The 72,089-nt window shown below is 44.1% G+C and overlaps 1 protein-coding gene and 1 pseudogene across 1 annotated transcript; both read right to left on the bottom strand.

Moving 5' to 3' along the window:
* Window positions 1–75: 75 nt before the first annotated feature.
* On the bottom strand, window positions 76–3,885 carry LOC115776287 (uncharacterized). The gene has a single exon (XM_030723903.1). The coding sequence runs from the start codon at window positions 3,847–3,849 to the stop codon at window positions 76–78; it is 3,774 nt and encodes a 1,257-aa protein (XP_030579763.1). The 5' UTR covers window positions 3,850–3,885.
* A 24,683-nt stretch (window positions 3,886–28,568) lies between these two features.
* LOC115776286 (scavenger receptor cysteine-rich type 1 protein M130-like) lies at window positions 28,569–66,378 on the bottom strand (annotated as a pseudogene).
* Window positions 66,379–72,089: the final 5,711 nt, after the last annotated feature.

Genomic DNA, 72,089 nt, shown 5'->3' with positions numbered 1-72,089 from the left:
ATTGCCTTACTGTCCTTCAAAGGCCAACCAAACAAAGTTGCAACATCCTCCCCCCCCCCGATGAACAATAGTTCATCACTCAGTCTCTAAAGGATATAGCAGTTGAACAGGTCTTCTCAGGAAGGTTCCCGATGATGTGCGGACCACACAGGACCTCACCTTCCCGTCACGCCCTGGAAACAGTTCATGAACCCTTCCTAGCTTCCAGGTCTGTCGTGGCATATTCTCATCTCCCATGAGGACAACGTCACCCACCTTAAGCAAAGTAGGCTGTAAGGTTTTACTGTGATGGGCTGACTTCAGGTCCAATAAATAGTCCTTACGCCAGCCACTCCAGAAACTTGTCATCAGTCGTTGCTGATAGCGCCATCTCCTGGTCATCTCCTGTCTATTCAGTGCTGTCCCGCTGACAGCAGAAAGCTGTTTTGATGGCAGAGAAGTGAGCCTTTTCCCTACAAGGAAGTGAGCGGGTGTCAATGGCTGCGGCTCATCCAGATTATTGCTGACAAAGGTAAGTGGTCTGGAATTTAAAGTGGCTTCCACCTCTGTCAGAATGGTGGTCATTTCTTCAAAGCTTAGGGATGCTCGCCCCAACACCTTTCTCAGGCAGGTTTTAACAGACCGGACAAGCCTTTCCCAGAAACCACCCCACCAAGCGGCTCGTTCTGCAATAAATTTCCAGCTTATGCCCCTCCCTGAGAAGTATTCTAGAAGCTGAGGGTTTTTTAGGTTTTTCCACAGATCCTTTAAGTCTTGGTCGACTCGCTTAAAGGTCCTTGCGTTATCTGAGTAAATAACTTTGCACAGTCCTCTTCTAGCTACGAATCTTTTCAGAGCCAACAGGAAATGCTCTGTAGATTGACTGGATACAAGCTCCAGATGGACAGCTCTGGTCACAGCGCAGGTGAACAATGCAATATACGCTTTACTGAGTGCACCACTGACCTTGACATATAGTGGCCCAGCGAAATCCACACCTGTGACTTCAAATGGGGGAGATTCTGTGATTCTATCACGAGGCAATGGAGCAGTAACCTGCTGCACAGGTTTCGCCTTGAATCTTCTGCACACGGTGCATCTAGATAGAACACTCTTCACAAGCTGTCTCCCCTTTATTATCCAGTATCTTTCTCTCAGTTGCACTAGTGTGTCTCGCACACCTGCATGCATCAGGGTCTCATGGTTCTGTTGAACTAACAACTCACAATATTTGTTCTTTGCAGGCAAAATCCATGGGTGTTGTTGCCGGAAGCTTAAGTCTGACTGTTGTAGCCTGCCTTCAACACACATCAATCCATCTTCATCAAAAAAGGGCCTTAATTCTCTGATCTTTGAATCCTTGTTTGTTGACTTCCCATCCTTCATGAGATTCAGCTCTTGACTGAAGTCTTGGTGTTGTGTCAACTTGATCCAGTATTTTTCTGCTTGAAATAACTCCTCAGCGGTCAGCTCTCCCTTTCTCTTGGTTGCTAAACGTGTGTTGTCTGTAAATCTCTTTAACCAGGCTGTTACTCTAAGTACAGTCTTCAGTTTACTGTATCTTTGAAGATCTAACACCGCCTCTACTGCCTTGTTGTTTTCAGTGCTGAGATGTACTGTGACTTGTTCGCTTACTTCCAATTCTTCCTCAGCGGAGTTATCGTTTACTGATTGATCGGCGCAGTCTGCCTCAGATTCAGAGGAGGTCAGAAAGGCAGGGCCCCTCCACCATAGCTGACTCTGACTCAGGCTCGTCACTGACAGGCCACGTGTGGGTAAATCGGCTGGATTTTCTTTACCTTTACAATGAGACCACGCAGCTGGATCAGTGAGGGACTGGATTTCTACCACCCTGTTGGCAACAAACTGTTTCCACTTGTGTGCTGAGCTGCGAATCCAGTGTAGCACAATCATGGAGTCTGTCCACAGGTGAAGCTGACAGAGTTCCATCTTCAGCAGATTTATCAAGTTTCTTCCGAGCCTTGCTCCTATCAGTGCTCCCATTAGCTCGAGACGTGGCAAGGACAGTTTCTTTAGTGGTGCTACTCTGGATTTTGATGCAACCAGACTAGCCATCTTTCTGTCCTCTCCCTCCCACTGTAGGTAGGCCACAGCACTGTATGCTCTTTCACTGGCATCACAAAACACATGAAGTGTTAATGTTTTGTCACTCTGCTCATTCCTTTCTCCATACCAGCGTGGTATAGCGATCTGGTGTATCAGGGGGAGTTCAGAGCGCCAGTTGCGCCATTGTCCATTCAGATCAGGTGGCAGCTTCTCGTCCCAGCTCAGCCCTCTCTCCCACATTTCTTGCAGCAGGCATTTAACCCTAATGGTAAATGGTGTTAGGAAACCCAGAGGGTCAAAGATACTAGCAGCGTGTTGCAAAACATTTCTCTTTGTGCCGCTTATTGTCAGCTTCTCCAACAGAGGTCTTAGGTCAAAGACAAAGTCATCTGTCTGTGTTCTCCACACTAAGCCCAATACCTTCAGCACTGTTCCGTGGGCATCTGGCTCTTCAATGGGCCCTATGACTGTCTTCCTCCACCTCTCCTTAAGTGCTGGAGAGTTTGTCATCCACTTGCACAGGTCCATTCCAGCAGCAGCCATGATTTTCTTGGCTTCAGTTGTCACAGACAAAGCCTCTTCTATGTCACGGACGCTGGCCACAAAGTCATCCACATACAGTGACTCTGTGATTAGCTGTACAGGGTGAGGGTGTTCTTTGTATTGCTGAAGGTGCCTTCTCACCACAGCTGCCAACAGGAATGGGCTTGAGGACACCCCAAACACCACTCTGGTCATTCTCAACACGCGCAGCCTTTCGTCAGCCTCTTCTCTTGGTGAAGCAGTGAGCCACAGAAATCTCACTGCGTCTCTGTCTTTCTGAGCAAGAGAAATTTGCAAGAATGCCTTCTTGATGTCCGCCATGAATGCAATTTTATGCAGTCTGAATCTGACCAATATGCCAAGCAGGTCTGGGTTCAGGTTTGGACCTGTTAGCAGGCAATTGTTCAGGGACGGACAGCCGTCTTCATGTGATGAGGCATCAAACACCACTCTCAGCTTAGTTGTCATCTTGTCTTCGCGGAGCACTGCATGATGAGGCAAGTAATATTTAACTGTGGGTGATAAACACTCATCATCAGTAACTTCTTCAACTATGCCCTGTTGCAGGTAATCCTCTATCACCTCGCTGTATCTCTTGTAGAAGATTACATCTGCCCGCAACTTGCGTTTCAGTCCTTCAAATCTTTTCTTGGCAATTTGGTAGTTGTCTGGAAGTTCTGGGTTCTCGTGCCGCCATGGCAGTTCCACTTCATATCGCCCATCCTTGAATTGAGTTGTTTTTCCAAACATCTGGAGTGCATTGTCTTCATCTGGATCACTTGGTTCATGTTTTATTATTCCAAGAGAATCTACCTCCCAAAGGGCCTTAAGCTGGCTCGAAATCAGTGCCTCTTCCTCAATGCGTACATGCATACATGCTGCTTCAGTGACACTTGACATTGTCACTGGACCCTGCACAGACCATCCAAACACGCTCTCAAGGGCAACAAGTTTGTCTGTGAGCCTCTCTACACGGCCTGATACCGTGCTCCAGTAAAAGTCTGCTCCGATTAGCACTGACAATTCGGAGTCATTAGCACCATCTGCTGGCGCATCTGCAAACTGCAGACCTCTTCTTTCCAGTTCTCGCTGAATCGGCTCACCTGGAACCTTCATAACTGCAGTACAGATTTGTGGAGTTTCTATCGCTTCAATTTCTATTTTCTGTCCACTGTCCTGCATATTTTCCAGAACCAGCTTCACAGTGTTGCGTTTAGCTGCTACAGGAGTAGGAGAGCCAAATGTATGAAGAGAGAACATTTCTTGCCTTATTACTGCTAGCTTCAGTGTCCTTGACACCGTTTCACCCACAAAGCTCCTCTGACTTCCACCATCTAGTAGGCATCGCACTACTGTCCGTCCTCCCGGTCCCTCTGCATATGCTTTGACAGTCTGTAACAACACTGTACTCTGACCCCTTGGTCTCACCTTTGGGGAATGAGTAGCGAAGGAGGAGACAACATTCTCCACTTGATCGCGGGTGACAGGTGCAGGCTCTCCATTTTTTTCACATACAGCACTGTGATGTCTTTTTCCACATTGTTCACAGAACATGTCCTTCATCCTGCAGTTTTTTGCTATGTGCTTCGGTCTCAGGCATACATAGCATCTCCCTGTCCTTTTGAGGATATCACGCCGCTCTGTTATATTGTGCGCGGGGCAATGTTCAGGTTTGTGCTCTGCACTGTCACAAAATACACAGCTCGGTGTTCTTTGGCTTGCAGTGTGCAAAGCAGCTGCTGATGACAGTCTCTGTTTTTTCTCCTTCAGCTCATAATTTGTGTCAGGCCTTTTGAATGGCCTTAGGAGGCTCTAGTTATCCCTTTCTTTATTCCCTCTGGTCAGTTGCATGGTTCTTTCTCTGCTGATGATCTCGTTCTGAAGGAATTCCATTACCTCTGAGACCTTCCATTCATCGCTCATACCTCGTTGCCTGCTGTACTGAAGTGTGATCTCCTCTGGTATCAACTGCAGCAGGATGGGGCAAAGCAAACTGCCATAAGTCTCTGACACAACTCCCAGTGACTCCAGACTTCGTATTTGGATCTCACATTCATCATAGAGCTGTCTTAATGCAACCACATCTGACGCCTTCTTCACTGGGGCAAGATTCAGGAGTTTGGTCATGTGTGCATTCACTACAATGTCCTTTCTTCCATATCTGTCACGCAGGATTTGCAGTGCATGATCATAGTTGCTGTCTGTTAACATCAGCCCTGCTACTGTCTTAGCTGCGACATCTGTGAGGTATGATTTCAAGTAGCTAAACTTTTCAGTTTTGCTTAAAGCGTCATTATTATGAATAGCTGTCTCAAACTGGTTCCAAAAGTCTCTCCATAAACTCACATCCCCATTAAACCTCGGTATTGTCAGTTTGGGTAATTTAACTGAGTTCTGTGTGAGTGGGGGTCGCTGCAGCGCGCCCCTCCTTGGGCTACTTACGCCCTCACCAGCTTGCGCCGCTCGCTGTGCACGTGTCCTCAGCGTGATGACTCTTTCCTTATAATCCTCGGTGCTCGCGATTTCTGCTTCCAAATCGTCCGTCGCTATCGCGTCCTCAATTCCTTGGTCTAACTCCCGTAATGTTTCCTCTTTAGTGGACAGGTTCGCCAGTAACTCACGTAAGCGTCCAACATCAGCGGGGTCCCGATTTAGCTCCGTGTCCATAGTTTGCAGTAGCCTCGTTGTGGCTCCACGGATCGCTCGGCGTTTCCTTATCAATCGATCCAGTTCCATTTTCCTTATCCTTGCTGACTAGATATCCCGGGTTTCGGCACCAAAAAATGTTGTATCCAATCTGTCTAGCCAGCAAAAAAAATGGAGTAGATCCGTGTACAAAATGATCACCTTTACTCAGCAGAAAACCAACGGTCACATCGGTACATCTCCATCACTCAACAACAACAAAACACAGTGCATTCTGGGACATGAAATGCATCTTGGGAAATGTAGTTATAACTTCCGCTCAAACTAAGTTCAAACTGCAGCGTTAAATTAGGAACATACATTAACAAATCCTTTAACTAGTAACTGTTCACTCATGTAAATAAATCAAATATAACATGAAATCCTCAGTTGACTATAGTCGGTATTATATGGGAATATTGCCTTACTGTCCTTCAAAGGCCAACCAAACAAAGTTGCAACACTGCTTTGTGGAATCTATTACTGCCAACTAAATAATTGAAAATACAAATAAGATTAAAAGGGATATTTCAAGGTCGCAACACAGTGGTGTGGATTCTTCGGCCATCGGCGGTCAGACGGCAGCGCTCAACTATTTGAAAAGCGTACGCTGGGTGTTAACCCCCTCCCCCCGTCGTATGCTTTGTACGCTCTGGAAAATTTTGATATTTATTAAACGTCCCTCACCAAAATCGCACTAAAACCTTTCGACAGATTTTGCGTGCAGTGTACCACATAAAATTGTTTCAAGGTCAGTAAGCACAACAAGAATTCATACATAAGGTGCACTGCCGATTTTTGAGAAAATATAAGGATTTTAAGTGCGCCTTATAGTCCAAAAAATATGGTAAATGGGGAGTCTTCTTCACACACTAAGGTTAATTATGGAGTTCCACAGGGTTCTGTGCTAGGACCAATTTTATTTACATTATACATGCTTCCCTTAGGCAGTATTATTAGAAAGCATTGCATGGGAGGCAGAGCCTTCAGCTTTTAGGCCCCTCTTCCCCCAGTTTCACCTCCCAGTTTGAATTCAGGAGACAGACACCCTCTCTATTTTTAAGATTAGGCTTAAAACTTTCCTTTTTGATCAAGCTTATAGTTAGGGCTGGATCAGGTGACCCTGAACACTCCCTTAGTTGTGCTGCTCCAGGCCTAGGCTGCTTCTGTCATGGCCCTGCGTCCTTTGACGTTTTGAGTTGTCTCCTTGTGTTAGTGTCATTCTGTTCACCTGTGTTTCCCTGATGTGTCTTGTTCCCTCATCAGCCCTCGTGTATTTAAATCCTGTGTTTTCCCCTGCTTGTTGACACGTCCTTGTAATCGTCATCGTGTGTTCCTTGTGGTTTTTGTGGTTTCCAGCAATAAAGCTGAGATTTTTGAGTTTACTCCAGAGTAAGTGTCCTGCATTGGGGTCTTCATCCTGCCTGCTGCACACCACTACATGACAGCTTCTTCATTTACATCTTTTCACTCTGTTTATACCCCGCTCTGTATTTAATCATTAGTTATTATTAATCTCTGTCTCTCTTCCACAGTGTGTCTTTTGTCCTGTCTGTCCCCCCTCAGCCCACCTCACAGCAGATGACCCCCCCTCCCTGAGCCTGGTTCTGCTGGAAGTTTCTTCCTGTTAAAGGGAGTTTTTCCTTCCCACTGTTGCCAAGTGCTGCTCATAGGGGGTCGTTTTAACTGTTGGGTTTTCTCTGTATTATTGTAGGACAATACAAAGCACCTTGAGGCGAGTGTTTGTTGTGATTTTTGCTATATAAATAAAATTGAATTGAACTTCATGCATGTGCCAGATCAATGAGTGCAAGCTACATGTGTGGAATAAACAGTGCATTTTAAATGGTCATGTGTGGAATTAATAATAGGATAAATCAGCAGCAGTAATGCAGTTCGACAGAATCATGAATCCGAGAATCTGTCATTTTAAATTTTAGAACATCAGAGCAAAACTGCAGCACAATAACCTTTTTTTACTCTAAACAAGTACACATGCTTTCTGAGCACATTCGCTTCCAACCAGGGGGAGGGAATTGGCCCCCTGCCACACATGTGAGACCTCCAAACATCCAGTAGAGGGTGCTCTCAGCATGTTTTTAGTCAGAGTTCAATGTTGGGTTCAAATTGATTGATTTCAAAAAGCTTCCTTCTGTTATTTTCCTTTGATGATCAATATGAGTATGTGTGTTCACGCGCATGTGTGTATGTTTGTGTGCTATTCTATGCAGCAGTTTTTCAAAGTGCTTTATTTCCAAATTATAAGAGAAATAAGTTGCGAATGATGAATATAAAACAAATACAGAGCAGTTTAAATCAGTATTTGAAGACGCATAAAAATGGGTGACATGAACCTCTGGGAAACAGTCTTAAGAAGAGTATTTAAATGAATTTATCACCTGTGCATGAAACCTACTATAGATCAAACTCTTTATGTGGATTTCTTATTTTATTTTATTTGTTTATTTATTTTTTTTAAGCCTGTCACATCTGGCAGTTTTCGCAATTGGAATATGATCCGAATGCTCTGGTGTAGGCAGCACGGTGGCGCAGTGGTTAGCACTGCTGCCTCACAGTTAGAATACCATCTGGAAGGCCTGGGTTTGATTCCACCTTGGCCCAGGCCTCTCCCTCTCTCTGTGTGGAGTTTGCATGTTCTCCCCGTGCTTGCGTGGGTTTCCTCCGGGTACTCCGGTTTCCTCCCACATTCCAAAGACATGCACTTACTGGGGTTAGGTTAATTGGCTAATCTAAATTGCCCATAGGTGTGAATGAGAGCATGAATGTGAGTGTGAAAGGTCGTCTGTCCCTCTGTGTTGGCCCTGCAACAGGCTGGCGACCTGTTCAGGGTGTACCCTGCCTCTTGCCCTATGACAGCTGGGATAGGCTCCAGCCCCCCCGCGACCTTTAACAGGATGTGCGGAAGTGAATGGATAGATGGATGCTCTGGTGTACCAAACATATTTTCTTTTCCAAGAATAGCTCTGTAAGTTTTCCAATAGGCTACTCTTGTTAATGTTTATATTTTTATTTTATTTTATTTATTTACACCAGGCCTGACAGGCAGAAAGGAAAGGGTTTCTGCCTGTCAGGAAAAAAGAGTGAGAAAGAAAAAAGAAAAAAAAGAAAATGTGTAATGTGTGTATGTGCCTCTGTCATGGAACGTACTCACCAATGGGGGCAAGAAACTGCAACCACGCCCCCCGTGATCCAGAGGCGAACAGGGAAGGACCCAGGGGACGCGGCCAACTAGAACCTCAGAAGAAGAGAGGCCACACATCCCGATGGCAACTGCGCACACACCCCAGAGGCGGAAGGAGGGAGACCCCAGACGGACCCCCCCATGGTCAAACGGCAAGAGTCCAGAGAGCCAGAGCCAATGAGGAGCCAACCCCCACCGCAGGCCGGCATCCCCCGCACGAGCCGCGAATTCGGCCCCAAGGCCATAGGCGCCTGAGAACCGCCTGACACCCAGCACAGCCCCCCCCCCACGCCAAAGAGGCCCGAGCCACCCCCAGGCCACAACCACCAAGGGAGCGGGCCAAGAGCCACGCCAAGACCATCACACATTCATGCGCACACACACACAAAACTCACATGGACACCAAGTGTGGGCAAGCGGGTACAAGCACAGAGCCAGCGGCACCCCAGGGAAGCAGCCAACCTGGCCCCAAACCACTAGCCAGTCCCTACCCCAGGCAGGGTGCATGAAACTGGGGTGTGGAAGACCCGCCCTCCCCCTCCTTCCACTCAACGTGTTTGGAGTGATATGTTGGGTGTATGTGAGTGTATGTAGTGGAAAGAATATGTAGGGCTATGTGAAAGCTACAGTGCTATTAAAATTGGAGGGACAAATGTAATGAGCACTGAGCAACAGCGCCCACCCCCCCCCCCCCCCCCCCCCCACCCCCCCCCCCCAAGGCCCTCAATGTCTAAGATGTAAATAAAACTGAGGAGCAGGCAGCAGTGAACAGAAGTGGGGCCACCTCAGCAGCTCCACCCACTAACCACTGTGTGACACACCTGCCCCCAAGGCCCTATGTGTACTATGACATGTTGTGAGCTGTATAATGTAATTAAAAAGGCAGAGTGGGACATCAGGCAACATAGCGAGCAGAGCCAAAGAAGTGGCCCTACTCACCGCATCAGGAGCCCCCCCTCACCCAAGACCCTATGTGTGTGTGATGTAATGTTTGACTGAGTGGGAGGAGGGGAAGGGCCAGGATATGTATGACCGAGAGGTAGAGAACTACCCCCAGATGAAGAGAGACAGCAAACTACTGGCTCACTAAACACCCCAGTTCCCTACACCCAACCACAGTGCAGGGAAGGCACGTCCAGGGCCTGAAGTGGCCACACCCCCAGGGCACCACCGTGCCCAAGGCTGGCACCCACAGTCCACACCACAGACAGGCACAACACAACCCCCCCCCCCCCCCCTTCCCACACACACACACACACACACACACACACACATGCCCACCACACAAATACAAATATCTCTTTCTCACACACACACACACACACAGTGGTCCTGAGTCCGGGACTAACTGGCCCCCTGTGGGAAACTACTGCTCCCTCACCTGAGGGCCCCACCATCCCAAAGGATGCGCAGGCACCCCAGAATCCTGGAATGATGGCCAGACATCTCGACGTGGGCCAACCCACCCCGCTCAGTGGTGCACCCAAGGGGGCACAGACCCCCTAACGCAGAGAGGGGCCCAACCGGGAAATGGGCGACCCCGGGCACCGCGACCCCAGACCCCGCACCCCGACCCCCGCGGAGAAAGCCGGCCACCCAGCCCGGGGCCAGCACCCACCACCGCGGGCACCCCAGCCCCACACCCCAAGAACATTAAGACAAGGCAGTCACTGTCTCCAGTCCAAGAACCATCAGACACCCGAATGTGGATTTATTATTAATGTTTTTACTCCTTTAGTAAAGTGTGAACTTTACTGTTCTTTTTCTGACATATAAGAGAATTTTCTAGAATTTAAATTGCCTTCAAAAATGGGAAAATAAAGAAATTATGAAGGTTTAGATTGTTGGTGAAACTGAAAAAAGTTTTTTAATCATTAGTTACTTATTAACATGAATTTTTAATATCACGTATCCTTTTCAGCATCTCGGGGGGGCTGGAGCCGATCTCAGCTGTCATAGGGTCAGACCCTTGTTCTTGCTCTCGGCGGAGGTGGACATCTTTTCTTTCTCTCCCAACCCCTCCTTATCTACCCTGCTTTGCTGCTTGAGAGCCTCTCTATACACGTCTTCCAAACTTGAAATTAAAATCATGGATTTCGTCAGCTGGTTTCTCAATGCTATTGATCAAATTTTCTCCATAAGGAGAATGGGGAAAGGAGAACCGTCTTGTCTGAGTGGGACAGACCCTGCTGGCTACATTATGGATTCCTGGGGGAGAGTGGAAGATCGCGTGGCTGCACTGTCGATTGAGGACGTGGAAGACGTAAACATATTTGGCTTATTGATAACAGGATTTCTTCTGATTGGTTTCGGGTGATACCAGATTAATCGTGAAATTCAGAAAGTCTGGGCAGCCGTTCGGGCCTTGGTAAGTCTGCCTGGCCAGTGTGAAGGTATGTGCAGAGCAGTGCACACTCAGACTCAGCATCTGCTGGAGCTGAACCAGTCTTGTCAAACTGAGGAGAATTTTGTACTTCAAACACAGTCACTCTCTAAGGCACATGTCAGACTCAAGGCCCGCGGGCCACATCCGGCCTGCGATATAATTTTATACCGCCCGTGGGATGATTTCATATAGCTATTATTAATGCGGAAGAAGATGCAGATGGAGACCTGCACAGGTGCGCTGACAGTGCATCACTGCGTCACACAGCAGGAAACTGCGCAGCAAAGTGCTGAAGACAGAACGCATCATAACACAGATACTGAACGTGATAAGAGGCAAAGGTTTACATCACCGGCAGTTTCGGAGGAAGTAGCTTCTGAGTTTGATGACGTGCCTTATGACAAAGGTGCGCTGACCTGCCTGAGAAAATCTGTCAAGTTCATAAAAATTAAAGTAAAAGACTCAGCAGGGCTCCGGGATGAAAGGTGTCTGTGTGAGTCGGCTTTTCTCTGCAACTTAATGAAGCATCTTAATGCGTCCGTGCAGCTTCTGGACCGCATGATTACGTGTGTGATTGTCCAAAAAAAAAATAAAAAATCAGACCAGCTCTCCACCGCTGTTGGCAGCTGTGCTTTTCGCTAAGAAAAGTGCATTTTGCGCAGCGTTTTTCTGGCCATTCAAATTTATATTGCTGTTGAAAATTATTATTTTTAACCCTTTTTTAATTTAATTTTTAATCCACGCCTCAGGCTATGGCTTCAATTTTGGCGCGTCCTATGACTGAGTTTGACAGCCCTGCTCTAAGGCAAAAGATCCATCCCAAGGACAAAACTCTACATTGGAGAAATCAAACAGCCCAATATAACAACATAGAGAGCCACCTCGACAGGACAAGACTCAGTGGTATATCTGCACCTAAAGGTCAAAGGTCACTCTTCTGAGGATGCCAACATTCACATTGTGGACCAGGAAGACAGATGGTTTGAAAGAGGAGTTAAAGAAGCATCTATGCCCACTGCGAACAACCATCACTGAACAGAGGAGGTGGATTACGTCACCAACTGTCCCGTATTTACAATGCAGTCCTGAGCTCCCTCACCAGGCACCTCAAGCCCCACTCACGCCTTTCTTCAGGTGACCTCAACAAGTCACTTGATGTAATGAGAAGAACGTGTATGGCTATGTGAAAGCTACAGTGCTATTAAAATTGGAGGGACAGATGTAATATGAGCACTGAATAACAGCGCCCATCCACACTGCCCCCCCCCAAGACCCTCAATGTCTAAAATGTAAATAAACTTGAGGAGCAGGCAGCAGTGAACAGAGAAGTGGGGCCACCTCAGCAGCTCCACCCACTAACCACTGTGTGACACATCTGCCCCCCAAGGCCCTATATGTACTATGATGTGTTGTGAACTGTATGATGCAATTAAAAAAGGAGGAGTGGGACATCACGCAGCACGGCGAGCAGAGCCAAGGAGGTGGCCCTACTCACTGCAGCACAAGCCCCCCTCCCCCAAGAACCTACGTGTGTGTAATGTGATGTTTAACTGAGTGGGAGGAGTCAGGATAAATATAGGATAAATATGACCGAGAGGAGGAGAAGGAGGGGAGGGGCGGGTCTTCTCACACCCCAGTTTCATGCACCCTGCCTGGGGTGGGGACTGGCTCGTTGTTCGGGGCTGGTTGGCTGCTTCCCTGGGTTGCTGCTGGCTCTGTGCTGGTACCCGCTCTCCCACACTAGGTGTCCATGTATGTTACGTGTGTGACGTGTGTGTGTGTGTGTGTGTGTGTGTGTGTGTGTGTGTGTGTGTACAGTATGTGTGCGTGCGTATGTGTGTGTGTGTGTGTGTGTGTGTGTGTGTGTGTGGACAGCTGGGCCTGGGTCTGTGGCTTGCCAAGCCTTGGCACCTGTGGGACTCGGCTGCGGAGGGCGGGAGTTACCCCTCCCTACCGCTCCACGCTGCTCCCCACTGATCGTCACTGCCGCCCCTGGGGTGTGGGTGCCCGTGGGTCCCAGGGTGCATGGCCAGATGTCTTGCCGTGGTTTTTGACCTGCTCCCTTGGCGGCTGTGGCCTGGGGGTGGCTTGGGCCTCTTTGGCATGTGGGGGGGGCTCTGCTGGGTGTCGGGCTGTTCTCGGGTGCTTGGGGCCTCGGGGGCTGCGTGCTCGGCTCGTGCTGAGGGTGCCGGCCTGTGGGAGGGACTGCTCATCGCCTCTGGCTCTCTGGACTTTTGCCCTTTGGCCGTGGGGGCTCCGTCTATGGTGTCCTTACACGTGGTTGCCATCAGGAGGTGTGGCCTCAGGTCTTCTGAGCTCCTGGGCTGTGGATGGCCTGGGTCCTTCCCTGTTCACCTCTGGATCGGGGGGGGGGGGGGGGGGGGGGGGGGGGGGGGGGGGGGGCTTGGTTGCAGTGTCTTGCCCTCATTATTGAGTACATTGCATGACAGAGGCACATACACACACATTACTGCAAACAATAAAATTGTGTGTATGCGTGTATATGTGTGTGCGTGTATGGATGTGTGAGTGTGTGTGTGTGTATGTATCTATTTTTCTTCGATTATTTTTTTATTTATTTATTTTTTCCTTTCTTCCTTTTGTCCCCCCCACCCCCCACCCCCACCCCCTCTTGTTCTTGCCCCTTCCTTGTTGCCTGTCAGACTTGGCAGAAATAACTAAATAAAAAGATAAATAAAAATACAAACATTAACAAGAATGAAAACTTATAGAGCTGTTCTTGTAAAGGCAGATATGTTTGGTACATCAGTGCCTTCGGATCATCATTCCGATTGCAAAAAATGCCAGACATGACAGGCTTTAAAAAAAACAAAAAAAAAAACAAGTTACTTGATAGAGTGGGGCAGAGTCTCACATTGGTTTTGTTAGGATTTATTTTTATCAACCATACTGACATTTAAAGTTATTATTCCTACTTCTGTTTATTTGCAGCTAAAATGCTTTCCACAATGTAATAAATGCATATTGTGTAGTAGGAAGGTTTGAGGCCTGTTTGAGTTGCTCTTATTTGTGTTCAGGGCCCTAGAAGCTCTGCTACCCCTCCCTAATAGTCTGCTGTCACCAGCAGGCCCTCTCAGACCATCCTCAGAGCATACTCATCTTCTGCCCTAGCCCCGTGATGAACCTGTTGCTCATTAAATTCATGCTAAGGGGTCTCAACTCATAAAACTGCCCGATTTTGGGTTCGTGTACAGGACACCAGTCATCCTGTTTGCCCATTTTTTGATTTGTACTATTTATAGGGATAATTCTGTCCAGTGGACCTAGCCGAAGGCTAACCTGCTTGTGTAGCACGGCCAAAAACTTTGGAAATGCAAATCAAGAAAGTATAAATCTGTCCATGCAACAGGTCCAGGGGCAAAATGGGCCTCATTTTCGTCCTCATATCTGGTCAAGCATATGTGTGAGGGGTTGTAAATCCTTCTCCAAGAGTGCCTTCGGATGGCCTCAAGGAGGTTGTTACTGACAATTACTGTGATGAATTTTTCTTACTGTCTTGTTGATGTATTGAAAATGCTCCAGGATGTTTGTGCCCTTTCAGATAATGACAGTAGAATTAATGGCAGTTTCTAATGAAAGTGCAGACTCAGCACAAATCGTAGACAAAGAAAGGGAAAGAGTATAAATACCACAGTTAGAAGAGGAGAGGGGAGAGAAGAGAAGATGTAGCGACTGTCTTTGTCCGTGTTGTCCATTTTTCCAGCAACTACTAAGGCACAACCTCCCGGGAGGGCTTCTTGCTTTTACTTTTTGCTTTTTGTCCTTTGTTTTTTGTGTTTGTATATTTCTAAGTACTAGTAACTCTTTGCAACAGAGCTTGCTCATCGCCATTGATCATTTGGACAGTTTGATTTTATTTAGACACACACTTAATCTCAGCACGGGCTCTCCTCGGTCGGAGGGAGTGATGAGGAAGCCGGGGCATGATCAATAGGTTCTTTCTTCCTTTCTGTTTCTCTGTGTGTGTAACTCAGTCTTCACTTTGCTACTGTCTGTCTTTTTAACTATTTGTGTGCTACTGAGATGTCTAATAAACAGCCTGCATCAGAACCTGCTCAACCCTGTGATTTGTGGGTAACTATGGTTTTAATTGGGTTTTAATTTGCAGTCAAAAAGGAACATGGAGACCCCTAAAATGTATCCTACAGTTTCAATTGAAACCATTCATTGTAATGAGCCACGCCTTTTTTCACACCTTGGTGCACTTTTTGCTCTGTTCAAAACAAACATTCAGGATATGAAATATTACTGATGTAAGTAAAGCTTTTCATTATTATTGTGTATCTGCTGAGTTTAAGTGTACAGTATATGAAAGGAAGCCAAAGCCAGTAAAGCTGCTTTGCTCTAGTCCACTGTAAAAGAAATAAAACCCTGAAAGAGGTTTTTAATCCAGTTTGAACACAAAACTTCATGGCGCAGCATTTTACAGGAGTATTATGATTTTAGTCTCTGTAACTGAAACTTAGATTACACACAGTCACCATGTTTACATTACTGTTATTCTTAACCCTGTAATAATATGAGTTTTAGTGAGTATTTGAGACCTCGGCATCATTAGTGCCAAAAAAAAAATTGCTTAAAAATGCCAGATCTAGCAATTTTTAAAAAAAATTCAAATTGTTTTTGTAACCTTCAAATTTCTGATTTTTTGTTTTTGTTTTTTCAGTAAACACTAAAATATTTGAAATTTCTGGTATTTATTTTGTGTTTTAGAGGGTTTAGAGGGTTAAAAATCTCATCTTTCTTTTCTCCCTCAGTGCGCAGACAGCAGCTCTGTGTCAGTCATTTGGTGAAATCCTCCAATCAAATCAGTGAATGCAAACAGCTGATCTTTAAACCAGAGTCCTACCTGAGCTCCACAGCAGCAGCAGCACAAACAGGTGATCCATGTCCAGGTAGACTTCTCTCTGTCTGCTCACTGCTCTGATCATCACATGTTCTGTCCTCAGTAAATATCTGCCTGCAGGAAGAGGCGGAGCTTCACTCCATTACATCAGATTAAATTTTTTTCTAACCTAGACAGCAATGCACAATCATTTTACTGTCAACTGTTTATGTCTGCACTGCTGGAGTCTATCACAAGAGTAAAATAGCAGACACAGGTATTATTATTATTATTAATGAAGTTATTATTGTTCCACATTCAAAGATCCAGGTGTGAAAAGTGAACAAATTTCAATAAACATAAAATAAAGACTCCTGGTCCAACACAAACTAATTTAATGAGGTGATCGCCTGCTTGAAGACAGAACCCCACAAACCTCTATGAGCAGACTAGGCCTATAGCAGCATAACTAATGGGGGGTTCAGGGTCACCTGATCCAGCCCTAACTATAAGCTTGATCATAAAGGAAAGTTTTAAGCCTAATCTTAAAAATAGAGAGGGTGTCTGTCGCCTGAATCCAAGCTGGGAGCTGGTTCCACAGAAGAGGGGCCTGAAAGCTGAAGGCTCTGCCTCCCATTCTACTCTTAAGTATCCGAGGAACCACAAGTAAGCCAGCAGTCTGAGAGCGAAGTGCTCTGTTGGGGTGATATGGTACTATGAGGTCTTTGAGATAAGATGGGGCCTGATTATTCAAGGGAAAACAGAATTCCACACACCAGAACGCTCCTTGAAAAATATTTAATCTAAACAGACCTTACAAAGAAGTGATGTTTCGGGCCAACATGCCCTTCTTCAGACTTAATGAGTCAATGCAAAGCACATATTTATAAATCTGCCCACTCTTAAGGTGGTAATACAATTGTGATTGCGCAATGCCCTAATATGGAAAAAGAAAGGGGTGGGAATCACACAAACAATCATAGTTAGTTAGTCTTTAAAAAGATTATCCATATACAATCCTAACATGTGCTATACAAGCTGGAAAGGCCTAGAAAGGTTAATAAATATTAAGGGATAATCACAAGGCCATAAGAATACATATATAACAATAGATAATATTGTAGAAGTGACGTTTCGGGCATGTTGGCCCGAAACGTCACTTCTTTGTAAGGTCTGTTTAGATTAAAAATTTACAAGGAGCGTTCTGGTGTGCGGAATTCTGTTTTCCCTTGATTCTTCATTTTTTCCTGCACCCTTTACTTTAGATGTGCGTGTTCTATTGAGCCTGATTATTCAAGACCTTGTAGGTGAGGAGAAGGATTTTAAATTCTATTCTAGATTTAACAGTGAGCCAATGAAGAGAAGCCAATATGGGAGAAATATGCTCTCTCTTTCTAGTCCCTGTCAGTATTCTATCTGCAGCATTTTGGATCAGCTGAAGGCTTTTCAGGGAGCTTTTAGGACAGCCTGATAATAATGAATTACAATAATCCAGCCTAGAAGTAATAAATGCATGAATTAACTTTTCAGCATCACTCTGAGAAAGGATGTTTCTAATTTTAGAAATATTGCACAAATGCAAAAAAGCGGTCCTGCATTGAAGGACAAATCCTGGTCAAAAATGACTCCAAGATTTCTCACAGTGTTACTGGAGGCCAAAGTAATGCCATCCAGAGTAAGTATCTGGTTAGACACCATGTTTCTAAGATTTGTGGGGCCCAGCACAAGAATTTCAGTTTTATCTGAATTTAGAAGCAGGAAATTAGAGGTCATCCAGGCCTTAATATCTTTAAGACATTCCTGCAGTTTAACTAATTGATGTGTGTCATCTGGCTTCATTGATGGGTAAAGCTGAGTATCATCTGCATAACAATGAAAATTTATGCAATGCTTTCTAATAATACTGCCTAAGGGAAGCATGTATAATGTAAATAAAATTGGTCCTAGCACAGAACCCTGTGGAACTCCATAATTAACCTTAGTGTGTGAAGAAGACTCCCCATTTACATGAACAAATTGGAGTCTATTAGATAAATATGATTCAAACCACTGCAGTGCAGTACCTTTAATACCTATAGCAAGCTCTAATCTCTGTAATAAAATGTTATGGTCAACAGTATCAAAGCTGCACTGAGGTCCAACAGGACAAGAACAGAGATGAGTCCACTGTCAGAGGCTGTGAGAAGATCATTGGTAACCTTCACTAATGCTGTTTCTGTACTGTGATGAATTCTGAAACCTGACTGAAACTCTTCAAATAAACCGTTCCTCTGCAGATGATCACTGTGCATGTGATGAATAAACATTATCTTATCTTAAGTTTGCATCTGAAAGGTTCTGAATTTCATGTCTTTTTAAGCAATGCATCCAGTGTGTAATGACCTTCACAGTGAAAATGTATGTAATGCATTCTAATAATACTGCCTAAGGGAAGTATGTATAATTTAAAAAAAAAAAAAAAGCACTGGTTCCTGCTGGTTCTGACTTTTGTCCCTTTGAACAATGTAAAAATGTCCTTTACAGAGAAGTTTTTCACTCTGAATTCCTGTTAACATATCTGATCTTCTGTTTCTGAGAAATTCAATTTAACTTTGATAAACTGTGATCAGATTACACTTGTGTTACCATGACGATCAGGATAGACTGAGCTGCAATTATCAGATCAAAATTATCAACTTGTGCTGATCTTACTGCTAATATTTGCTTAGAGGAAAAAAACAGCTCAGCTCAGTTTTTTTCTTTTTTTAATGAAAGATGATTCTTACATAATTTATTATTATTTTAACCCTCAGGAGATTCTTTAAAAAACTTACATTAGTGATGGACAAAAAATCCAAACACTGCTTTAAAAGTATTATAAAGTAATATTTTTTCCACTTTAAATGATCTAGTCTTTTAAAACTGCTTCAGCCTGAAATATAAATATCAAATATAATATATTTTTAAAAAACCCTTTATAGTCCAGTATTCTTACATATGCCACTGTTTTTTTATCAGAAATCCAAACAACTAAAATAATTTACATAAAATACATTTTACAGAGGAGAGGAACGTGTCGGTGCAAAGGTTAGCACTGTTGGCACACACCCAGATGGTAAGAAGGTTCCGGGTAGGAAGGAGTTTACTATTGGGGGGGACACATATCGGAAACCTGACAGATCTGTAAATACTTACTTTCTTCTTTTTCAAATGTTTCTTGTAAAAATAGTGTTGTGTACACCTATATTATTGCATGTATAATTTACATATATATATATATATATATATATTTAAAAAAATAGTGTTGTGTACACCTATATTATTGCATGTATAATTTACATATATATATATATATATATATATATATATATATATATATATATATATATATATATATATGTCATGTCCTGGGCCGGTGGCCCGGTGTGTTGTTTTCTTGGTGTTTCTGTTATTTTCTCGGTTTCTATGTTGTCATCTTGTTCCACATGTTTTCCTGGTGTCTAGTCTGTGTCTGCGTCTTTGTCTCCCCCTTCTGGCTTCCTGTTTTACTTTGATGGTCGTCTGTTCCTTGTCTTCAGTTTTGCTTCCCCCCCCCCGTTAGGGTAATCATAATCACCTGTGTGCCCACCTGTTTCCTCTTCCCTCATCAGCCCCTCTGTGTATTTAAATCTTGTGTTTCCCATGCTCCTTGTCGCGCCGTTGACGTTTTTGTGCCCGTATGTTCCTGTGCTCCCTGTGGCTTCCCTTCGTCTCCTCTTATCTGTCATCCAAGGTTTTTGTATTTGTTTTTTCCCGTTGAAATAAATCCCTTTTAAGTTACGCTGACTTCTGGAGTCCTTCGTGTCAGCCATTCCTCGCCTGTTTCCTCCCCGGCCATGACAGAACGACGCGACCATACTAAAGACCCTGCAAGCTCCGGCCGCTACAAGTACGGGTGGTCCCCCCAGCTTTTTTGAATGGTTCCCGGCGACGCCGCTCACCGCCCCCGCCTAAACCGCAGGTCTGCCGCGTGGGCGGACTGTTTTTGGCGCCGGCCGCTCCCTCACCTGCCTCTCCGTTCGCTCGCCCCTCTTCCCTCTCACAGACGGAGCAGCAAGGGAGGAGGAGGGATTCCCGGCAGCTGCGGGAGGAGTTTTTTCCGGCGCCGCGTGGTATAACGCCGCGGCTATCCCAGCCGTCTGCACAGCTGAGTCTACAGCCCGCTTCCGTGGGGTGGAAGTTTAGCTCTCAGCAGCAGAAAGAGCAACTTCAGCCCGTCATGTACTCTGCTGCTTCCTCCCTCTCAGAGGAGAGCAGGAAAATTCTGATCCGAAGAGTGGACCGATTATGCTTGGACTTGTTATCTGACCCGTGTAAGGAGGAACAGGAAGTCATCACCACCAGGCTTCAAGACCTGATTGCCAGTTTCCCTTGGCTGTTGGACTCCTTGCACGGGTTAGTGAAAGACTTTGTAATCACCACCCTTCACCTACAGCCAGCACCACAGACCACTGCTGCAGCCTCTCAGCCACTCCTGTCAGTTCTTTTAGCTTCTTCCCAGTGTTCCCAGTCAGCTGTAGCTCCAGCTCCCCCTCAGTCGCAGTGTTCCCAGTCAGCTGTAGCTCCAGCTCCCCCTCAGTCGCCGTGTTCCCAGACCCCTCAGTTAGCTCCAGCTCCCTCTGCTCACCCTGCTCCAGCTCCCTTAGCTCCAGCTTCCCCTGCACCCGTACCTGTTCCGCGGGTGGGGGCAGCCACGGACGGGCTGACCTCTGCACCCGTACCTGTTCCGCGGGTGGGGGCAGCCAGGTCCAAGCCTTCGAATCGGTTTTCTGCGTTAGCTGCAGCAGCAGGGTCTCAGTCAGCCTCAGTCGCTCTCCCTTGCCTTCAGTCAGCTCTAGCTCCAGTCGCTCTCCCTCGCCTTCAGTCAGCTCTAGCTCCAGTCGCTCTCCCTCGCCTTCAGTCAGCTCTAGCTCCAGTCGCTCTCCCTCGGTCCCCAGTGTCAGCTGTTTCAGTGCCCTCTCAGTCAGTTCCCACAGCCCCTGTCTTAGTTCCTTCGGTTTTGGTCCCAGTTCCCTCAGCTCCTGCTCCCTCTGTAGCTCCGGTAGTGTCATCTCCCTCTCAGGCCCCAGTGTCAGCTAGCTCTCAGCCTGCTCCCACGCAGCCAGCTCTCCCTAGCTCTCGGTCTGTTTCCACGCAGCCAGATCTCCCTAGCTCTCGGTCTGTTTCCACGCAGCCAGATCTCCCTAGCTCGCAGTCTGCTCTCTCTGGCTCGCAGTCTGCTCTCTCTGGCTCGCAGCCTGCTCTCTCTGGCTCGCAGCCTGCTCTCTCTGGCTCGCAGCCTGCTCTCTCTGGCTCGCAGCCAGCTCTCTCTGGCTCGCAGCCTGCTCTCTCTGGCTCGCCGCCTGCTCTCTCTGGCTCGCCGCCTGCTCTCTCTGGCTCGCCGCCTGCTCTCTCTGGCTCGCCGCCAGCTCTCTCTGGCTCGCCGCCAGCTCTCTCTAGCTCGCCGCCAGCTTCCACGCAGCCAGTCGTCTCCCGGCCTGCTTCCACGCAGCCAGTCGTCTCCCGGCCTGCTTCCACGCAGCCGTCGTTTGACACACCCAAACTGTCCCCTGAGCAGCCCCTGCTGCCCAGGATGACGACCACCCGGCCGGCACTCCGGTCCTCTACAGCATCTTGGCCTTCAGCAGTGCCGCTGCCCACTCTCCCTCGTCCTCAGTCCGAGCGCTCCGCGCCAGAGGGTCCCACTCAGTCCGAGCGCTCCGCGCCAGAGGGCCCCGCTCAGTCCGAGCCGGTGGGGGTCTCCGCTCAGTCCGAGCGCTCCACGCCAGAGGGTCCCGCTCAGTCCGAGCGCTCCACGCCGCCCGAGGGTTCCCCACCAGAGCCCGGCGTCGCCCGTCTCCGCCGCCGCATGCCCCGCGGTCGGCCTCCAGTGTCTGCTCCCCGTCGCTGCCGCCGCATGCCCTGCGGTCGGCCTCCAGTGACTCCTCCTCACCGTCGTCGCCGCCGCATGCCCTGCGGTCGGCTTTCAGTGACTCCTCCTCGTCGCCGCCGCCACCGCTGGGAGCGCGGTCGGCCTCCAGTGACTCCTCCTCGTCACCGCCGCCGCTGGGAGCGCGGTCGGCCTCCAGTGTCTTCTCCTCCATGTCGTCGCCGCCGCTGGGAGCGCGGTCGGCCTCCAGCGTCTCCTCCACGTCGCCGCCGCCGGAGGCGCGGTCGGCCTCCCTCATCCAGCCTCTGCTTTGTGGCCCCTTGGCCTGTGCGGCCTCCTGAACTATGTTTTCTGTTTTGGGCCTGTGTTTTGTTTTGTTTGTCCCTTGCCATTGGCCCTGCTGGACTGCTTCCCCGTGCTCTGTTTTTGGACTTCCCTGCAGAACCTACTGTATGTTATGAACTGTCTTATGTATGTATGTATGTATGTATGTATGTATGTATGTATAATGTATGTATGTATACTGTATGTATAATGTATGTATGTATGAATGTATAATGTATAATGTATAATGTATGTATAATGTATGTATGTATAATGTATAATGTATAATGTATAATGTATGTATGTATAATGTATAATGTATAATGTATAATGTATGTATGTATAATGTATGTATGTATAATGTATAATGTATAATGTATAATGTATGTATGTATGTATGTATAATGTATAATGTATAATGTATGTATGTATGTATGTATAATGTATAATGTATACTGTATGTATGTATACTGTATACTGTATACTGTATGTATGTATAATGTATACTGTATACTGTATGTATGTATACTGTATACTGTATACTGTATGTATGTATGTATGTATAATGTATAATGTATACTGTATGTATGTATGTATGTATGTATGTATGTATGTATGTATGTATGTATGTAGTATGTATGTATGTATGTAGTATGTATGTATGTATGTATAATGTATAATGTATGTATGTATAATGTATAATGTATGTATGTATAATGTATACTGTATGTATGTATAATGTATAATATATAATGTATACTGTATGTATGTATAATGTATAATGTATAATGTATGTATGTATAATGTATAATGTATGTATGTATAATGTATAATGTATAATGTATGTATGTATAATGTATACTGTATGTATGTATAATGTATAATGTATACTGTATGTATGTATAATGTATAATGTATAATTTATAATGTATGTATGTATAATGTATAATGTATGTATGTATAATGTATACTGTAATGTATGTATGTATAATGATAATGTATGTATGTATAATGTATAATGTATAATGTGTATGTATATGTATAATGTATAGTATAGTATAATGTCTTAATGTATGTATGTATAATGTATAATGTATGTATGTTATAATGTATAATGTATAATGTATGTATGTATAATGTATAATGTATGTATGTATAATGTATAATGTATAATGTATGTATGTATAATGTATACTGTATGTATGTATAATGTATAATGTATACTGTATGTATGTATAATGTATAATGTATAATGTATGTATGTATAATGTATAATGTATAATGTATAATGTATGTATGTATAATGTATAATGTATGTATGTATAATGTATAATGTATGTATGTATAATGTATAATGTATAATGTATGTATGTATAATGTATAATGTATGTATGTATAATGTATAATGTATAATGTATAATGTATTATGTATAATGTATAATGTATGTATGTATAATGTATAATGTATGTATGTATAATGTATAATGTATAATGTATGTATGTATAATGTATAATGTATGTATGTATAATGTATAATGTATAATGTATGTATGTATAATGTATAATGTGTGTATGTATAATGTATAATGTATACTGTATGTATGTATAATGTATAATGTATAATGTATACTGTATGTATGTATAATGTATAATGTATAATTTATACTGTAAGTATGTATAATGTATAATGTATAATGTATGTATGTATAATGTATAATGTATGTATGTATAATGTATAATGTATGTATGTATAATGTATAATGTATGTATGTATAATGTATAATGTATAATGTATACTGTATGTATATATGTATGTATGTATGTATGTATGTATGTATGTATGTATGTATGTATGTATGTATGTATAATGTATAATGTATGTATGTATGTATGTATGTATGTATGTATGTATGTATGTATAATGTATAATGTATGTATGTATAATGTATGTATGTATAATGTATAATGTATGTATGTATAATGTATAATGTATGTATGTATAATGTATAATGTATAATGTATACTGTATGTATGTATAATGTATAATGTATAATGTATACTGTATGTATGTATAATGTATAATGTATACTGTATGTATGTATAATGTATAATGTATAATGTATAATGTATGTATGTATAATGTATGTATGTATAATGTATAATGTATGTATAATGTATAATGTATAATGTATGTATGTATTATGTATGTATGTATGTATAATGTATAATGTATAATGTATGTATGTATGTATGTATGTATAATGAAATTTTGACAAAAAAGTCGAAATGTGCAGATTAAAGTCGCTTCAAGTCAAACAACTGCCACAACACATCTGTTATCCCCTCCAGAATGTCTTGTATTAAGAGTTAGTGAAACTATACTTTAGAATCAGTTTTAGTAACAAGGAAATGATTTCTCTTCTAGTACATAAACACGATGTAGTGATAAGTATGAGAACGTTAAAGAGAGAGTGCAGAAAGCTGCATCTGCTCAGAAGGAAAAACCACACAAACTGGCAACGGTTAGCTGGAACGACGGCTGCACCTTCATACAGTACATAGGGGACATGTAGACCCACAAGACAAAATAACACTGCTGATCAAGTTGTTTCTACCCAAGACATTTTGTACAGAGTGTAGCAGCTGTGGCCATTATTTGACTTGAAATGACGACTTCGACAATTTTTACTTTATTCTCAAAATGCTCAAAATGATTTTTTTTCTCAATGTGGCCTAACACTCCTATATATCTATATATCTATATATATATATCTATATATATATATATATATATATATATCTATATCTCTATATATATATATCTATATATATATAGATATATATATATATCTATCTCTCTCTCTCTCTCTCTCTCTCTCTATATATATATATATATATATATATATATATATATATTATTACTCCACCTGGTGGAGTAATATGAAAATCAAAAATTCAAAGTCGGTTTTCCAAAATATAATCTTAATGGTTTTCAAAGGTTTGTTGGACTGAAGGGTGTTTTTATTGGCCGGGCCGTTCTTCCTCTGCAGCAGATTGTCTCCTCTGTGGCTCTTTTACCCCCAAAGTGGAGTTCAACACACCACATTGGTATGAAGAGGCGCATTTTCACCCAAACATTTTCCCCCTGAACTGAACCAAGTAGGTTATAGTAAGTGAAAGAAAGCTACAATAAAAGGTCCTCCATAAATGAGTGTTTGTTCGTCACTGTTGAAGTCTTAACTAAACTTACTGAAACTGCTGAAAAGCTTTGAAATGTTCTAAAATCTAAAAATAAAGAGAAAAGTGTTTGTGGGGGTTAAAGGTCCGAACTTCCTGAATATGATTAAAATTTATATTGGAAAAAAGCTGATCATTTTAGAGCTAGACAAATATTGAATGTCAGCTTTACATAGCTGTACACTTTTTATTAACAGCTTAAAAACCACATTTTCAGGCCCCCTGTGAACTGATGATAAGAGCTGAAACAGACTTTAAAATCATTTTAAACAGACAGCAGCAGCTGTTATCCAGGGTCCATCCTGCTCCGGTCCAAACTCCAGACTAAATGCTGCTCTCCACACTCTGAGTCACCAACAAAGCTGGACCACAAACTCCAGGAACAGACTGTAACAGGAGGATGATCACTGAACTTAGTTTGGGACCCATCTCACACATTCCTGCAAACAGTGAGGCCAGCACCACTGACACCGACAGCACAAGAGTGAAACTTCAGCTGCCTCCCTCAGCACCACGATGGACAATCAAAGGCATGAAGTGGTTTCATCCTCGGTGATGGAGGAGCCGTCTGTTTATCAGGCAGTGAAGCCTTTGAAATAAAAACCAGAGTTTTCAGTAACAGAGGCTCTTTGTCCGTTTTGTTGTAGGGTTTGAGCCAAACATGGATTTCATTTTAATTGATTTCATGAAGACACAAACAAGCACATAATCATTATTACTATGTGCAAATGATTTTTATTTTGAGTTTATTACTCCAAATCAAAATTCCAAGCTGTACCTGCTGACCTCTGACCTCTGAGTTAAACCAACAGAACATTTCCTGCAGCTCTGCTTTAAAACACATTTTTCTGTTCAATAATGTAATTAATTAAATAAAGTAATTAACTGTAAGCATGTCCCCTCTGGAAGCTTTTGCAGTCAGAATCATGACTGTATGGACTGTAGTGCCAAATATACAGATACCTGAAAAATTCAGTAACAAAGTATTTATACTTCATTACTTCCCACCTCTGCCAGCCAATACACACACTCACTCACTCTATATGTCAGTCAAAGCAAAGATGCACACCCATCCACATCAACCGCTCCTATAAAGTGTGGGCAGCAGTTCTACAGTAATGGCCGAAAATGTTGGCAGCCCTGATATTTCTCCCAGAAAATTATTGCAATTACACATCTTTTGTTACGCACATGTTTATTTCCTTTGTGTGTTTTGGAACAACATGAAAAACAGGCGAAAAAAGCCGCAAAAATCCAAAAATGAGCCGGACAAAATTACTGGCACCCTCAACTTAATATTTGGTTGCACACCCTTTGGAAAAAATAACTGAAATCAACCGCTTCCTATAACCATCAACACCTCTAAACTGGAACTCTTATATCTGGAGTCTGCCTTCTCACAACAGCAATTTTAAGATCTCTCCACAGGTGTTCAGTGGGATTTATTATTGTAGGGTCTTTACCCGCAGTACAAAGCGCCTTGAGGCGACTGTTGTGATTTGGCGCTATATAAATAAAATTGAATTGAATTGAATTGAAATTGAATTGAATTGAATTGAATTTAGATCTGGACTCACTGCTGGTTAATTCAGAACTCTGCAGCTCTTTACTTTCATCCATTTCTTTGTGCTTTTTGGAGTATGTTTGGGGTCATTGTCCTGCTGGAAGACCCATGACCTTGGATCCAAACTCAGCTTTCTGAGTTGTTCTTTTCTTTGTAGGCTGCGTTCTGTTTCGTGCTAACACTGATGCAGCCTGAGCCTGCAGGACAGCTTAAAGTTCTTTAGAATGTGACTGGAGCTGCTTATCCACCATCCGGACTGTCCTGCACTGCAACCTTTCCTCAGTTTTTCTCTTCCGTCCACGTCCAGGGAGGTTAGTTACTGTAAACTTCCTGATTATGTTGGACACCGTGGACAAAGGAACATCAAGATCTCTGGAGATGGATGTGTCACCTTGAGATTGTTGATATTTTTCCACAATGTTGGTCCTCAAGTCCTCAGACAGTTCTGTTCTCTTCTTTCTGTTCTCCGTGTTTAGTGTGGCACACACAGACACACAATGCACAGATTTAGTCAACTTCTCTCCTTTTTATCTGGCTTCAGGTGTCATTTTTATATTGCCCACACCTATTACTGTCACAGGGGGGTTTAAACGAGCATCAAATGCTTTAAAGTTTTTTACCCACAATTTTGAAAAGGTACCAAAAATTCTGTCTGACCCATTTTTGGAGTTTATGATATGGATTTTGGCTTTTTTTCCCTCTTTTTTTGTGGTTTTCCAAAACTCAAAAGAAATAAACACGTGCATAACAAAACATGTGATTGCAGTAATTTTCTGGGAGAAATTCTTCATTTTCTGTAAAAATTTCAGGGGTACCAACATTTTTGGCCATGACTGTGGCCCCACCAGTGGCACCCACCCCTGAGCCTGAGACCCTTTTATTAAGACAGAAGACATTTCACAGAAGAAACTCCTGAAACATTGCTTTATTTAGATATTTATGCAATATATGTATAAAATCAGTTTCTTAAGGAAAACACATCAATATAAAGGTAAGAAAAGTTAGTCAAAATTACACATTTGAGTCAAAAACTGCAAATTTTTATACATAAAAATGAGAAAAAGCAAGCCTCCTTCTTGTTCTGTAAGTAAAATCTGGAAATACAAAAAATGAAAATGACTCAAAATCCTGATTTACAAAAATTAACAAGGCCTTGAACTCTGGTTGTTCTCAGAAAATGATCCATGTAAACAACAACAGAGCCAGAAACATGTTTTGGTTAATATCTCACTAATATGATTAAGCTCACTTATTCTTAAACTAAAACTTCACTGTCACCATATTTGATCCACCAAACCTGGACTTCTTCTAGATCGACAAATCCATCTGTAGGTGGCGCTGTAACGTGACATGTGGTGTAACCTGAAGCATATTTAATAAAACACCTGTGATGAAGGTAAGCTGTAAGCTGGTCGGTCTCAGCAGGCGTCTCTATAATCCATCAATACATGAACACAGGGATTCAAAGAGGCCCAGACTTTGCTGCAGGCAGCTTGTGTTTGTGCTCAGTGACTTTCTTCAGCTCCATCACCTCTGCTCTTCATGTTCCACTGACTGTTTTAGTCACCAACCATCATCAGGAAGTGTTACTGAGCTCAGAGAGCAGCTGAGCAGCAGGCTCATTTTCTCTTCTATACAATCAGACTTCTTTTTGCAACCAGAGGAGTCTCCCCCTGCTGGACATTAGAAGGAATGCAGGTCAGATTCAGGCATATGTGCATCTTTTATATACAGTCTGTGCTCTCTTCATGCTGCCTGTCAGAGAGCTACAGGATGATTCCAGCCTTGTGGTTAAAGTCAAATCCTTGACTGAGCTGATGGTCGCTTCTGTTTCTGCTCACAAATTTATCAGGATGTCCGATGAGCTGCTGGGACGTCCTCCTCCTCTCCATGAGCTCCTTCTTCAGCCGGCCCTCCTTCAGCTGCACAAACACCGAGTTTACGCTCCACCAGCTCAATGTGCTCCCGTCTGCCTGACTTGCGCCCCCTGCTGGCCTGAAGAGGAATGACGGCACACAGATTAGACCGACTGCATCGCTCCTCACTTCAGTTCAATAAACAGACTGAGGGCTTCACTGTGAGCTGCAAAGAGTTGCTCAGTACCTTACAGTAGAAGTACAAGACAACATTCTCCAACAGCAGAATCAGCGGCAGGAGGACCACTCTGATGATGAGACCTGTGGGATCTGATCAGATACATTCACAGCCATCATCAGTCCAGCAGCTCTCATTAAACTCAGACTGCAGCAACCTGAAAATGACCTGTTTGATTCAGTTACACTTTGAACTGAACTTCACTGACTTAGTGTCACAAATTTGTACTACAGCTTCATCTCTTGTGTGTAAAAGTGAATAAAGGGATCTCTGTCTCTTGGACCTTTTCATTACAACTTGCTAGTTAAACTGAAGCTTATAATGTGCAGATCGATCAGAGTCGTTTGCTGTGTCACGTCACACAAATACACTATAAACTCTTTTTAATACAGTTAGACCAAAGGCTTTAATTCAGTGGCAGAAATTTAGAACACAACAGCACATGTGTGTCTGATCAACAGCCCCCCCCACCCCCAACAAAGCCCTCAGTGTCTGAGGTGCAGATCAAACTGAGAGGCAGGCTGCAACATTATTTAAAAAGTTCAGGTAAACTACGCCACCTGCTGTCTCAAATGTTTGCTGCAGAGATAACCTGCCTGTAAATGTCTGTGGGAAGTTATATGAATTCATTTATCTGCTTGGATATTATGTCATGGATTCATTTTGCGATTTTTAACTTGAATACTCTGGAGTTGGAGGGAGAACATTTTTCCAAATTTTAGCTTTAAATTGTGACACTGGATGTAAAATTTAACTTGCTGAAGTTTTCACAGTTTTAATGTGTTTCTCGCTGCAACACCAACTTCACCTCTGTTGGTGTTTTTGGCCCTAAGAATCTGAACTCTGGATGGTGTTACTTTGACCTCCAGCACTCCTGCGAGGAACTATGGCTTCACTGTTGACTCCCTCAGCTGCCACATCAAGGGCTGCCTTCTTTCAGTGTTCAACATTGTCACAATTAGGAGCAGCCTGTCTCAGTGATGCTGAGTATTACTGAGCAAAGCAGAAGGCCTGTCGAGGGCATCGTATGTCTCATCTTCTCTTGAAGTCTCCAAACATAAGACATCCTATCTGGACAGAATCCTTTATAATTTCATTTGGAGAAATAAGCCACACAAGGTTAAGAAAAAATTATGTCTTTGTCGTTAGCAGAGGGCGGTCTGAACGTCTTAGATTTCCCTTCATTTAACCAAATCATTAAAATTAATTGGATCAAAAGATTCCTGAAAGACCCAGATAGCATGTGGAACATGATTCCAAATTTCTTATTTAAAAGAGTCAGTGGTCTTAATTTTTTATTAATGTGCCCTTTTGCTGTTGGAAAACTGCCAAACTGTCCCAACTTTCATAAACAAGCTCTCCTGTGCTGGTCCCACCTTTACAAGCACAACTATTCTCTTACAAATACTTTATATGGAACAATGTCAACATCACACACAGAAACAAATCATTACTTTTTGAAAATTGGTTCAGAAACAACGTCCTACTTGTGAAACAGCTTTTTAATTGTGAAGGGCTTCCATTTTCTTATGATGATTTTGTACAGAAATACAGCGTTCCTGTCTCCCAAAAAGGAGCACAGAATTGTAATAAATGCTCTGTCATCTGGCATCATATCTCTGTCACATGCAGTACAGATTTGTGTGACTCTTTTTTACTTTTAATAACTTTCACGTCACAGTTGAAGGCGTCTTCATCTTGGACAAAAAGTCTCTCAGTCCCACATCAGGAACAGCAGTCAAACACAAATGGATCCAACAAACAATTGAGGACAGTATCTGGAACTCTGTTTTACTCTCCCTTATAAATATGTGTTGCCCAACAAGATTAAAGAACTGTTGTTTAACCCTCTGGAGTCCACGACATCACCGATTTGAGATGACGTAACATCGGGACGCTGCTGTGCTGAGTGTCCATTTCAACATGTATCGAAAGAGCAGACTTCAACCTACGTACCAGTTTTGAAATTTCGTTGATAGGCCAAGTAAAACCAGAGTTATGCCCAATGAATTACACCATGCTTTTTCCTGTATATTGTCCTCACCTTTGATGGGCGTTTTGTGCAGAAATAAACGGCGAAAACTTGAGTTTCGCTAACAGGAAGTGCTTGCTAATAAAAACAAAACAAAACAAAACAAAGCAAAATAACACCCGACAACCCCTTTCCTATTAATGAAAAAAATCAGGAAGTTATGCGGTACCATGATGCATTTGGGTGCATTTGGCTCCTGAGGAGCAGGTGAAAAAGTGGTAAAAGAGACAACATTGATGGCAAGTTTTGCCTGTGATGGCCCCTCTGTCTTGTGGAGGACAGAAACTGGTTTTTGAGGTGGCATAAATAATTTGTGTAGCATCTTATTGTGAGTCCTGATTGCTCTTCAAATATTGTACAGAAAAACACCTGATGCCTTTCCTGCATTTTAATGTGAATAGTTGCATATAATTTTATTATTTACTATATTTTTACACAAGTTTTGAAAATTTACAAGTTATATTTGAATTTTAAGTTTTAAAAATAATTTGCTAAGCATGTTTGTGATTTTTACAGTAAAAAAAAAAAAAAATCAAATTCTTTTCTACTCTGATTTTTTTTTTTTTTTATGTGATTTTTAAGTCCAGTGTGTTAATACAGTATGCCAAAATGAAAGAATAACTATACAGTCACACACGAGGTGGTTCTGAAAAGAATGATAAACAAGGCAAGGTAAACAGTTTCTAAGGTCAACTATAGAGGTAAAAGCATGTGACTCTGTTTTGGAAAGATTTCCAGGTAGATCTGGAAAGATACTTTGGTAAAGATGTTGTACTTAGAGAGCATGATATATTATTATTCTTTTCCAATTTACGTTTTTCCAGCAATGAGCAATCTATCGTCAATTTGTTAATTATCCTAGCCAAATTCTACATGCATGAAATGAAATAAAAAAAAAAAACCCTTATATTCGGTTTTTAAGCGAGCAGATCTGACCTTATATTTCAAAACATTACCACATCTGAAAATTTATAATAAAAAATTGATTAAAACTATTGACCTATGCAAAAAATACAAAATTATGTCTCATTAAGCAACCCTCTTGTAAGAGCTCAGATATTGTTTTGTTCTTTCATGTTTTTGTTTATTGCAAAGTACTGTATAGTACATACACTACCTACCTCTACCTACCTCTACATGCTTCTATATAGAGTCTCTGGTGCTTGAAAAAAGGCAACTGGACTTCTTTTTGTTTCTTGAAGACGTTTCACCTCTCATCCCAAAGGCTTCTTCAGTTCTCAACCAAATGGTGGAGAGACCCGGGTATTTAAACCCCTGTGGGCGTCGTCCCTTGGAGGTGGTTATGACCCTCTATTGTTCATGTGCATAAACAGCCTCTTCACAAACGAATGGCACAACATAGAAGAGCCACAACGACAGGACAAGACTCAGCTGTACATCTGCATCTGAAGGAGAAAGGTCACTCTTTTGAGGACGCCAATGTTCACATTTTGGACAGGGAAGACAGATGGTTTAAAGGGGAGTGAAAGAAGCCATCTATGTCCACTGTGAACAACCATCATTGAACAGAGGAGGTGGATTACATCACCAACTTTCCCCCGCTTACAGTGCTGTCCTGAGCTCCCTTCCCAGACGTCTCAACCCTCATTCACACCTTTGTTCAAGTGACCTCAATAGGCCACAGGAAACAATGGAGCGGAGTCCTAAATTGGTTTCAACTGAAACCACTGATTGAAATGACCCACGCCTCCTTTCACACCTGGGCACATGTGTTCACATGAACAATAGAGGGTCATAACCACCTCCAAGGGACTACACCCACAGGGGTTTAAATACCGGGGTCTCTCCACCATTTGGTTGAGAACTGAAGAAGCTTTTTGGATGAGAGGAGAAACGTCTTCAAGAAACAAAAAGAAGTCCAGTCGCCTTTTTTCAAGCTCCAGAGACGACTATGACCTGGATGAATGAGAATCTACACAGACATACTTCTATATAGAGGTGTATATATATATTTCGACTTGGCTGTATATGGATATTTTGATATTGTTTACAAAATAACTAATGTAAATTTTTAACTCAATGTAATAAAAATAAAAAAAAAGTTCATGCAGGCACACTTTGCCCCCCCCCCTCCTCTGATGTGATTAGTTGTGCTGTGGTCACATGACTCTACGGCACTGAGCAGAACCATGTAGGTTGCAGTGAGTGAGAAAGCAGCAGAAGTGTAGAGGTGCTTTAATTTGATTCAGTTCAATTTTTTTATATAACAGCAAATCACAACAAACAGCTGCCTGAATGTGTTTTATATTGTAAAGAGCCGACAATAGCTACAGAGAAAACACAAAATGACCCTCTATGAGCAAGCAGTCAGTCATAAATATGGATTATGTTCTAGGTCTTGAGTGATGTTGTGTGTGCCTGTGCTTCAACTTTAATGAGACAAATTCTATCTTTTCTTTTAATCTAGTATTATATTCATCTGTTACTTTGCACTAATTAGCAGGTGTCTGTGCAGTGGTCGATGATCACAGCTTATCAAAGATCAAAAAGCTCGTTAGCATTAGCTAATTAACTAAGCACTACAGCTCCAGAATATCAACAAGACAGTTCTCATTAACATTAACTATAATTTCCCCATTGTGGGACCAATAAAGTATCATTAATTCATGAAAATGAAGTACACCGGTGTAAACTCCGACGTACAGGCAGCAAGCCGGGGGGATACAAGAATACCCACCCCAGCTCGCCGCCTCTCACCGAGGGCAACTCCAGACTGGAACAGAGTCCAGCCCTTCTCCAGGAGCCCAGGCCATGCGTTGAGGTGAGCCCAACTATATCTAACTGGTATCTCTCAACCTCACGCACTAGCTCAGGCTCCTTCCCCACCAGAGAGGTGATATTCCATGTCCCAATAGCCAGTTTCGATAGCCGGGGATCGGTCCGCCAGGGCCTCCGCCCTCGGCCACCACGCGACACACACTGCACCCGACCCCTACGACACCTCCTGCGGGTGGTGGGCCTACAGGACCCGAATGGTGTTTTGTTATTGGACTTCTGTGCAAACCACAGTTTGTCCATAACGAACACCATGTTCGAACATCAGGATGTCCATAAGTGCACATGGCACCAGGACACCCTAGGTCGCAGGTCGATGATCGATTTTGTAATCGTATCATCAGATCTGCGGCCGTATGTTCTGGACACTTGGGTGAAGAGAGGAGCTGAGCTGTCAACTGATCACCACCTGGTGGTGAGTTGGATCAGGTGGCGGGGGAAGATGCTGGACAGACCTGGCACACCTAAACGTATTGTGAGGCTGTGCTGGGAACGCCTGGCAGAAGCCCCAGTCCGGGAGATCTTCAACTCCCACCTCCGGCAGAACTTCGACAGCATTCCGAGGGAGGCTGAGGACATTGAGTCCGAATGGACCATGTTCCACAACTCCATTGTTGAGGCTGCTGCTCAGAGCTGTGGCTGCAAGGTGGTCGGTGCATGTCGTGGTGGTAACCCCCGAACCAGATGGTGGTCACCGGAGGTGAAGGGAGCCATCAAGCTGAAGAAAGAGTCCTATCGGGCTTGGTTAGCCTGTGGGACTCCGGAGGCAGCTGACAAGTATCGGCAGGCCAAGCGGAATGCAGCTCGGGCAGTGGCCGAAGCAAAAACTCGGGTGTGGGAGGAGTTCGGTGAGGCTATGGAAAAAGACTTTCGGACAGCATCGAAGCAATTCTGGCAAACCGTCAGGCGACTAAGAAGGGGAAAGCAGTGCTCCACTCACATGGTTTATAGTGCGGGTGGGGTGCTGCTGACTTCAACTGAGGCTATAGTCGGACGGTGGAAGGAATACTTCGAGGACCTCCTGAATCCCACTGACACGCCTTCTGTAGTGGAAGCAGAGTCTGGGGACGAGGGGATGACTTGCCCATCACTGGGGGTGAGGTCACTGAGGTAGTTAAGCAACTCCTTGGTGGCAGGGCCCCTGGGGTGGACGAGATTCGCCCTGAGTTCCTGAAGGCTCTGGATGTTGTAGGGCTGTCTTGGTTGACACGCCTCTGCAATATCGCATGGAGATCTGGGGCAGTGCCAATGGATTGGCAGACCGGGGTGGTGGTCCCCATCTTTAAGAAGGGAGACCGGAGGGTGTGCTCCAACTTTCGGGGGATCACACTCCTCAGCCTCCCCGGTAAAGTCTATGCCAGGGTGCTGGAAAGGAGGGTTTGTCCGTTAGTCGAACCTCGGATCCAGGAGGAACAATGCGGTTTTCGACCTGGTCGCGGAATGCTGGACCAGCTCTTTATCCTCTCAAGGAAATTCGAGTGTGCATGGGAGTTTGCCCAACCAGTCTACATGTGCTTTGTGGACTTGGAGAAGGCATTCGACCGTGTCCCTCGGGGTGTCCTTTGGGAGGTCCTGCGGGAGTATGGGGTATCTGGCCCGTTGTTGCGGGCCATTCAGTCTTTGTACAACCGCAGTGAGAGCTTGGTCCGTATAGCCGGTAATAAGTCGGATTCGTTTCCTGTGGGTGTTGGACTCCGTCAGGGCTGCCCTTTGTCACCGATTCTGTTCATAATTTTTATGGACAGAATTTCTAGGTGTAGCCAGGTGGCGGAAGGCTTCTTCCTTGGTGGCCTCAGAGTCTCATCTCTACTTTTTGCGGATGATGCGGTTCTGTTGGCTTCATCAGGGGGTGGCCTCCAGCTCGCAGTGGAACAGTTCGCAGCCGAGTGTGAAGCGGCCGGTATGAGAATCAGCACCTCTAAATCTGAGGCCATGGTCCTCAGCCGGAAAAAGGTGGAGTGCTCTCTCCGGCTCAGGAACGAGTTCCTACCCCATGTGGAGGAGTTAAAATATCTCGGGGTCTTGTTCACGAGTGATGGGAGAAGGGAGCGGGAGATCGACAGGCGGATCGGGGCTGCCTCTGCAGTGATGCGGACGCTGCACCGTTCTGTCGTGGTAAAGAGAGAGCTTAGTGTAAAAGCGAAGCTCTCGATTTACTGGTCGATCTACGTTCCTACCCTCACCTATGGCCATGAGCTTTGGGTAGTGACCGAAAGAATAAGATCGCGAATACAAGCGGCAGAAATGAGTTTCCTTCAAAGGGTGGCTGGCCTCTCCCTTAGAGATAAGGTGAGGAGTGCGGCCATCTGGGAGGGGCTCAGAGTAGAGCCGCTGCTCCTCCACATCGAAAGGAGCCAGTTGAGGTGGCTCGGGCATCTGATTAGGATGCCTCCTGGCCGCCTCTTAGGTGAGGTGTTCCGGGCATGTCCCACCGGGAAGAGGCCCCGTGGTAGACCCAGGACATGCTGGAGGGATTATATCTCTCGGCTGGCCTGGGAACGCCTTGGGGTCCCTCCGGATGAGCTGGAGGAGGTGGCTGGGGAGAGGGAAGCCTGGGCGTCTTTGCTTAGGCTCCTGCCCCCACGAACCAGCCCCGGATAAGCGGAAGAGAATGGATGGATTGAAATGGCTGTAAATGACTTATTGACCTATAATCTGTGAAACATGCATCAAACATGAATCATGAATGATATCAGGTCATTCTGAGTGAGAAACAGCATTTCTATAACGAGGTAGAAACTGCACTCAGTTTTTGGCAAAGTGACTTTTATATATTTGGGGTTTTTTGTATATATGTATACATATGTACATACATACACAAGCACGGGCACCTGGGTGGCTTAGTGGCGAAGCCGGCGACCACATATGTATGCCGCATTGAAGTGCGGGCGGCGCAGGTTCACGTCCCGACCCGTCGCCAGTTTGCTCGAGTGTCTTCCCCTGCATCCTTCCCCCATTTCCCGTCTCTCTCCTCTGCTAGCAAAAGCCGCAGTGGCCCAAAAAAATAAAAAATACATATACAAGCTTACATAAACAAATGCATACATATATTAAAAAAGAAAAACAGAAATAAAATAAAACTGTGCAAGAATACCTGAAAAGAACAAATGTATATGAAGACATGAAGGAGAGCAGACTGCTAGATGTTACTAATGAGGCATGGTTTGAAGTCCAGCTATGTGTGACAGTACTGGATTCCAGACAGAGAAGAACTTGTCTCTGGACCCCCTAAGTTTATACTTAATCTTCTCCAACTGTATAAATTGCATCAAATCGCTCAGCCACAGGGACCATTTAGGTGGGTTTTGGGATTTCCAGTGTAACTACATTCATCTGCATGCAAGCAAAGTTGTGAAAGCAATTATGTTTTTATGCCTTTTCCTCATCGTAGGGTTTCTCCCATCTAAATTCAGCTGTTGGTGCACAAGGTTGAAGACTAACATCAAGTACCTCTGACAGTATTCTAAAAACCCCAGACCAGTAGGACATCAAGGATGGGCATGACCAGGACATATGGGTTAAATTAGCAGGGGTGCTCCAGCATCTGTTACAGGCTGCGTCTGCGTTAATTCAATTCAATTCAAATCAATTCAATTTTATTTATATAGCGCCAAATCACAACAAACAGTCGCCTCAAGGTGCTTTGTATTGTGGGTAAAGACCCTACAATAATATAGAGAAAACCCAACAGTCCAAACGACCCCCTATGAGCAGCACTTGGCGACAGTGGGAAGGAAAAACTCCCTTTTAACAGGAAGAAACCTCCAGCAGAACCAGGCTCAGGGAGGGGGGGTCATCTGCCGCGACCGGTTGGGCTGAGGAGAGAGAAAAGACATGCTGTGGAAGAGAGCCAGAGATTAATATCAATTAATGATTAAATGCAGAGTGGAGTATAAACAAAGTAAATAAGGTGAATGAGAAGAAACAGTGCATTATGGGAACCCCCCAGCAGCCTAGGCCTATAGCAGCATAACTAAGGGATGGTTCAGGGTCACCTGATCCAGCCCTAACTATAAGCTTTATCATAAAGGGAAGTTTTAAGCCTAATCTTAAAAATAAAGAGGGTGTCTGTCTCCTGAATCCAAGCTGGGAGCTGGTTCCACAGAAGAGGGGCCTGAAAGCTGAAGGCTCTGCCTCCCATTCTACTCTTAAGTATCCGAGGAACCACAAGTAAGTCAGCAGTCTGAGAGCGAAGTGCTCTGTTGGGGTGATATGGTACTATGAGGTCTTTGAGATAAGATGGGGCCTGATTATTGAAGACCTTGTATGTGAGGAGAAGAATTTTAAATTCTATTCTAGATTTAACAGGGAGCCAATGAAGAGAAGCCAATATGGGAGAAATCTGCTCTCTCTTTCTAGTCCCTGTCAGTACTCTAGCTGCAGCATTTTGGATCAGCTGAAGGCTTTTCAGGGAGCTTTTAGGACAGCCTGATAATAATGAATTACAATAGCCCAGCCTAGAAGTAATAAATGCATGAATGAGCTTTTCAGCATCACTCTGAGAAAGGATGTTTCTAATTTTAGAAATATTGCGCAAATGCAAAAAAGCAGTCCTACATATTTGTTTAATATGTGCATTGAAGGACAAATCCTGGTCAAAAATGACTCCAAGATTTCTCACAGTGTTACTGGAGGCCAAAGTAATGCCATCCAGAGTAAGTATCTGGTTTGACACCATGTTTCTAAGATTTGTGGGGCCGAGAACAAGAATTTCAGTTTGATCTGAATTTAGAAGCAGGAAATTAGAGGTTATCCAGGCCTTAATGTCTTTAAGACATTCCTGCAGTTTAATTAATTGATGTCTGTCATCTGGCTTCATTGATAGGTAAAGCTGAATATCATCTGCATAACAATGAAAATTGATGCAGTGCTTTCTAATAATACTGCCTAAGGGAAGCATGTATAATGTAAATAGAATTGGTCCTAGCACAGAACCCTGTGGAACTCCATAATTAACCTTATTGTCTGAAGAAGACTCCCCATTTACATGAACAAATTGGAGTCTATTAGATAGATATGATTCAAACCACTGCAGTGCCGTACCTTTAATACCTATAGTATGCTCTTATCGCTGTAATAAAATGTTATGGTCAACAGTATCAAAGCTGCACTGAGGTCCAACAAGACAAGAACAGAGATGAGTCCACTGTCAGAGGCTCTAAGAAGATCATTGGTAACCTTCACTAATGCTGTTTCTGTACTGTGATGAATTCTGAAACCTGACTGAAACTCTTCAAATAAACCGTTCCTCTGCAGATGACCAGTTAGCTGTTTTACAACTACTCTTTCAAGAATCTTTGAGGGAAAAGGAAGGTTGGAGATTGGCCTATAATTAGCTAGGACAGCTGGGCCAAGTGATGGCTTTTTAAGCAGAGGTTTAATTACAGCCACCTTGAAGGTCTGTGGTACATAGCCAACTAATAAAGACTGATTGATCATTTTTAAGATTGAAGCATCAATAATTGGAAAGACTTCTTTGAACAGTCTAGTAGGAATGGGATCTAATAAAAATGTTGCTGGTTTGGAGGAAGTAACTATTGAAGTTAACTCTGAAAGATCAACTGGAGCGAAAGAGTCTAAACAAATACCAGCAGTGCTGAAAGCAGCCGAACATGAATTAAATCTTGGAGATGGTTATGAATAATTTTTTCTCTAATGTCTAAAATTTTTTTTGTAAAGAAATCCATGAAGTCACTACTAGTTAACGTGAAAGGAATACTCGGCTCTACAGAGCTCTGACTCTTTGTCAGCCTGGCTACAGTGCTGAAAACAAACCTGGGGTTGTTCTTATTTTCTTCAATTAATGATGAATAGTAAGATGTCCTAGCTTTACGGAGGGCTTTTTTATAGAGCAACAAACTCTTTTTCCAGGCTAAATGAGCATCTTCTAATTTAGTGAGACACCATTCCCTCTCCAGCTTTCGGGTTATCTGCTTTAAGCTGTGCATTTGTGAATTATACCACGGAGTCAGGCACTTCTGATTTGAAGCTTTCCTTTTCAGAGGAGCCACAGTATCCAAAGTCATACACAGTGAGGATGTAAAACTATTGACGAGATAATCGACCTCACTGGGAGCAGAGTTTAGGTAGCTGCTTTGCACTGTGTTGGCACATGGCACTGAAGAGCTTAACAATGAAGGAATTAGATCCTTAAACTTAGTTACAGCACTTTCAGAAAGACTTCTATTGTAAAAAACTTATTCCCCACTGCTGTGTAATCCATTAAAGTAAATGTAAATATTACTAAGAAATGATCAGACAGGAGGGGGCTTTCAGGGAATACTGTTAAGTCTTCAGTTTCTATGCCATATGTCAGGACAAGATCCAGAGTATGATTAAAGTGGTGGGTGGGCTCCTTTACATTTTGAGAAAAGCCAATTGAATCTAACAATAGATTCTGATGTTAGGGTATGTTTTTGCCAGTCTAGCTTTTGAATAGTTAATACGATGTAGAACCTTGAATTGTATCATGCTTAATTTAGCACAAGAGGAACGGTCATTCACTGTCTGTAGGGCACTGATCCAGATATTCTCCTCCAAGTCCTCCCCCGGTTCCCTTAGCCATTCTGCCCTGATGTTTTCAAGTGTTGGATTTTGGAGAAATGCTATCCAGTCATTTATTCTTGAAATTAGTTTTTTGGGTTGAAAGGCATTCCTAACAAATCATCTAAAGCGGACTCTGAAGGAAAGTTAGGGTCATGGCACTGAAGAAAGTGGCAAATTTGGAAGTACCGGAATAATCTGGACCGGGGAAGTTTAAACTTATGTGATAAGTCATTGAAACTTGCAAAAACACCACTTGAGGGCAAAGATGATTGCTGTGAATAGGACTAATGTGAAGAAAGCTATTAAATCCAAAGTTTGGTCTAAGTTGAAACCATATCTTAAGGGTATTTATGATGACCATGTTGCGAGTAAAATATGATATAGAAAGGAGAAGACTGGAGGTGATGAGGGAGCTAAGAGATGTTGAGGTGCAACATGCGGCTTCAAAGCGGCACCAGTCTGTGTCAGGAGAGTGGAGCCAGTAGATAATTTTTTGAACATTTGCAGCCCAATAATAATGACAAACATTTGGTAGGGCCAGGCCACCTTTTGATTTAGGTCTCTGTAACAGTTCTAGCTGGAAATTGGCAGACAATCATTTTTTGGCAAAACCATCGCACCCCGACCCCCACCCCCACTGCCTCAGCATAAAAATGACAACCACGAAATGAGGGCAAGTCAATCGTGTTTAAGGCCAGCATTTCCTCTACTACATACTGTCTGACCAGCTTCTTCAGCTCTCCCGGCACTTACTGGTTTTGTTGTTTGGGTGCTCCTACATTAGGGGCTCGACACCCAGGGAGTGACAAACAACAGCAACAAAAGGCCCACTGGGGTGAAACCGAACACACGGGAAGCAATAGCGATGGCAGCATTGCGAATCACGCTCTCGCATCACATGTCTCCAGGAAATTTGATTGGTTATGAAATTGGAGACGTATGCATGCGGGGAGGTGACGCAACACAGCACAGTTGAAAAATGTTCAACTTTTGTTGCTGTTGCATGGCACTAAAACCAATCAGCGGGGGTTTCATTGATTGACCAATGAGCAGAGAGTATGCAACATGCTGAAATCTGCAGACATTTTTAACATCACTTTAGCTGTGTTTGACTTTCCTATTTTATATGACACTTCACACAGTGATTATTGATACAAATAAAAAGACAGCCATATGGAAACCTGTTTGCTCCAGGGTGACCTTAAACAGAAGGACTTTTGTGATAATATAGGATGAGCCCAAGGTTGTTTTTTTCTTTTGTAGAGGAGACTTAACAGCAAGATTTCTGTCAGTTCAGTAAAATCTTTGAACTCCTCATTTGTATCGCTTTGTCTGACACGGTCTAATTTCAAAATATCAAAATCGCTCCAATTTCATAACCAATCAAATTTCTTGGAGACAAGTGAGGTAAGAGCGTGATTCCCAATGCTGCCGTTGCTATCGAGTCCCGTGTGTTCGGTTTCACCCCAGTGGCGATGTGGGCCATTGGTCGCTGTCGTTTGTTGCTCCCTGTGTGTCGAGCCACTTATTGTCTTCATGCTGAAAACAGGACTTAATTGTCACATCGGCCAGACGTCACTCCCCGAGATGCAAGGAGAAAGCAAAAACTATATATTTTTACTGAGGAGTATGACAGAAATATTAAGGCAGTGACTTGGATAAGTTATGTTAATCTGATTACTGGACTGCAAATAGTAACAGGTTAGATAACTCATTACCAAAAAAGTAGTCAGATTAGAGGTACGCATTAATGACATCACTGGTATGATGTCATTGTTGATGGACTTACCTGAACAGGTAATTTTTGTGATAGAAAATGAGTCAGTTGATGTTGCACACTCCCTCAGAGTGGATCCATTGTGAAAACAGTCAGCTGCCATTTCCCATACAGATCCCAATGGGTATAAAAACTCATAGCTTTGTTCTGTGGAAACAGCAGAACCACAATCGAGATGTGCACAGACAACCTCTGCTGTCTTCAGTGTCCAATTAGAGCACTTCACACGTCTCCACTCTCCCAGATGTTTCAGCTGCAGTGTTCCTTCACAGCGACTGGTTCCTTCCACCAACCTGATATCATCACTCTCTGAACAGAAAGCAGAGAGTCATCAGTAACAGAATAAAGTGAGTTTGAACCAAATCAAAGCTGCAGCTCCTCTTCTACCTGAGCAGGTGAGTCCAACAGCTTTGCCAGGTGAACAGCTGGATCTAGCTGAGTCTGAGCTTCTACAGTCCAGAAGAGCAGACTCATGGCCTCCACACTGAAACTCTCTGCTCCACACCGGACCCTCCACTTAGAGCGCCCCCTGTAGGACCGAAGGAGGCCCACAGCCAAGCTCCCTACAGACCACCTCTGCATCCTGCTGGTCAAAGTCAGCTTCACACACTGAGGACCAGCTCTGGTTAGACTTCACCTCCAGTCTGCCTGAACACAGACTGGAACCATTCAGCAGCCTGACAGAGTCTGGAGAGATCAGAGAAGATCACACAGAGAGATCAGAGAAGATCACACAGAGATATCAGAGACAGCAGACACACAAGAAGAAGATGGCAGCACATGAAAATGCATTAATTGAAATCTGAGACAAGCTGGTCATTGGTGAGGATGGTATCATCCTGCTGTATGTGGGCGGCCTGGTAGAAATATCAGCAGATTAACTTGTGCAATAAGAGGCCCAGAGTTTAGGGAAGCAGAGCAACAACCCAAAAGATTCCAGTTTCTTTCACCACCAAAGCAAATGGATGGACGACTGAAAAAGACTAAAACAAAAAATATTTCTGTGATTTCTTTTTAGCTCCAGGTTTTTTTTAATGCATCATATTAATTTTCACCCCTTTAACTAACTGAACTTTAACTTTATTTATAAATTTTATTTCATCCATCCATCCATCCATCCATCCATCCATCCATCCATCCATTCTCTTCCACTTATCCAGGGCCGGGTTGCAGCAGCAGGAGCCTAATCAGAAAAGCCCAGGCTTCCCTCTCCCCAGCCACATCCTTCAGAGGGATCCCAAAGCGTTCCCATGCCAGCCAAGAGATATAATCTCCCCACCGTCTTCTGGGTCTACCACGGGGCCTCCTCTTATTGGGACATACCCGGAACACCTCACCCAAATGGCGACCAGGAGGCATCCTAATCAGATGCCTGAGCCTCAACAGGGGCTCTACTCTGAGCCCCTCCCAGATGGCTGCACTCTTCACCTTATCTCTAAGGGAGAGGCCAGCCATCCTCCGAAGGAAACTCATTTCTGCCGCTTGTATTCACGATCTTTTTTCTTTCGGTCACTACCAAAAGCTAGTGACCATAGGTGAGCGTAGGAATATATATCGATCCGTAAATCAACAGCTTCTGTTTTACACTAAGCTCCCTCTTCACCACGACAGACCGGTGCAGCGTCCGCATCACTGCAGAAGTAGGTCCAATCCATCTGTCAATCTCCTGCTCCCTTCTCCTGTCACTCGTGAACAAGACCCCGAGATACTTGAACTCCTCCACTTGGGGCAAGAACTCGTTCCTGAGCCAGAGAGGGAACTCCACCCTTTTCCGGCTGAGGACCGTGGCCTCAGACTTAGAGATGCTGATTCTCATGCTGGCCACTTCACACTCGGCTGCAAACCATTCCACTGCGAACTGGAGGCCACCCCCTGATGAAACCAACAGGACCGCATCATCTGCAAAAAGCAGAGATGAGACTCTGAGGCCACCAAGGAAGAAGCCTTCTGTCACCTGGCTACGCCTAGAAAATTATTTATAAAATTTATTTTATCCATCCATCCATCCATCCATCCATCCATCCATCCACTTCTGCTTATCACGAGGCCAACAGTCTAAGCAGAGATCCTGACCTCCCTCTCCACAGCCACCTCCACCAGCTCAGAGATATAACCCCTCCAGGGTGTCCTGAGTCTGCCTCAGGCCCTCCTCCCGGTAGGACATGCCTGGAACACCTCACCAAAGAGGTGTCCAGGAGGCATCCTGGTCAGATGCCCAAGCCACTTCAACTAGCTCTTTTTGATGTGGAGAAGCAGCGGCTCTACTTTGAGCCCCTCTTGAATGGCTGCACTCTTCATCCTATCTCCAAGGGAGAGGCCAGCCACTCAGGAAGCTCATTTCTTCCACTTGTATTTGTGATCTTATTTGTTTAGTTACTACCCAAAGCTCATGAACATAGGCTTTTATACTCAGCTCTCTCTTCACCATGACATCTGTCAATCTCCCGCTCCCTTCTCCCATCACTCATGAACAAGACCACAAGATACTTGAACTCCTCCACTTGGGGCAGCAACTTATCTCTGAGTCAGAGATGGCACTCCACCCTTTTCCAGCTGAGGAACATGGCCTCAGACTTGGAGGTGCTGATTCTCATGCCAGCCGCTTGACACTCGGCTGCAAACCGTTCCACTGCAAGCTGGAGGCCACCCCCTGATGAAGTCAACAGGACCGCATCATCCTCAAAGAGCAGAGATGAGATTCTGCGGCGGAAGTCTGTCACCACATGACTACATTTAGAAATTCTGCCCATAAAAATTATGAACAGAATCGGTGACAAAGGGCAGCCCTGATGGAGTCCAACACCCACAGGAAACGAATCTGACTTATTACCGGCTATACGGACCAAGCTCTCACTGCGCTTGTACAAAGACTGAACGGCCCGCAACAACGGGCCAGACACCCCATACTCCCGCAGGACCTCCCGAAGGACACCCCGAGGGACAAGGTCGAATGCCTTCTCCAAGTCCACAAAGCACATGTAGACTGGTTGGGCAAACTCCCATGCACACTCGAATATCCTTGAGAGGATAAAGAGCTGGTCCAGCGTTCCGCGACCAGGACGAAAACTGCATTGTTCCTCCTGGATCCGAGGTTCGACTAATGGATGGACCCTCCTTTCCAGCACCCTGGCATAGACCTTACTGGGGATGCTGATGAGTGTGATGCCCCGGTAACACCCGAGTTTTTGCATCGGCCACTGCCTGAGTTGCATTCTGCTTGGCCTGCCGATACCTGTCAGCTGCCTCCAGAATCCCATAGGCTGACCAAGCCTGATAGGACTCCTTCTTCAACTTGATGGCTCCCTTCACCTCCGGTGACCACCATCTGGTTCAGGGGTTACCACCATGACAGGCAGCAACCACCTTGCAGAGCAGCAGGCTCAAGAATGGAGGTGCGGAACATGGTCCATTCAGACTCAATGTCCTCAGCCTCCCTCAGAATGCTGTCAAAGTTCTGCTGGAGGTGGGAGTTGAAGATCTCCCGGACTGGGGCTTTGTCCAGGCATTCCCAGCACACCCTCATAATTCGTTTATGTGCGCCAGGTCTGTCCAGCATCTTCCCCCACCACCTGATCCAACTCACCACCAGGTGGTGATCAGTTGACAGCTCAGCTCCTCTCTTCACCCGAGAGTCCAGAACATACGGGTGCAGATCTAGTGATACAGTCATTTTTAAATTTCAGTTAACTAAAATATTTTTCCACTTCTAGTTTCACATTAGTCTAAGTTTACTATGATACCATTTAGAGTCTATAGAATGTCCTTTAAAGTTTTTGGCCAGATTAACAGAATAATAATTCAAAATAACTTGTTTTTTATCAAGAGAATGTGGGCAGGTTGGAAGATTTTAACGTATCAACCTTCTTCAGTTGAAGGACACTGGAAAACTGGGAAGCCAGTTCTTGTGCCATGAACTTTACTATGACCATGTTGACTGCATATTCTGACATGTAGAAATCTGGGATCAAAACATGTTACTGTGCTTAACAGTTATGTGTACACCAAGCTGCTCCTTATACTAGTGTCAGGTACACAACCTGAAAGGACAAAAGGCTTTTGGACATCACCAAAATACCTGCCACTAATTCTGCAGACAATGGGTGAAACAAATGGCTGATCTGCTCCACCTCAAGGTTGCCAAGCCTCCTTTAGGCTGGCCCCTCAGTGGTCAGAGTGGGATGAAGAGCTTCTTCACAGTGATGGTCCACATAAAACACAAGTTTCAAGACTGGAGAAAGAGAGCCCAGAAACCAAAATCCTAGGATTTATTACTGATGCAATGTTAATAACAGACAGCGATAGATCATGGTACTGCTCTGTCACTTTTATTTTATTTCTAATTCTTTCTAGTTTTCCTTTATTTACTTTCTGAGTAGTTTAATTTAAGATTACTTTTAACTTTTACTTTAGTATTTTTTTTTTCACCTTGTCCAAATTCTGATGATGACATGTTCAATGTCACTGGTGATGAGCTTACCTGAACACTTAAATAGTGTGACGAAAGATGATTCTTTTAATTTTGCACACTCATTCAGACCATATCCACTCTGAATACAGTCACTTGTGATTGCCCAGATATATCTGTTTGACGCCTCGGGCACTTGTTCTGTGGAAACAGCAGAGCCACAACCCAGAAGTGCACAGACAGCATCTGCTGTCTGTGGCTTCCAGTCAATGATTTCCACTCCCGCATCTTTCAGCACCAGTAATCCTTCACAGCGATTATCACCTCCCACCAACCTGACAGGCTCTGAACAGAAAGCAGAGAGTCATCAGTAACAGAATAAAGTGAGTTTGAACCAAATCAAAGCTGCAGCTCCTCTTCTGCCTGAGCAGGTGAGTCCAACAGCTTTGCCAGGTGAGCAGCTGCTTCTAGCTGAGCCTGAGCTTCTACAGTCCAGGAGAGCAGACTCATGGCTTCCACACTGGAACTCTCTGCTCCACACCGGAGCCTCCACTTCTCCATAGAGCGCCCCCTGGAGGACCGAAGGAGGCCCACAGCCAAGCTCCCTACAGACCACCTCTGCATCCTGCTGGTCAAAGTCAGCTTCACACACTGAGGACCAGCTCTGGTTAGACTTCACCTCCAGTCTGCCTGAACACAGACTGGAACCATTCAGCAGCCTGAGAGAGTCTGGAGAGATCAGAGAAGATCACACAGAGAGATCAGAGAAGATCACATAGAGAGATCAGAGAAGATCACACAGAGAGATCAGAGAAGATTACACAGAGAGATCAGAGAAGATCACACAGAGAGATCAGAGAAGATCACACAGAGATCAGAGACAGCAGACACACAAGAAGAAGATGGCAGCAAACAACTATTCACTGATTCACACTCAGTACAACTCCAACATGAGCTCATCATTAACAACACATCTTCTCCTCACCTACAAGGTCTTGACTATCTGTCACGTGACTTAGCTGCCATGTTTATCCAGAACTGTCCTGATCCTGAACTGTCGCTCATATTCAAGTGTAGACAGCTGAAAGAATGGACAGTTGCAGAAATTCACGAGAAGCTCGTTGAACACTGCAGAGCTCGCAAGCGACTATCCAAACACAGTGTGACCAATGTTTTGTCTTCTCAGCAACAGGAGGTCACCACTTCTATGCAACGTGCGACACTCACAAGTGCGATTGTGCCTGCGGCTGCTGTTGTGTCGCCACCTGCTGGACAGGCAGCCGAGAGCTCCCCGGACCGCCTGGACCAGGTCATCACTCTGCTCGAACGTGTTCTGGAGCAGCAGCCACAACAGTACAAGTTTCAAAGTAAGTTCAATGTGCGCACACAGAGAGACCAACCAATGAAAGTAAAGCCCGTAGTACCTTGTGCGGTATGCAGCGATGATGGACACACTACTCAGTACCACTGCAGGTCAAACCGTCTGTGCTTTAACTGTTTTGCGCCTGACCATGTGCGAGTGGAGTGTCCGGGGGCCGTGGTGAGGAAAGCTAGAGGCGCTAAGCAGGGGGCGCAACCACAGGAAAACTGAGTGGCCTGCATGTGGTGGGGGCAAGTGTTGGGCCTAAAAGTGATCCCCCTGTCGCAAATGTTGATGATGACATGGAGTCTGTATGCCAAAGTGTGTGCGAAGTGAGAGAGATGGGATACACACCTATAGTTCAAAACATTCAGAGACTCAAACAACATGACAAACTGTTTTATGAAGATGTGACACTGGGAGGAGAGGTTACGGTCAGAGCTTTGTTAGATAGCGGATCAATGGCATGCACCCTGAGCTCTGATGTAATACCTCGGCTGTTACATCAGCATGTGTTGAGGGGCCCCACCCTTGAGCCGACAGACACCGTGTTGATTGGGTGTGGGGGTTCCAGAACCTTACCTGCTGGAATGTGCGATCTGGAGATGGAACTTTACAGCTGCAAAGTGATTGTTCCAACATTGGTAGTTGAGAACCAGAATGAAGAACTGATTGTTGGCAGTAACCTGCTAAGATATATTGTTGACAGGTTTAAGGTGAAGAGTGATCTTCAGAACCAGGGCTCCACAGCACCCAGTGACAGTCGTGATGTGAGGTTGTTAAGCTTGTTTTCAAGGATGGAAAATGGTGATGAAGATATCCAAGATGCGGTCGGAACTGCTAAAATTAAACGAGCTGTTACACTTGAGCCCATGACAGAGCACCTGATTTGGGGCAAGCTGCCGCGGGTTGATACTATGTTGGTTGGAAGTACTGTTGTTGCGGAGCCAACAACAGCAAGATCTAAACCACGGACAGTCTTAGTGGGGAGGTCGGTGTCGATCTTACGAGGTGATGGCTGGCTCCCGCTAAAGGTGATTAATCCATCTAACAAGCCAGTTACTCTGAAACGTAACGCTAAGTTGGCGGATGTGTCTATTTGCAGTTCAGTGCAAGTGTTCGCTGATTCCCAAATCGGTATCCAACAACAAGTACAGGTGCCGCTTGATGATGGTATGAGACACAGCCTGGTTTCGGAGACCTCCACCTTACCAGATCATCCTCACCCTGTGACAACATGTGTAACCGACCCTCCCTAGTCAAAGCTAAGTTAACTGAGACTCTCTGATGTAGACATTGAGTCGTGTGACGTTGCCCCCGAATACAAGGCTAGACTGGCGGAACTCATAGTCGAATACCAGTCGATTTTCTCAAGGGACAAGCTAGATTGTGGTAAGGCCACTGGTTGCCTACACCGTATCAGAGTCATGGATGAGAAACCATTCCGGTTACCATGTAGACGCATACCGCCCACCCAGTATGAAAAACTGAGAGAGGTGTTGGATGAGATGGAGGAGCGTGAAATCATTCGAAAGTCTAGCAGTGAGTTTGCATCTCCACTGGTGATCATTTGGAAGAAGACGGGTGACCTGCGGATCTGCAATGATTTCCGCTGGCTCAACGCACGCACTATCAAGGATGCTCACCCGCTCCCTCATCCAGCTGATGCTCTAGCAGCCTTGGGGGGCAATGCATTTTTTTCGACCATGGATTTGACCTCTGGCTATTACAATGTGGAAGTCCATGAGGCTGATCGAAAGTACACTGCCTTTTCATCGCCATTTGGATTGTACGAGTACAATCGGATGCCTCAAGGACTTTGTAATAGTCCAGCTACATTCATGAGGATGATGTTAAATATCTTTGGGGACCAGAACTTCATGAGCTTACTGTGCTATCTGGATGATGTCTTGGTGTTTGCCCCGACAGAGGAGCTGGCACTCGAGCGTCTGAAAATGGTCTTTCAGAGGCTGCAGAACCATAACCTCAAACTCGCCCCAAAGAAATGTCACTTTCTGAAGAGGTCAGTGAAGTTTCTCGGTCATGTCATTTGTACAGATGGGATCCAGCCCGATCCTGACAAAGTGTCTGCTATCACCGCTCTAACTGAGTCAGACCTTATGGAGGATGGCACGAATATACTACCAGCCGTTTATTGAGGGTTGTTCTGCCATGGCCAGACCATTATTTCGACTAATCTCAGGTTCTAAAGGTCCACGTGGAGGTGGGAGGAAACGTCGCCAAGCCCGTAAACAGCTCCATGCTGAGGATTGGACTGGGGATTGTCAGCAAGCTTTCTGCCAACTTAAGCAGGCTTTGCTGGCTCGGGTCATGCTGGCCCACTCGAACTTTAGTGAGCCCTTTCTGCTGTCTGTGGATGCTTCTTCTGACGGACTTGGTGCAGTCCTGTCACAGGTACCTGCTGGTGGTTCAACAGCCAGACCAATTGCCTTCGCCAGTAAATCGCTTAGTTACGCCCAGTCTAAGTATCCAGCGCATCGGCTAGAGTTTTTCGCCTTAAAGTGGGCGGTGTGTGACAAATTCCATCACTGGTTGAGAGGTCACCAATTCACCGTGTGGACAGACAATAATCCGCTGACCTATATTCTGTCCAAGGCTCGGTTAGATGCATGTGAACAGAGGTGGATCGCTAAGTTAGCGCCATTTCAGTTTGACATCAAGTTCATTCCTGGATCAAAGAATGTGGTGGCTGATGCTCTTAGCAGGCAGCCCTTCGTACAGTCTAGTACATCTCACCGTTTGACAAGAGTACCTTATGACAAGTTACTGGCAGAGGCTGCAGCGCTTGGTGCTAATGGAGTTCAGGAGGTGTTTCACTGGTCAGCTAACCCACCTGAAGTAGCATCTGAGTGCGGCCAACAGATATCTCAGGGTGTGGCAGTTGTTAAGTCAGGGACAGTATCATCGCTGGAGGTGGCTGCTGCACTTCATGGATGCAGTGAAGGTGACGCTGTGGTGTGCCCACATGCCCTTCTCCTGCCACAGTTCTCGCAGACAGTTCTAACACCCCCGCAGATCAACTCTGAGGTGTTCTCGCATGATGTATTGAAAGAAAAGCAGAGAACTGATGCTGTTCTGAGTAAAGTAATCTTCTTTGTGGAGAGAAAGCGGAGACCATCCAGGAGGGAACGTGCCAGGGAATCGTCTGAGGTCGTCAAGCTTTTGAGGAGCTGGGATAAGCTTGTACTGAGAGACGGAGTTCTGTACCGCGTAGCTAAAAATCCTGTCACGAAGAGAAAGACCTACCTTTTTGTTGTTCCTCACTCATTGCGCAGTAAGGTGTTACAAGGTGTTCACGATGAGGCTGGCCACCAGGGTCAGCAGCGGACATTGTATCTGACAAGACAAAGGTTTTATTGGATAGGCTTGCTGCGTGATGTTGTGGAGTATGTACGACACTGCAGACGCTGTGTAGTCAGCAAGTCACCAGAGCCCCATTGAAAAATATAATGACCTCTGAACCTCTTGAACTGGTCAGTGTCGATTTCTGGACTGCTGAGGATTCGTCAAATAGTTCGTTGGATGTGCTAGTGGCTACTGACCACTTCACGAAGATGGCACACGCCTTCTTGTGCCCCAATCAGTCAGCCAGAGCAGTTGCGCACCAGTTATGGAACAACTACTTTTGCATTTATGGGTTTCCCAAGCGGCTACATTCAGATCAGGGGGCCAGCTTTGAAAACTCGCTAATTGCAGAGCTATTGAATGTGGCAGGTGTGCAAAAGTCACACACTACACCTTATCACCCTATGGGAAATGGCTCGTGTGAAAGGATGAATCGGACTCTAGGTAACATGATTCGAGCGCTGCCACCAAGAGCTAAACACCGTTGGCCCGAGGCCCTGAAATCCCTGACATTCGCCTACAACTGTACAGTGCATGAAACAACTGGATATGCACCGTTTTTCCTCATGTTTGGGAGGGTGCCACGTCTTCCGGTGGATGTCATATTTGGCTCTGTACTCAGTGATCCAGAGGTGGTGGACTATGACCGCTACATTGAGTCCTTGCGGAAGGACATGAGAGAAGCCATGGCCGTAGCTCAGTCAGCGGCAACTAAACAGCTCCAGCGTCACGCTGATTTATACAACCGTAAGGTACGGGGGGTACCGGTGGAAGTAAACGACAGAGTGTTGCTGGCCAATAGAAAGGAACGTGGCAAACGGAAGCTTGCTGACCGCTGGGAAAGCACGGTGTATGTGGTGGTCGGAAAGGACGAGAGCCACACATTTAGGATTCAGAATCCTGTTACAGAGCAAGTGAAAGTGGTCCATCGCAACCTAATAATGCCAGTAAACTTCCCTCTGTCCGAACATGACTCTGATGACCAGGAGGAGGTTGTATTGTCTCCATCTTCAAGTGAACTTGACCTTAGTGTCGAGATGTCAGTTGTCGGTGACACTATTTCTGACTCAGCAGAGTTTAGAACAAGAGTGTGGGTGTCTGAACTGCCTTTGGGAGCAGGCAGTGGGTCAAGTGCAGAGGATGCTGAGCAGTTGGAGCTGGATGAAGCGTTGGAACCTGCTGATGTCTTGTCCAGGGGCAGTGCGTTACCTCAAGGCCAGCCAGTTTTTGATCAGTTGCAACCCACTGACGAAGCTACGTTGATGGACAGCAGTTCACCAGACTATGGCTGCCCGGCATCCCTGGCATTTTTTTCCCAGAGACTCTTACGGCTCCTAATACTGACGCTCCTACCGATATACCTGCTACTGATGCTGCCACAGCAACAGTAATTGACGGTGCGACTCACCGTAGATCTAGAGCTGGGCGGTTGTTGAGACCAGTGACTAGACTTATTGAAATGATGCACCAGAAACCAACATTGGTCTCATGAGTTCTTTGTTATAGACTTACAGTTTTGTTTGTTCTCATTTTTACCTTGACGAGGTTTTGTGACATTTTTGATCAATTGTCTGTTTGTCTTGCTATTCAAGAGGTGTGTTTTGCAGCTACATGTTCATTTAATATGTATATGGGCATATTTTTTTCCCCTACGTGTGTAGATAGGGTCTGGCCAACCCTTTTCTCATACTGATCCTCATGGGACAGTCTTTGTGACTGGGTAATTGTAACTGTGATTTTGATGTGATAATACCTCACCAGCAATTTTGGAAACGGTGGTTCTGTCTTGGTTTCCTGTGCATTAGAATAGCGGTTGTGCACCTTTTTGTGAGATTGTACCTGTGGTTTTATTGTATTGGTCATTTTTTTGTTGTTTTGTTTGTTGCAATGGGACGAGTGGAATTCAGCAGAGGGGAGTGTAACAGTTAATATTGTACTGGATTCCACTTGTCATTATTTTTCATTTTGGGTTTATGCATAGCGGGTGAAACGGCGCCATCTCTTGGTGGTTAGCCGCGATAAGGGTAGTGGACACAGGAACCTCGTTGCCAGTGTATGGGAGAAGAGCACGAGGTGCTGTACCCGATGATGAGCCCATGATTCTGACCAGTACATGTTCCGTTTCATGCAGGCAGATAAAGTCAGCATTCATCTCATCCTGTCTCCTGATTGTCATTGAACACAACGCAGACACAAACTATACGACGAATGAAAACACAGAACTGGGTTATGATTATTTGGACCGAGCTGAATTAATACACGGCCAAGTTCAGCACGGTTACATATGCACACTAGTCCATTTTGTTCTTATGTATGTATTGTACATATTAGCAAAGTAGACTCACTCTAAATCAATACCAACTGCTATCCGCACACTAATGTGACCCCATTTATCTAAAAGAAGAAACACATTTACCTCAGTGTGAAGAGGAGAAATACATTATTATAAGAGAGAACCATGAACTGCTACATCAGAAAGGATCATTCCCATCTGATCAAACCTGAAGCTTCTGAGGGTGAAGCCACAAAACACCTTCCAAAGTCTGCGCTCAGATGGGATGATAGTTTATAAACGTGGCTGCAGTAAGTAAAGTGGTGAATGCTGAGTCTGTGGTGTAGATTCACTACAGTTATTCAAAAAACATTATGCTACTGATAATTACCAAAATTGATTTTTTTTATGTTTTTGTAACATTGCATTCTGCGGTGTGTCAGCTCTTTAATTGAAACACTTTTAATGGTTAATATAATTACTGTTTTTGGCCATGAGTTTTCAAATTTACTGTTTTATAAATTATACCAGACTGCAGTTATTTACTGAAGAAAAAAAGCTGTTTAAGTGTTTGAACATTATGCTCAATTCATTTCTGACTCCTCAGAGACGTCCAGTGTGCCGCCTCAAATTTGGTTATGGGAACAGGAACTCAGGTTGAAGTTCCTCGCTCATGTTCAAAGTGCTAAAATACTGAGAACTCAGTGAAAAGGAAAGAGTCTGCATTAAAGCACTTCTAGATGCTGGATGGTCTTTCTCATTTTTATTTCAGGTGATCTAATAACTTTGTTAAGCACTGTATTTCTCTCTCCCTCTTTAAATGATATCTCCCTCTTCCTCTGTTGTACATGTAATTGGACAAAGTCCACGTGCGACTTTGTCTGTGGATTACGTCCTCAAAACAAAATGCTGTCATCCTCACTGTGCTACATTGTTTCTCTGAGGTAGCTCACTTTGTTCCCTCAAACACAGGGATGGGTCGATGTTCTCAGATGACATGGACCTGATTTCACTTCACAAGTGTGGAGATCATTATGCTCTGAACTGACCTTGTCCTGTGACTTTCACCTGCAGCCCAACAGTCAAACAGAACATGCTAACAAAAGCTTCCCTTCACTGTGTTCCCTCTATCAACCCTATCACTCAGAGCAGACAGTGGCTGTGGGATGAGCATGCACACAACTCCTGATCTCATCTGGTTTGTCCCTATATGAGTCCTCGACTCTGCTGTTCCCAGTCCTGGAGAGTGAGACAGCAGTTCCCTCTGTGCAACACCACCTACAGTAAGGAATCAGGACATCTCCCAAAACAGCATTCCTGAGGATCGTAGAGGCAAATAAACAATTGGCAGACCAACACCAGATTCCAGCCCCCAACTTCAGACTTTAGATACAAAAGCTTGGTTATCCTCTGGAGACATCCATCACAATCTGACTCAAAGAAGCTCCATCTCAGATTCTGTGGACCTTTTCAAACTGAGAACTAACTCTGTGTGTGTTCATCTGATGCTCCCTGGGACCTTTAAGATGCATAATGTATTTCATGTATCCCAGCTAAAGCCAGTCTACACTGGTCCCCTGAGGCATGTCTCTTCAGTCAGAGGACTGCTGGATACTGGGGTCAGACCCTTCACTAGTTTGTGGAGTGGGAGGCACACAGACTGCCAGCTTGCTCCCTCCATCATATAAGTGGTTGTAAGTGTAGGCCTGTTACCTCTGTTCCACAGTGAGCACAGCTTCTGTAAGGTTTGTGATTATGTTTGTTATCACCACTGTGCAGTACTCAACCCCACCTCTCTTTATCATCACACTGATGCTCTTCTCAGTGTGGTACTATAGACCTCACAGGTTTTGTACTGTCATGGCTGAAAATGTTGGCACCCCTGAAAATTTTTACAGAAAATTAAGAATTTCTCCAAGAAAATTATTACAATCACATGTTTTGTTATGCACATGTTCATTTCCATTGTGTGTATTAGAAAAACACAAAAAGAGGAAAAAAAGCCAAAATCCAAATAATTTAATGCTAAACTCCAAAAATGGGCCGGAGATAATTGTTGGCAACTTTTCAAAATTGTGGGTAAAAAACTTCGTTTCCAGCATTTAATACTCGTTTAAACTCACCTGTGACAGTAACAGGTGTGGGCAATATAAAAATCACACCTGAAAGCAGATAAAAAGGAGAGAAGTTGACTCAGTCTTTGCATTGTGTGTGTGTGCGTGCCACACTAAACATGGAGAACAGAAAGAGGAGAACAGAACTGTCTGAGGACTTGAGGACCAACATTGTGGAAAAATATCAACAATCTCAAGGTTACACGTCCATCTCCAGAGATCTTGATGTTCCTTTGTCCAAGGTGTCCAACATAATCAGGAAGTTTACAGCCCACAGCTCTGTAGCTAACCTCCCTTGAGGTTAGATAAGATAAGATAAGATAGTGTTTATTTGTCACATGCACAGTTATACACAGTACAATGCACAGTGAAATGTATTTTGTACCTGCAACCTTATATACACACACATATAAATAAGAAGAATAAAAATAAAAAAAAGTAATTCACACTATACACTATACTCTATATACTATACACACTTTTTAAATTATAATATTTACACTGTGTTATAATATTTACACTGTGATTTCAGTGCAGGATAGTCTGGATGGTGGATAAACAGCTCCAATCAAGTTCTAAAGAACTTCAAGCTGTCCTGCAGGCTCAGGGTGCATCAGTGTCAGTACTAACTATCCATCATCATTTGAATGAAAGGAAACGCTGTGGCAGGAGACCCAAGAGGACCCACTGCTGACAGAGACATAAGAAAGCTAGACTGTAGTTTGCCAAAATGTACAAGAGTAAGCCAAAATCCTTCTGGGTCAATGTCCTGTGGACAGATGAGACCAAGATGGAGCTTTTTGGCAAAGCACGTCATTCTACTGTTTACTGAAACAGAACAAGGCCTACAAAGAAAAGAACACAGCACCTACAGTCAAAGATGGTGGAGGTTCAAAGATGTTTTGCTGCCTCTGGCACTGGATTCCTTGACTGTGTGCAGGCTTCATGAAATCTGAAGATTACCAAAGGATTCTGGGTCGTAATGTAGAGCCCAGAGTCAGAAATCTGGGTTTTTATCCAAGGTCATTGGTCTTCCAGCAAGACAATGACCCCAAACATACTCCAAAAAGCACAAAGAAATGGATGAAAACAAAGAGCTGCAGAGCTCTGAATTAACAGCAATGAGTCTGGATGTAAATCCCACTGAAAACTGTGGAGAGATCTTAAATGCTGCTGGGAGAAGGCAGACTCCAAACATCAGAGACCTGGAGCAGTTTGCAAAAGAAGAGTGCTCCAAATTCCAGCTGAGAGGTGGAAGAAGCTTGTTTGATGGTTATAGAATTGATTGATTTCAGTTATTTTTTCCAAAGGGTGTGCAACCAAACATTAAATTTAGGGTACCAGTAATTTTTTTCAGGCCAATTTTGGGAGTTTTGCGTAGAATTATATGAATTTTGCTTTTATATTTTTCTGTTTTTTTGTGTTCCAATACACACAAGGAAATAAACATGTGCATAACAAATTGTGTGATTGCAGTAATTTTCTGGTAAAAATACTTTATTTTCTGTAAAAATTTCAGGGGTTCCAACATTTCGGACATGACTGTAGGGTTATCCGCTTACCCCCCATTTGGTTCTAGATACTCACCTTGAGTGTTTCTATCTCAGAGTGTGTCAGCCAGTTTGAGCCTTTATAACCTTGTTCAAAGACTACAGACTGATGCAGGGAAGAAAATATTGATGAATTTGGCGACGTAATGTTTGTATGTACTATTCACAAACAGATTTGCACGTATGCACAATTTGACAATGAGGCCCAGTGATTTTTGATGGTTTTAAACATTAAATTGTCATTGTTTGTAGATTTCACTGTTCACAATTCATCCAAAAACCATCTTGTTTTAGAAAACTGCCCAAATCTGTCTGTACAAACCATTGAGAATCACATGCAGAGTGAAGGAAGGTGTGTGAAGGAAGAGCAGCTGCTGCTGGAAATCAGAAGACCAGAAAGTTATGGAGTTAAGGAAGGGCTTTGGTTGCAGCTCCTCTTCTACCTGAGCAGGTGAGTCCAACAGCTTTGCCAGGGTGAGCAGCTGCTTCTAGCTGAGCCTAAGCTTCTATAGTCCAGGGAGAGCAGACTCGTGGCCTCCACACTGGAACTCTCTGCTCCACACCGGAGCCTCCACTTCTCCATAGAGCGCCCCCTGGAGGACCGAAGGAGGCCCACAGCCAAGCTCCCTACAGACCACCTCTGCATCCTGCTGGTCAAAGTCAGCTTCACACACTGAGGACCAGCCTGGTCAGACTTCACCTCCAGTCTGCCTGAACACAGACTGGAACCATTCAGCAGCCTGACAGAGTCTAGAGAGATCAGAGAAGATCACAACCAGAGAGATCAGAGAAGATCACACAGAGAGATCAGAGAAGATCACACAAGAGATCAGAGAAGATCACACAGAGAGATCAGGAGAAGATCACACAGAGAGATCAGAGAAGATCACACAGAGAGATCAGAAAAAGATCACACAGAGAGATCAGAGACAGCAGACACACAAGAGAAGATGGCAGCAAACAACTTCACTGATTCACACTCAGCACAACTCCAACATGAGTTCTTCATTAACAACACATCTTCTCTCACCTACAAGGTTCCTTGAATAATCAGGCCCCATCTTAATCTCAAAGACCTCATAGTACCATATCACCCCCAACGAGCACTTCTCTCTCAGACTGCTGGCTTACTTGTGGTTCCTCGGATTACTTAGAGTAGAATGGGAGGCAGAGCCTTCAGCTTTCAGGCCCCCTCTTCTGTGGAACCAGCTCCCGCTTGGATTCAGGAGAACAGACACCCTCTCTATTTTTTAAGATTAGGCTTAAAACTTTCCTTTATGATCAAGCTTATAGTTAGGGCTGGATCAGGTGACCCTGAACCCTCCCTTAGTTATGCTGCTATAGGCCTAGGCTGCTGGGGGATTCCCATAATGCACTGTTTCTTCTTCATTCACCTCTTTTCACTCTGCATTTAATTATTAGTTATTGTTAATCTCTGGCTCTCTTCCACAGTGTGTCTTTGTCCTGTCTCTCTCCCCTCAGCCCCAACTGATGACTGCCCCTCCCTGAATATTTATTACAGCAACAGATGTTTATCAGCATTTAATTACTTTTTAATCCCACTGGATTCTGTGCCTTTCCCATCAAATTATATGTCGTCATATCCTCATCAGTTCCTCTTCTCTTGACTTATTTTTCTCTTTTTAATTTTGCATTGAGTGCTTTAGTTGTAGTATCAGCTCAGTTCGGGGGTAGGAACATTTGTTGTGGGTCATGTAATGAAAGAGGGAGGGGGAACATTTTAATAAACGGACAGGGTTTCAAACCGGATGATACGTGTCTGTGTCGTCTCTCGGAGCTCACTAAGGGTTAAGGTTGTCCCTAACAACGCGACATGGTGTCAGCAGCGCGATGGATTTTTTCTTGCTTTAGAAAAGAAAAAAAAAGGAGGAGCTCCAAAAATCAGCATAGCAGCAGTAAAGAAAATGGCTGAATTACCTCCTCAGTATGCAGTCAGGTTCTCCAGAGTCCTGCTAATGACTTCTATATTTGACTCAGGTGTGTTGAAGGCAGAGGACACATCTAAAACCTGCAGGACACTGGGCCACGAGGGCCTGAGGATTGAGAACCACTGCCATAGTGAGATTCAAAGTGCACATTGTGAATGAAACTGTCCGTGCTTGTGTACATTGCAAACTGCGGTGAAATGAACAGGCGTAAGCAGCGATAATAGCGACCTAGCCGGGCGGGGAGTCTGCGAGGTGCTCCTTTGAGAGGCAGAGGAGCGCAATCTTTGTTGGATTTGAATCAGTACGTTTTGCATCCAATAAAAGCAAAGATGTTAACAAATAAATTGGACAGTATTCTGGGAAATTTTGTGATATTTCCAGAGCTGTGGTCTTGACTGGTCTTGAAGTAAAATCCCGAGTCCGCAATGTCGAGTCCATGACAAGACCGAGACCAAATGCGGTCGAGTCCATGACAAGACCCAGACAATCAGAAAGCGGTCTAGAGACCAAGACCGATCTCGAGTACTACAAACCTAGTCATGAGGGAAAGACACCGGTGTCCCTCTGCAGAGCACACACTGGGACAGCTGGCAGGAGCCAAAGTATTTTCAAAGCTAGATGTGAATTCTGGATTCTGGCAGATTCCACTCTCAAAGAATCTTCACTGCTCACTACCTTCATAACTCCATTTGGAAGGTACCGTTACAATCGCCTGTGCTTTGGAATTTCTTCTGCTCCAGAGCACTCCCAGAAGCGTATGACACAAAACCCTTGAGGATCTGGAGGGCGTTTTGTGCCACATGGATGATGTACTCATCTGGGGAGCTACTCAACAGGGCACGATGAGAGGCTACGTGCAACACTGTCACGACTTCAGGAGGCCGGGGGTCACACTCAACAAAAAATGAGAGTTTTCCAAGAGCAGAATCAAGTTTCTGGGGCAGGTGATTGAAGCATCAGGAGTGAGCGCAGACCCAGAAAAGGTGAACGCAGTCAAGGCCATGAGAGAACCACACAACATCAGCGAGGTGAGAGGGCTGCTGGGAATGATAAATCATCTGGGAAAATTCATACCCCACCTGGCTGAGAAAAACCCGTCCGCTGAGAGACTTGCTGAAAAAGTCAAATATGTGGATGTGGAGCTCCCAACAGCAGGAAGCTTTTGAGGTAATTAAAAAGGAACTTACAACACCACCAGGATTGGCACTTTGTGACCCAAATGCTGAGACACAGGTCTCTGCTGACGCATCATCATGTGGCTTGGGTGCTGTCCTCCTTCGAAAGCAAACAGACCAGGACTGGAAACCAGTAGCGTATGCTTCCAGATCCTTAACAAGCACTGAGCAGAGGTATGCCCAAATCAAAAAGGAGGCACTGGCCTCCACATGGGCCTGTGAGAAATTCGCAGAGTTTCTCATTGGAAAAAACTTCCATATGGAAACAGACCACAAGCCCTTGGTCTCTTTGCTGGGCTCAAAGACATTAGACATGCTCCCACCGCGAATACAACGTCTCAGAATGAGACTGATGAGGTTCTCGTACACAATCTCACATGTGTCCGGTAAGAACATTGCAACGGCAGATGTGCTTTCTAGATCTCCGGTGACTAGCACAGCAGATGGATTGCAGGAGGAAGAAATAAACCTCTATGTCAATACAGTCATGGCAAATCTACCCGTCACAGAGCCAAGGCTCAGGGAGATTCAAACACACCAAGACAATGACCCTTCACTTCACCAGCTCAACACACATTGTTTAGAGGGCTGGCCTAATAAATTCTCTGTTGTAGAGGCAATCCGGCCCTACATGCCATTTTCAGGCGAATTCATAGTACAAAATGGAGTGCTGCTAAAAGGAGGAAGAATTGTCATCCCGGCATCCCTCCAGGCAGAGATGTTGTGCAATTTGCACGAGGGACATTTGGGCATGACAAAATGCCGTGAGCGTGCTAAGCAGTCGGTGTGGTGGCCAGGTCTTAGCAAGGAACTGCAACAGTTGATTGAGAGCTGTGACACTTGTGCGCGAGAGTGAACAAACTTCAAAGAACCAATGATGCCGACAGTATTTCCAGCCAGACCATGGTCCACTGTCGGAGCCGATCTTTTCCAGTATGGTAACTGTTGGAGTTATGGTATAAATTCCATTCTGTTTATTATAAATTATCATATCTTCTGTTTGTATATTTTCTATAAGTTGTTTTATGTACATATGATACTGTTGTGTTTATGTGTGAAATGGAAACACGTGGTGACATTTTTTACAAAGGAAGTTGTAGTTACCTGCAGGCTGCTCTCAGCCTGCAGAGAACACATATAGGATACGTGTCTCGTATACGCCATGTTACACGCGCACATGTCACAGTATGCTTACGACCATATATGGTAAGGAAAAAGCCAAGAATGTTGTTTATTACATGCTGTAAACTGCGTTTGGTGTAACCCACGTGATCTTATTGTGAAAGTCCGAATAAAAACGCTGCGCAGGAAGCGGTCCTTCAGGACAGATAACTTCCGCTCAGCCGCGAGCTGAGTTCAAGGAACGGATCTCTCCTCCTTGCGCAAGTTCAAAAGAGTTGTGTGTTTGTTCTCTGAGTTATTAAAATGATCTGAACCTATCAGTAACCAGCATTACCTTATTGTCGACTATTTTTCCAGATTCTTTGAAGCTGCCAAATTATCATCCACTACTTCAGAAGCAATGATCCAGCACTTTAAATCGATCTTTGCTCGTCATGATTTTCCTGAAGTTGTAAGTTCGGATAAGGGCCCACAGTTTTCATGTGACAGTTTCCAACATTTCACACAGGAATGGGGCTTCAACCATGTGACGTCCAGTTCTCATTTTCCACAGAGCAACGGGGAGGCTGAGAGAGCAGTGAGAACCATTAAGGATCTTCTAAAAAAGTCAACCGACCCCTATCTCGCCCTCATGGCCTACCGCGCTGCTACACTGGCGAATGGATACAGTCCCACAGCGCTTCTCATGGGAAGAAGGATCCGAACATCTGTTCCTATAGCACCATCCCAACTCCAGCCAAGATGTTTGGACTGGGACAAGCTAAGAGAGACAGAAAACACATACAGGAGAAAACAGAAACGCAACTATGACCACAGACATAGAACACATGTCATGACACATCTCCATCCTGCTAAGAATGTGTCGGTAAAGGACATTGGGGAGCGAGGCACAGTGGTGTCCCCTGCAGACACACCAAGATCCTACATTGTGGAGACACCTCGGGGCATCCTACGGAGAAACAAATTCCATCTCTCCCCAACCCCGGTGGCTCCTGACATCGCGACTAGCTTTCCTGACATGCCAACAGACGGAGTCACGGCGACAGACACAGCCAGAACACTCCCCTCACCAGAGGCTCAAGTTCAACCACATCAGCAGAGCCAAACGCCTGAGCGTCGTTACCCCAGCAGAAACAGGAAGGTCCCTAGTCACCTTCAGGACTTTGTTTGTACATAAGTTAAGGTACAGAGAGCCGAGTGGGCAATGGGGCAGAATAATCCCCACACTTGGCAGAAGGGATGGGTAGTCTACCCCACCCTTCTCTAGAGAGGAAAAAAAGAGAAAAAAAATTGTTTGAAATGACACTGTAATTGTCAAACTAAAAATAACTGTCCATAGTAGAATTAGAAACAGAAAATGGTTTGCATCTTGAAGTGTTAAGTTGACTCGATACAGTCGGAGTTTAAAAAAAAAAGAAGTTACTTGTCTCAGAAAGGGGGATGTAATATCAGCTCAGTTAGGGGGTAGGAACATTCGTTGTGGGTCATGTAATGCAAGAGGGAGGGGGAACATTTTAATAAACGGTCAGGGTTCCAAACCGGGTGGTATGTGTCTGTGTCGTCTCTCGGAGCTCACTAAGGGTTAAGGTTGTCCCTAACAACGCGACATTAATAATCACTCTCCTCCAGTGTTCCCTGTAAGCTGCGCGCCTGCGCAATCGCGCACTGCTTGCACATGATCAGCGCACAAGAAAATCTATGCAGCGCAAAAAATTGAATCCAACATAAACCATAAAACACATGTGACAGACTCAAGGCCCGTGGGCCGGATTTGGCCCACGATGTAATTTCATACAGCCCGCGAGATGATTTCATATAGCTATTATTAATGGCTCCCACGACTTATACTACAAATCCCATAATGCACTGCAACAGTTGCTGCAGGCCAAGACCTGTGCACTAACCCATTTGTGTTGCCAGTGACTCATTGATCAGCAGACAGCACTTTTACAGTAACATATAAGCAGCCTGACCCCCAAAAATGGAAAATGAAAAGTGGAAACTGTGCGGAGGAAAGGACAGTTAAGGGAGAAGATGCAGACGGAGACCTGCACAGGTGAGCTGACAGTGCATCACTGCGTCACACAGCAGGAAGCGCTGTGCAGCAAAGTCCTGAAGACACAATGTGTCATTAGCACCGTAAGTACCGGCGATCGTCGGTGATCGTCGCTGAGGCACCCATTACGTGCCCTTACCTGGCGTCAACAGCTGTTTAACACTGAGTGTATCACCGCTGAGCCGGGTGACCAAAGGAATTTTGAATTACCGTAATTCCGCAATTCCTATCGGAAAAATTCAAACAGTTTCTGAAAGCTGAGAAATTGCGCTTCACATCCAACACAGGGTTTATCACAGTAAAAGTTCACAAACGGCGGCACCTTTGTCCCTGCAGGGATGGAAATCAGAGGAGGTCTTCACCGCTGTGTTTGCAGCTGCACTTTCTGCTCATAAACTGGACACACTGCGCAGTTTATGCAGCGTTTTTCCGCATGTGAAGCGCAAAAATTCACATCACAATTTTTACCTGAAATATTAGCAAATTTTCATCAGCTTGAAATATTCTCATTTTTCCTGATAACATTTTTGAAGAAAAATTTTATATTTTAAAAATGTTTGCTGTATTCTGAGCACTCAAATCATATTGCTGATTAAAATGATTTTTAATTCTGACTGTCTTCAATTTTTGCCCTTCATATAATTGAGTTTGACACTCCTGCCATACTAATTAGACCAATAAAAATTCTTTCTGTACCATTTTGTACAGGAATTTATATTCTATCACAAGCTACAGCACACACTCCACTGTGAAAAATGTGAATGTTTTAATGTGAACAAAAAGTTATGCCTGAAAGATGTAATGTCTCATTTCTTCCAGAGCAGGACTCTCACATATAACATAATACACATCTCACATCTCATGAACGACAAGATTTTTTTTTTCATTTTCAGTGGGCCAAATCACTTATATTAAAAGCAAACTAATGGAAATGCTGTAATCTGATTTTTTTAATAAGCCATGTAACTTGTAACTATGATCCCTGGTTTATGACAGGTGTAATACTGGTGTGTGGCCACAGTGTGTACATCTGATGTTGCTCACAGTGGTCCTCTTTTGTGGTCTTTTGTGTATGCCCATACACATGAAAAATTAGAGGGAACATTGCTCTCCTCTAAATCTGATTTAGCTCACCGTAATTATTCTGTGTGCTCACTTCAAATGTCCATTAATAAACAATGAACAAGTAGATTAACCTCTAAATATGGTCTTTTTATGGCATATTTTGAATAGATGTGTATCTTTGAACAGCACAGCAAAAGTAAATGGGGAATTACAGAAAATGCACTCAAATGATTTTTTTCCTAAAATAACATTAGTGACCCAGAGTGTACACGTTCTTCCTGCGTGATGGAGGATGTTTTAGTCAGGTTTCAGCACTGAGGCAAACACATTCAGGTAAGAAAATCTTGATGAAATGTGATGATTTTGATGGTTTTAAATATCACATCATCATCAACATCAGTTTGCTCTGTTCTTTCTGCTCAGCTCCAAAATCTATGTTCTCCACACAAACAGCTTCAACACACATGCCTCTTCTCATTGTTCTTAAAAGATCTGTAATCCTGATTAAAAATCTCTTAAGGAAACTTACAGAGATCTAAAACTGCCTCCTTTTAAGGAGCTGCCCAGGGTGAAGGAGAAAACTGATGAAGTCCAGTTAAGCTACGCTGCTGCTGGAAAAGAAGAAGCTCTTTGAGTCCAGAGGACCCCTGAAGCTCTGTTCTTTCAAGATATTTTGCTGCTCTTGTAGCTGTTGCCTGTATTGAGCAGTAATATTATTGTCACACTTATGTCATAGAGATGATATCACAAAGGGTTTTACCTGAGCAGGTTATCTCAATGATGGAGTTAAAAGACGCTGTCGAAGGTATTATACAATACCGCAGAGAATATTGAGGACTAACGCAGGAACCGAGGATCGACCACACAGGTCTGCTTGAGACTTCCTCTCTCTGTCCCACAGAAAGAGGAGAGCCACAGTCCAGATGTTCACAGACAACAGCTGCTTCCCTCCGGGTCCACAAAGTGTCCTTCACTGGCCTCCACTCTTCTTGTTTCACCTCCAGTGTTCCTGCACAGCGACTGGCTCCTCCCACCAACCTGACATCATCAAACGCTAAACAGAAACATAATTTATTTCTAAAAATATTAAAATCAAACTTCTGTAATTCTTTATTTCTTATTTCTCTTCTTACCTGTTGGCCTGCGCTTTTCTTCAGCCTGGACTCCTGAGGAGGACATGAGAGGAAAAAAAAAGAGTGATTGTGACAGGTGCTCAGCTACTGAGGACAGAACAAACATCTCTCAGTAAACCCTCTCCGGAGTCACTGTCAGATGAAAACAATCACAGCCACCTCAGTTTACAGAATCATAGAGCATCCATCCACTTTAGCTCAGAGGGGGTTGATATTCTGCAGTTAAGTGAGCCCTTATGTGAGAAGTCACCATCAAGCCATCTGCACCCAGAATTTTGTTTCCTTCTGGATAACACAGCACAGGTGAGCGACTCAGAACACATCACACGTCTTCATGTCCTGCAGTTTGGCCATTTTATTGCACAGTCCAGTACACGTTTTGTTATACTGAAAATTATATTACCATATTTGCATAACACACTATATATAAAAAAAACAAAAACAACAAAAAAAACTCTCATACAAGGTCTTAAAGAGGTGACACTAAAATTTTAATGGACTTGTGCAAATTTCCTCCCAACTCTGTACACATTTACTGTCATGTGATATTGCTGCATATTTCAGAAAAACATCAAATAAAGCGGCTCTAAACACTCCTGTGAGCAATTCTGTGGCACTTGGGGCCCTGGGCCTTGTTCTTGGCATGCACTGGGGTTGACTGCCCAGTGCAAGCCCAGTGCATGCCCTTTGACCTTGGGGACGCTGACTGGGCCTCTTCCCTCTTCCTTCTGCTGGGGTGGTCATGTGGATGTTAGGCCTCTGGTCTTCAGCACTCCTGGGGTGCGTCAGGCGGTCCGGGTCTTCTGGGTCCTTCTCTGTCTGTCTTGGGCTTCTGATGGGCATCATCGTGGCCTCTCACCCTCATTATTGAGCATGTTTGGTGCACACAATACACAGAGATTTTTCCCTGCTCTTACACACACACACACACACACACACACACACACACACACACTTGGTAACCAATTATTTGTGGTCTGCCTATTGAAGGACAGCTTGTGCGTGAATGGTAGATCAGAGGTCCCCAACCCCCAGGCCGTGGACCGGTACCGGGCCGTGGGACATTTGGTACCGGGCCGCACATAAAGAATAAATAACTTAAATTATTTCCGTTTTATTTTATCTGCGCCCTAAACTATATTTATTTGAAAAATGGGCGGATTCGCTCCGTTACTTCCCTCCATGACTTTCTCTTGACGTGTCAAGACGTTTCTGCTCACATGATACGTCACCGCTAAAATTAAACCCAGAAGCTTCAGACCTGTCTAACGAAATCGGTTGGTTGACCTACATAACGCTTCTTTAAATTTTTGAGTGCTCAACAAGAGTAGAAAAGCGCTATGTAAGAACTAGTCCATTACCATTTTTATTTATCAACACCGGGGATAGCAGTGAGGTAGACCCAGCCATCAAACTGACTCTCCAGCGCTTGACACCGCGGCTCTGCAGCCACGCTCCATGTGAAATCGGCCGAACCCAGTCAAACCAGAAGCCAGCAAAAATGAGTATCAGAATACAAGCTCAGGGGGCTTACACTGATTCAGTGTTATGGTGAGTTGTATTTTTCATGCGCTTTATACAGTAAAAATCACCTAAGTCGAAGTCGCACAAATCGGGTTTTCGCTCTAGTTGGATGGCATCTGCAGGTCCTGATTTTTCCTAACATTAATTCCAATAAAATCATCACATAAATCCGTCGGATATTCACCTACCTCGGATGAAAAATCTGGTCCCATTGTAATAAATTTCCAGTTAAATGTGATCGCATAAACTGGATGAGTTTAGCGCTAAAACCCTCCTCAGCTCCTGTCCACCCACTTCCATGCATCGGCTCGTTCATGCACAACTACACACACACTAACAACGCCTGGAAATTGTTTTAGTGTTTATATCAGTTCATTTCACCGGGGACAATCGTGGGAAGTGTAAGCTACAAACTTGCACTTACGAGTAAAATTTCAGATTATAAAATTTGCAGAAGCAAATTCATAGATGAAGCAGAAGCCATTGCAGCGAAATTCGATAATAGACCCCAAACTGGGCCATTTGAATCCGACTGAGGTGATTTCTTCTGTATTTGTTTTTGTTGAAATATGAAGCAGTAATTTGTTCAATGGTTGTTAATGGAGTGGCTGTTGTGCTGCCATCTGTTGCATCTGCTAAGTACTGCATCGTTGTTGTTCTGTTGTGTTAAATAAAAATGGCTGCTTTCAACAGGTTATGGGCCCAGAGCGTCGCTAAAAAAGCTCTGTAAACTTAGTTGCTGAGTCAGATAAACGAGAGTTGTGGAATTCACAATGGATGATAAGACGTTTATTGACAAGCTGAGCGGACCAGAAACTGGGCAACATGGAAGTTTCAGATGGAGCATTTGCTGAAAGCTAAAGGACTATGGGGTATGCTAACTGAGACGGATATGCTAACTGCGGATGCTAACGCACAAGCTACGGCAGAGTTTGAGAGACGGAGAGAAAGGGCATTTTCCTTGTTTAGTGCTGAAATTGAGTACACCACAACTGTATTTGATAACAAGTTGCCAAACACCAAAAGAGGCTTGGGGACACGCTAAAAGGACATTTGAGAGAGACACTTTAGCAAATAAACTGTTTCTAAAGAAGAAATATTTCAGATGTGAAATGAAAGAAAAGGAAAGCTTAAATGATCATTTAAAACGAATGGGAAAACTGACTGATCAGCTAAAGGCAATAGGTGCTGTAATTGAAGAAGAAGATCAGATCGTAACACTCCTGGGTAGCTTACCACCAAGCTACGCTACAATTGTTACAGCTCTGGAGACAAAGATAGACAATTTGACACTGCAGTTTGTTCAGCAAGCTTTAATAAACGAAGAGCAAAAGAGAGCTAATGTTGATGACTACGGTGCTGCTACATCAGGTGGTGCATCAGCCATGTCAACACAAGTTCACAGAGGAATGCAGATTGATTCAAAAAAGTAGTGGGAGCTGAAAGAAAAAGTTCATGGAGATGTTACAACGTGTGGAAAAGAAAGGACACATAAAGCGTAACTGTCCAAGCTGGAAAAAAAAAAAAAAAAAAAAAAAAAAAAAAAAAAAAACGAAATAAAAAAACCAACCACAAAGCCAAAAAATTGTGATCTGTGAAATGGCAGAGAAGACTCTTGAAAAGTGCATTCGTTGCTAATTAAAAATGCGAAATCTACTGAAGGACCAAAGACAAATTGAGGTTGTTGGATCGATTCTGGAGAATCAAAACACATGACGTGTTGTGTGATTTAAAAGAAAATTCTTCAAGATTACCAGCAGTTCTCAAACCACAGTCTTCTGTAAAACTGGGTGATGGCAGAGTTGTGAGTGTTGAAGCCAAAGGTTTGGCATTGTTAAATTGAACATGATCTTCAAAGTCAGTGATGCTAAACCTGCCACTATGTATGATGTGTTGTACGTTCCAAAAGTTGTCTGGAAATCTCTTTTCAGTGGGAGCTGCTACAAGAAAAGGAAATATACAGTGCAGTTCAAAGGATCTCGTTGCTACATACGTGACAAGGATGGAATTCTTCGAGGAATGGGAACACAAAGAGCTGATGGACTGTATCAGTTAGATGTTGAAGGAGCTTCACCTATCTGTTATAGTGCATCAAGTGCATCAGTGACAGCTAATCTGTGGCATCAGCGCTTGGGTCACACTACCAAGCTAAAGGAACTAGAAGGTCTGGTAAATGGAGTGAAATTCTCTGCAGACAAAGAGCTTCCTTCTGCGAAGCATGTGTGGAGGGCAAGCTGACGAGACAGTCATGTAAGACAGTGGGAGAAATCCGTTCCAAACGTAAGCTGCAACTGATCCATAGTGATGTCTGTGGACCCATGCAGACTGAGTCAATAGGTGGATCAAAATACTTTGTAACATTCATTGATGACTTCTCTCGCTGCTGTAAGGTTTACTTCATGAAACAAAAAAAGTGAAGTCTTAAGCAAATTCAAGGAATTGAGAAAACATACTCCAATGAGTGTGGACACAAAGTTGCAAGACTAAGATCAGATAATGGTGGGGAGTACATTTCAAGGGAGTTTCAAGACTATCTGAAGGCTCAAGGTATCCACCATGAAATGTCTGTACCTCATACGCCTCAACAAAATGGAGTTGCAGAAAGGAAAAAACAGAACATTGATTGAAGCAGCTAGAAGCATGTTGTTGCATGCTAAGCTACCAAATATGTACTGGGCTGAAGCAGTAGCAACAGCAGCCTACATACAAAACAGGTTGCCCACATCTGTTCTGAAGCAAGAGACACCTTACCAACGATGGTCTGGCAAAAAACCTGACATCAGTCATGTGAGAGTGTTTGGTTGTGTTGCTTATGCACATGTCCCAGATGCTGAAAGGCGAAAACTAGACAAGAAAGCAGTAAAGCTCAGATTTGTGGGCTATGCAAGCAACGCAAAAGGTTATCGTTTGTTCGATGAAGAGAAGAGAAGAATCCTGATTCGAAAAGATGTCATCTTTAGTGAGACAGAATTTGACTGGAAAAATGAGGTGGATGCTTCCTGTCCAGAAAAGGGAGTGACTATCATCAGAAGAAAAGGAAAACAACTGATGATGAAATCACTGTCGATGATGAAACTGTTAAAAAAAGGGAGTAGAATCAGAAGTGCACCAAAGAGATATGGATATGATGAGTTTGCAGATATGGTGACTATTGATCATTGTGCTAATGTGTGTTCTGTCACAGAAACCTGGTACACTGAAAGAAGCATTAAAGAGTCCAAATGCAAAAGAATGGCAAGAAGCGGCTGATTTGGAATACGAGTCACTGCTAGAAAATGAAACTTGGGATCTGGTGGAACTACCAAAGGACAAAGTGGTTGTAGGGTCAAGATGGGTGTTCAAAGTCAAGCATCAAAGTGATGGAGAAGTGGAGCGATACAAGTGCAGACTTGTTGCCAAAGGCTACTCACAGCTGTATGGTGCTGACTACAATGAAACCTTTTCACCTGTGATACATTTTAGCTCAATTCGTACATTATATCCTTTGCCATCCAGAATAACCTACATGTGCATCAAATGGATGTTGTCACTGCATTCCTAAATGGACACTTGGAGGAAGAAGTATACATGGAACAACCTGAGGGATACATCAACCAGGTCAGGAGCACCTTGTGTGCAAGCTAAAAAAATCAATCTATGGACTAAAACAGTCTCCTCGTTGTTGGAATAAAGAATTCACACAGTTCATGAAGGATCTTGGATTTAAGCAGAGCACCTCAGATCCTTGTGTGTTTGTGAGGTCATCACAGGAGCTGGAGATCATTGCAGTCTATGTAGATGATCTGATGTTGATTACAGAGTCAACTGAAAGCATGGATGAGTTAAAACTAGCTCTCCAGGAGCACTACAAAATGAAGGACTTGGGTGAGCTGTCCTATATCCTGGGCATCTCAGTTGTTCAAGACAAAGAAGAAAACTGCATCGCTCTTCATCAGAAGCAGTACATTGAAACCATTCTTCAGAAGTATGGGATGGATAAAGCAAAAACTGTTGCAACCCCCGCTGACATCAGTGTAAGCTGAAAAAGGATGATGGTGTCAGTAATCCTGTCAATCCAAGTATTTACCAGTCCATGGTAGGAAGTCTGCTGTATGCAGCGATGACAACAAGACCAGACATAACACAAGCAGTGAGTACAGTGTCAAAATTCAGTGCAAACCCAAATACTGCACATCTGACTGCTGTAAAGAGAATTTTTCGATACTTAAAGGGCACAGTTAACCTTGCTCTGAAGTATGACTGTACGGGGAACAAAGATCTGATTGGCTTCTCTGATGCTGACTGGGCTGGAGATCAGGATGACCGGCATTCAACAACAGGCAACATATTTCTGCTGGGTGGAGGAGCAGTGAGCTGGCTAAGCAAGAAACAAGCAACAGTTGCACTTTCAACAGCAGAAGCTGAGTATGTTGCTCTCAGTCAAGCAGCTCAAGAGGGTACCTGGCTGAGAAGATTACTAAGTGATCTAGGTATGGTCACAATGCCTACAGTGATTCTGGAGGACAATCAAGGAGCTATTGCAATAGCAAAGAATCCAGTGAACCATTCAAGAACCAAGCACATAGACATTCGCTATCATTACATTCGTGAGTGTGTGCAGAACGGTGAAGTCAAGTTGGAATACTGTCCAACAGATGACATGAAGGCAGATATCTTGACAAAACCTCTTACAAGACAGAAATTTGAGTATCTCAGGAGAGAGATTGGACTTGTCCCGATGTAAATCTGTAATAGAATGTCTTGCTGTGTGGATTTGTTATAAAATGGGCAATATTTTTTGTTGGATATAGCAAGACAGAAGTAAACTATAAACCGGAAGGAATATAGGTTAGTTTTTGCAAGTTGAGTTAAATTTATTATTTCAGCATTACCTTGTGTCTTAGAACCATTGTAAAATTAAGTGGGAGTGTTGAAATATGAAGCAGTAATTTGTTCAATGGTTGTTAATGGAGTGGCTGTTGTGCTGCCATCTGTTGCATCTGCTAAGTACTGCATCGTTGTTGTTCTGTTGTGGTTAAATAAAAATGGCTGCT

This window comes from Archocentrus centrarchus, unplaced genomic scaffold (assembly GCF_007364275.1).
Source record: "Archocentrus centrarchus isolate MPI-CPG fArcCen1 unplaced genomic scaffold, fArcCen1 scaffold_30_ctg1, whole genome shotgun sequence".
Lineage (NCBI taxonomy): Eukaryota > Metazoa > Chordata > Actinopteri > Cichliformes > Cichlidae > Archocentrus > Archocentrus centrarchus.
Note: the sequence above shows the minus strand (reverse complement) of the source record. Positions and strands in the feature narration are given on the sequence as shown.

Excerpts from the sequence above, each read along its gene's own strand:
- LOC115776287 (XM_030723903.1), bottom strand. The coding sequence starts at position 3,849 with ATGTTCTCTCTTCATACATTTGGCTCTCCTACTCCTGTAGCAGCTAAA.